This window comes from Drosophila takahashii, chromosome X, assembly GCF_030179915.1.
Source record: "Drosophila takahashii strain IR98-3 E-12201 chromosome X, DtakHiC1v2, whole genome shotgun sequence".
NCBI classification, from domain to species: domain Eukaryota; kingdom Metazoa; phylum Arthropoda; class Insecta; order Diptera; family Drosophilidae; genus Drosophila; species Drosophila takahashii.
The window spans coordinates 15,129,668-15,198,492 of NC_091683.1; the positions used below are offsets into that span (position 1 = coordinate 15,129,668).

A 68,825-nucleotide genomic window follows, 5' to 3' on the forward strand; every position below is an offset into this window, starting at 1 on the left:
CACTTTTCGGTTAATGTTACACCATTTTGGTTTAATTACTTTTTGGCTTTTGAACTGCAAGAACTGCACTCTTTTTTTGCTGCTCACTTCCGCGGCCATTTTCAAACAGCTTAATTAAATACGGGGTTCGTTTGGGGTTCCAATTTTCCCCTTTTCGCCCGATTTCCCGAAAGATTGCCGCATTCGCCGATAATTTAATAATTGCATCGGGCTGATAAGCCGATTCACTGGCATTATGCAGCTTTAACCGCATTTGAGCACATTATTTACCTAGCGAATTTGGCTTTTGATTTCATTTTGGTCGCCAGCATAATCCATGCGCATTATGGGTTAAAATTCTTAAATATTCACTGTTGGAATTAAAAAATTTAACTTTAAAAGTAATTCTTTTTGCTCTAATATTAACTCAAAAATTTAACACATTTAAATGTATATACATCGTTCACTTTATTAGTTATCAAATTGCAATACAAAACTTCAGACAGATCCTATAAGGATTCCGCTTAATATACATCAGATACACGTACCTATTTAAATCTAAATGTACAGTACATATTTATTAATATTAAAGCTCTAGGGGTATAATATTTTTGGGGCAAGGGAAAAGGATCTTAATGGCTAAACAGAACACCCGGAATTAAGTGAATATTATTGCCACGTGGGCAGAAACTTATCACATCTTATCACAAAAAACTGGTCTACCTATTACATTATTATACAAAAAAATTAGAAAAAAAGATACAAATTTACAGATTTTTGTTGGATATTTTTTCCAAGCTTTTATAAGAAATTCACTGTTATTTAATTATTTTTCAAAAACCATAAAGTGAAGCCCTATAAAATTTTTTTTTTGTCATTTTGTCAAATTTAAGTATGTGAATATTTTAAGTGATAATAATTGTCAATATTATTGTAAAAAATAATTATAATTCAAAATAATATTAATAAAGCAGATTTTTCAAATATTTTTAAAGCGCAAATTCTGCTATCATTTTTATACACAAATTTATTTTATAATTGACGTAATTTAAACTTTTGAAAAGTCACACATAAAAGCCATTATTACTTAACAAAAAAAAACTATTGGGGATTTGAATTTGGTTCTTTTTGGTCTTAAAATGAGAGTGCGGCCTTTAGGTTCTCGTCTCCTCGTAGCCACAGTGAATATAGCCGGTTTCCAGGGATCCACCCACAGCAGCCGACTTGCTGGGCAGATCCTTTCTAGCATCCTGCTGCGGCTGGTGATCCTTGTGGATGCCATTGGTGCCATTCGCCGACTCGCAGTTGTCGAGGATTCGCTCGAAAACCGTCTCGAAACGACAGCGACTCAGCGAAAAGCGAGCCACGTCCACGCAAATATCTCGCAGGATGGCAAAGAGCTCGGAGAGGAGTGGGGCATCGGAGTTTGGGCTTCCCGGCGATCGGATCCTCACGAGGAACCTCAAACTGTGCGCATAATGCTGCAGATCCCGCGCACCTGGCAGGCGGGAGCTCAGACTTCTCGAGAGGACGGCCTGTTGGGCGGGGCCACAGAAGCAGGTGACGGCATAGTAGCCACCGTGCTCCGCCTTCAGTCGCTCTGGGGTGTCACTGGCGATCACCTGGCCCGCCCTCAGCACCGCCACCCGTTGGCACAGGTGCTCGATCTCCGACACCGAGTGCGAGGTGAGCACCACAGCCCGACGGGCTAGGAGCAGCTGCTCAATGGTCGCGTAGACCAGATCCCGGGTCACCGGATCCATGTCGCTGGTCGGCTCGTCCATGAGAACGGTGGGCGCGCAGCCGCAACAGGTGACGGCCACCGTTAGCTTGCGCCTGTTGCCGCCACTCAGATTCCGCACCTGGATGTCCTTGTAGGGACGCAGCTCGTAGGTGTCCAGCACGCGATCGAGGAACTGCTCCAGGTCGCGAATGCCGCGCAGGCGGCCGTAGAACCGGATGCACTCGCTCGCGGTGAGCAGCGGGTCCAGAGGATTGCTCTGCGGGCAGTACGACACACCGGGCTGGGAGAAAAGACAAAATATAATTATTAAATAATTTTAATATTAAAAAAAAATTATATTTATAATTAAAATATTTATTTATATATATAAAATCGAGTTGGTAATTATTAATTTACATTGATATCATGGAAAGTAAGTACAGAACAAATATTTGGTCAAAATGTAAAAGCTATACTTTTAACTAGCTTAAACCCGGCAATGATTCTTAAAATGAAAACGAGATTTGAATACATTTAGATAAATTATTACTTTAAATAAATCAAAGACAACACTGCGTTGAAGTAACATATTACAGAGAATTAAATTCTGGTTGGAAAATAAGGTAAGGTTTCGAAATTTAAATTTTAACTTTAAGCAAAGCAATTTTAAAATTGTTTAATTAAATTGCTTTCTATTTATTTATTATTATATTATTTTTTATATATATTTTGTGAAAGGTAACTTTAAAAATGAGTAAATTCTTAAGAAAACACAAAGTTAAACCTTTTAAAAGTGTACAAAAAAATAAGATAATTTTAAAACAAAAACAATAATATTAAATAAATATTTTCAAGACACATACTTTATTTTTATGAATTAACAAACTTGCAACTACGGACTGAATCTAATGACTCTAATGCTGACATAATTTAAATAAATCAGATGAAATAATGACAAAATCAGATAACATTTTTGGTAAAAGAATAAAGTAAAATAAATAACAATTATAAATCTTTAAGACGCACCTGCTCGAAGTAGATGTGTCCCACGTTGGGCTGCAGTTGCCCGGTGAGCAGCTTGAAGATGGTGGACTTGCCGGCCCCGTTCTTGCCCAGCAGCCCGAAGCACTCGCCCCGCTGGACACCGAAGTGCACCTGGCGCACCGCATAGCGACCGCGGCGGTAGGCCAGCCAGAGGTTCTCCGCCCGCACCGCCTCCCCAGCAGCAACGCAGCTCTTGAAGATGCTCTGGATATTCACCAGCTTCAGCTGGCCCATCTTGTCCAGCTCGCGGCGATAGGTGCAGTCCAGCATTCGCTCCACGCGCTGCCACACCTTCCGCAGCAGATGCCATTCGATGAGGACGTTGAGTATGAGCCCGGCCACGCCCACCAGCAGAAGGGCGGTGAAGTGGCGCCCGAGCAGGTCACTGGCCAGTGGATGCTTGTACGAATCGATGTCGTAGCGCCGGAATACCAGGGCCACCATATAGTTCTTGCACAGCTCCAGGAAGCCATCGCCCAGAGCGTGAATCGGGAATACGAGGAAGGCCTGGTTGAGGGCGTGGCGCCAACTATCCCACGCCGGACCATCGCCCACCACGCCCAGGATGAGCACTATGCCCATGGTGACCAGTGGGATGATGAGGTTGGCGCAGAAGATCGTTACAATGGCAATGCTAGAGTCGCTGAAGATCTTCTCGGCCACATGGACAGCGGGAACACAGGCGAAGCTATGGAATAATTGAGATATTAAAATAGATGTATTATTTATTGGAAAAAATAGAACTATACGGCACTTTTGGGGTAAACTATTGGTATCAATAGCAACTTTGAATTATTAATAAATAGGTTGTTAGCTGCTAAAAACATTGCGCATTTTTGATTTGGGACCATTTTTATCCAAGTTACAGCAAAAGATCTGTTAAAAAACTAGTTTTTACTAAAAATCAAGATTTTGATTTTCCACCCCAAGAAAAACCGTATTTTGGCTAAAGTATTAATAATAATGATCCAAATATGCAATGTCATACCTCGTTGAGCTCGTAATAAAATCCCCTATCGATTGGCATTTCAACCTGGAAATTTTTAGTTTTGTCCATTTTTTGCAAAAATTATGATTATGACCCCTTATCAAAAATGCAAAAATTGGATCAAAATTAAATTTTCTGAAATCAGTCGGAAAGTGCACTGATATTAATTGTAAGGTTGTAAGCTGCTCAAAACAGTTTGCCTTTCTGTTTTGGGACCATTTTTGTCCAAGTTACAGCAAAAAATCTATTTTAAAAAAATCGAATTTTAACCAAAAATAAATATATCAAGATATAATAACCAATTGCAACAAATCGTGATATAACCCCGTATAAAAAATGTAATGTTACGAAAAGTTGTGAGCATAGTTAGTTCCGGTTATTAAGTTTCCCATTGCAAAACTCACCTAAAGGCCAGCGACAGTCCAATGATGCCCACCAACTGCTGGCGGTCCACGAAGACGGGCATTCCGAACATGAGGATGACGGCCAGGCAGACGATCAGTCCCAGGACCATGACCAGATAGTCCCAGACGAAGGCCACCAGCCAGTAGGTGACGGCACTCACGCCGCACAGCCGCTGCTGCAGCTTCTCCCCGTTGACCCGCTCGTTGACCAGGTAAACCGAACCGGCGGCCACCACCAAACCGAAGGCTATCAGCAGGATGAAGACCATGGATCCATCGCCAGCCTGGCGGAGGATCGAGCTGGTGCTCAGTTCGGCATAGCCGAGTTTCCAGGGTTCGTTCAAGGTCAGGATGCTCGACTCCGAGTCGTTGAGGGTCGTTCGCAGTAGCTCCGAGTTGAGATCGTTCAGCCAGGCCAACATCGAGTGGTAGCCCTTGTTATTATACCAAACGGTGGCACCCGAGGCGTTTAATCCATAGCCTCCATAGCGCCGCTCGCGATACTCATCCCAGGAACTGAGCACCCATTCGTAGGCCTCTTCGGAGTTGGTAAACTCCCTGCATTCCCCGCCCAGTTGATCACAGGAGGTCCTTAGCCCAGGATACAGCTTCTCCGAGAAACTGGTGGCCTGCTGCTGCGACAAGAACTGAGCTGACTTGGGGTACAGCTCACGACTCAGGGGCAGCACCGTGTCGAAGTCGTCCTCCAGTCGATAGCTAACGAACCACATGGCGCACAGCTCGAACAAAGCGGGCAGCAGGAGGACATAGAGCAGGAGTCGGTAATTCCTGGACAGATGCCTCAATCGCTTGCCCATCAGGAGTCCAAATTGCTGGCAGGGCGTCGGTGGATCCTCCGAGATCATCGCTGGTCCGGCCACCACTCCACCACCGCCGTTAGCTCGTCGCGGAGCAGTTGCAGTCTCCTCGGGATTCCTGTTCAACTGCTCGAACTCCTGCTCCAAACTGGAGCTACTCGTCAGCTCCACGTCGCTGATGCCGGAAGTAGACTCCTGCGACTGCAGGAGTTCCAAAAACTCCACGGCTCCCGGCGTCAAGTGCTCCGAATAACTGGCACTGATGGTCAAATTATGCGGATGATCCGAGGCTCCCGAGTGGATCACCTGACTCCGGGGCAGCAGCTGCTGGGCCTTCTGGACAATGTAGGTCACTTCCGTCGCGTCGGCACATCGCATTCGAATGCTATAGTTCGAGGTGCACAGACGCTGCAGGGAATCCCGGCTGTGCTGGGCAATAATGCGACCCTGAAAAGGTATTTGAAGAGTAGGTATAGAATACAGATATAGGAAATATTTTCTTTGCTCTTAAACAGAGTAGAACATTTTAAAATATACCTATAACCGATTTGTTAAATATTATTTAAATATTTTATCAGATCAATAGATTTAAAATTTATATTATAATCAAATTATTTAAAATATACGATATGTTAAATATAATTTTCATATTTTGTCATATTATAAGCAATGCGACAAATATATTATTTGCGAAATATTAGTTTGTCATTTTATAATTTTATAATTTTTACAGAAACAAATTTTCAAAAATGCAAATTAATATCTGCATAACTTTTAATATATATAAATATGTGTTTATTATTATTGAATTCAAATTATTGAAATCATTGTAGAAAATATTAGATATTTTATGTAATTAAACCAAAGCTTAAAGTATTTATATTAATAAAGATGTTAAAGTTTATAAAATCCGCAATGGATAAAAAGTAAATCGAAATTTAAATATGTTATAGGTACAACACTTTAAAATTAAACATGCAGACATTAAGTTAAATTTTTCCATTCCCTAAAATATATTTAAAATTAATTATTTTTCTTATCTTCCACTTACATTCCTCATTATCACCAGCGAATCGCTGAGGTACTTGGCCTCGTCCAGGAAGTGGGTGGCAAAGATGACGGCCCTTCCCTGACGCAGTCGCTCGATCAGCTGCCAGATGTCCTTCCTGGCCTTGGCATCCACCCCGTTGCAGGGCTCATCCAGGATGACGACGCTGGGCGAGGCGATGAAGGCGATGGCCACGCAGAGGCGTCGTCTGTAGCCCCCCGAGAGCTGCCACGAGGGATACGACTCGTGCTGGCCAAAGTTCAGGCTCTGCAGGGTGCGTTCCACCTCCGATTGGATCTCCTCCTCACCGCCGCTGCTCTCACCCGGCTGCATCTTGATCCTGGCATACAGATGCAGGTGCTCGCGGGCCGTCAGCGTGGGTATGAGTATGTTATCCTGCCAACAGACGCCCACCTGGTGCTCCCCGGCCAGGAGCACTTTGCCGCTGGTCTGGCGGATTTGGCCGGTCAGCAGCTTGATCAGCGTGCTCTTCCCGGCTCCATTCCGGCCCAGCAGACAGCTCACCTGGTTGCGGGCAAAGTCCAGGCTCAGGTTGGAAACGGCGCACTTGCTGCCGTACAATTTGGTCACATTCGCCAGCGAGGCACCCAGTTTGTCGTCCAACTGCGACCGGCTGACCTTGACAAAGCTATAGTTGTCTGGAAAAAATATAATAAATAGTTAATAAAATTTTAGGGATTCTAAAGAAATATATATGTTATTAAAAAAAAATATTAGGTATAATATTTACAAATATTTAATAAAATATTAGGATCATCATTAAATATATATATATATTTTATAAAACATTAGGAGTCATCCTATAATATATATATATATATTTTAACATATTATGGATCATCACTAAATTTATAAAAATTTAATAAAATCTTACAGATCATCATATAAAATTTACATATTTAAAAAAATATCAGGGACTTACTCCTCTTGAAACGCTGATAGGCCAGGCCGATTACCGCATATAGGAGAAAGTCGAGCAGGAACATGAGAAGCGCCATGGCGCACTCGCTCCTCGCCGGACCCACCTGGACGAGGTGGCCCAGGGTCAGGCCCTCCTGCTGCAGCTCCATCCGCATCAGCTCACCCCAGCCCTTGGCGAAGGCCGTGGTGAACGAGAGGTCCACCAGGAAGCTCTCGAAGACACTCAACTTGGCGTCAAACATCAGGACAATAATGAAGGGACACAGGCTGATGAAAAACAAAAGGGCCGAGGCCACGGCTCCGATATTCGCCGAATTGAAGAAGTTCGAGCACATGTAACTGAAAAATGGTTTAGATATTATATCTATTATATTTTATAATAAAACCTATGTATATACTACTCACCAGAACGAAATCAGACAAATGCCAAAGCTCAGGCAGTAGAACATCATGAAGAACCAGTTGGTGTAGCCCAAAATGCCGCCACTGTAGAGGACTCCACTGATTAGCACGAAGATGGCACAGAGCTCCAGGAAACTCATCAGAGCCCAGGCCACCAGTTCGGAATGTGCCTTCAGGCCCATCGATCGCATCAGCTGTGGATTATTAAGTGGTAACCGTATTACAAGGGTTTTTCTGCCTTAATAATTATCTACTCTATATATAAAACTGACACCTATTTTTTTACAGTAACTAAAGCTTGGGCAAAAACCAGAAAAGCTACAGTATACAAATTTTTGCCATTTATTGGGTTTATTAAATCCATTATATTGGTTAAATAAAACTTTTTAAGTTTATTTTTTTTTATATATATAAATATTAATATTGATCCCTTAAGCCTCTTACTTTTCTCTCCAAAATCTTCTGCTTACCATGCTATTTCGGCTCTCCCGCATCCAAATCCGTTCCCTCACACAAAGAGCTACGAAGACCACCAGACCTAGTAGATAGGCCACCTGGACACCTTGGGCCAAGTACAAGCCACGTTTAAAACTAAAAAAAAAAATAGAAAAATATATAAAATAAATAAATTAATTAATTAAAATTTTTCCACTTACACATCGTTTAGAAAGGCGGGATAGGGAAACTGTTTGGTGTAGAACTGCATATCGTCCACCTCGAATTTATTTTTTTTCTTATCTCCAGATCCTCCCAATCCTCCGAGTAAATCGAAGAGTCCCTGACGCTTGGATCGCTTCAGAACATCCTCATTGTTGAGCAGCAGAAGATCGGGTTCACCACTTACCGCCGGCTGTTCGGTGGTGACCCCAACCTCTTCTTCGGTGGTGACCTCAACAGGCTCCTGTTTGGTTGAAGATTCTTGATTCGACACCTTTTCGGTGGCCCCTTCTGCACCGCTTCCCTCTAGACTAAGATCTAAATCATCATCGTCGTCCTCATCGGAGACGTCGTCATCCGTATGCTTGATACTAAATAGACCACTCAGGGAGCGGCCAGCTTCCAGGGGATCCTCGGTGGCGGGGAAACCCGTCTCATTTCGTTTGCTCTTGATTATTCCCAGATCCACCATCTGCTTGAGCTGAACGAAGCCACGATGGTACTTGAGATCGATGACCATGCTGCCGGCGGGTCCGGGGAACCAGAATCGATTGCGGTTCTCGAAAGTGGGCTGCGTATTATCCGTGTCCATGTGCAGGCGATAGGAGGACTGCCGCAGACCCACGTCCTCCAGATTGAGGGCGGCCAGAAAAAGTTTGTTCTGATTCAGTTCGTAGGCCCTCTTCTGCAGCTCCTCCACACTTTCCACCGCCTCGAAACGATCCGCCGACACGCAGTCCATCAGATCGGCCACCGTGGTTAGGATGTCGTATATCAGCTGATTGGTGCGAATATACTGGAATACCCGCTCGATTTCCCCAATATCGAAGTCATCGCCGACCAGACTCTTGACCAGCGGCGATTTGGCCAGCTTGAGCAGATTGTCGAAGGCCTCCTGGAAGGTGGCATTCGTGTGCAATTTGTGGAGTATGGTGGCCGCCGCTCGGGAAAGTTGCTTCAGTCTGTCCAGCTCCTCAAAGGTGGCATTACTCTGGGGTAAAATAGATTAAATGTTATTACTTTCTTATAAAGGTTATCCAAGCAAGGATAGGGAGCAACCTACAAACTTCACCACGCTGTCGGTCATCACATTGGCGGGGGTATACAAAATCCGACCCTGGATGATCGGCTTGATGGTGTTCCAGGTGAGTTTGCCCTGGTTCGTGGAGGTCACGTCACGATAGAGGCGCTTGCAGTATTTGGCTAGGGGTTAGAACAGGTATTAGGCACGAGGGAAGTAATAAACTAAGAAATAAATATTTTAAACTACGCATAGTTATATTTAAAAAAATAAAAACACTCACCCTATACATCAATATTTATTATAATGTAATATTAACTTTTAATTTGTTTGATTTGATGATATAATATTTGTATATTTATTATTCCATTATAATAAATATTGATATATTTAAACACTTAAAACTATATAACACTGTATCGTAGGTTTATCATTAAAGCATTAAAGCAAACAGCTCTTAGAATAACTTTAACCCATTTATGCCAGGTATACCAAACAATTAGAAATGGCAAGAAAAGCTTTTATGATATAAAGATCTCTGATCATGCTCACTTGGCCTCCAGTCCGTGGGGAGTTTTTCGGATCGACGACGACGACGGTCTGGAGGCAAAGCAATTGGTTGGCAATATGCAGTTTCTGGGATTTAAAAGTAGGGGATGCCCTCTCTATAGAGGCTAAACTCACTCGGCATGGCATCGAGCTCGGCGTCATTCGTCTGGCTAAAGTCCTCCGACTCCAGGATCTCGTTGACCAGCGGTATGGTATCGGTGTTGGGGAAAGGATGGCCGCACAGCAGGACGCCCAGCTTCACGAAGGTCTCGCGATCTACCAGAGGCATCAATGGGAATTTGGATTACCGGGATCACATTTAAGTTAACACTTTGTAACATACTCGAAAATAAATGCTTGATGTCGAAGCTATAGTTCATCCGTCGTTCGATTTCGGGCACCAGAGAGATTATTTCACTTATGTTGCCTGTAAACGAAAAGTAATTAGTATTAATAGGATTATATAGGACCATATTTTTTATCTTTATTATCTGTCATTGGGAACTTAAGCTGATTTTTTAATAATATCTTTTAAAAAATTCAAAATTAATTGTAGTAAAAAGAAAAATATGAATAGGGGTTTGCTACATTGAAATCATGCTTGATTAGGTCAAGTTATCAGCTCAGAAATGGAAAAAGGATCAGGGTCGCTGGCGCTATGAGGTAAATACCACTAATTGCACTCTATGGTTAGCACTCGATGTTTAATTATAAGGCATGGGTTGTAACTACGGACTCACTTCGTATGATATCGAGACGATCGCTGGTGATCAGCGTGGTGATGGCCGACACAAAATTGGCCTTCTCGGCCAGCTCCACGACGGCCTTATGGAGTCGTTCGTCGGTCACGAAGGCATTCACCACATCGATCACGGAGTGCAGGCTGTAAGAATAATATTATTATCCAGATTTATTTGGAGGCCTCGAGAGTTAAGCTTACGGCGCCTCCTTCCAATGGGAGTACTCCTCGTAGGGATGCGCCGACTGGCAGCGGTTCTCAATGCTGCAAATGTAGGAGAAGGCGGCGGGCACCACCTGGTTTTTGGTGGGCAGCAAGCGGGTGGGATACTGGCAGGCGTCGACCTCCTCGGATCCGTACTTCAGGCGGATCAGGTAGAGCAGCATGAATATGGCCACCGGCCAGGCCAGCAGGATTAGGCTGAGGCCCTTCTGGCGCCATCGCACTAGGAGGTCCTTGCGCAACAGCTCCCGCACCTCGCGACCACTCAGGTGCATCCTCATCCTCGCTTCTCCGACCTCTGACCTCTCCTCCTGCTCCTGCTCCGCTTCCGCTTCCTTTCACTTTTCCCACTTTTCCCGATCGCTGTTCCAACTCGATCACTCGGGCATCTTTGTCTTTGTCTGCACGGAGAAAATGAAAAACACTGTCAATTTGTTGCATTGTTCTTCATCGCTGATCCAAAGGCAAATCAGCAGTTAAACGGGAAATCAAACTGAATAAATGTATTCAAGCTAAATGTCAAGGTGACAAATAGAGAGTGTTTCTAACAATTTTAAATAGCAACCAGTGTATTTTTTATTTATAGTTTAATGTCTTAAATTAATGAGAACACATTAAAATTAATTTAAAGAAATAAAGTAAAACATTATCACTAAACGTTGATTTATAAATCTGTTAAGACGTTTTTTTTTTGATTTACTGTGATATTTGGGTTCTTAGAATTATTTTCTATAATATCATAGTAGATTCCAAGTTCCATACATTTATGGTTCAACACAAAAAATTTGTAACCATTTAAAGATTGCGGAAAAATGCATGTTTAAGGAACGACTTAATTTATAATGATATTTTCACTCCATTTGGCGGCGGAAGAGAGTCGGGTGTTAATTGTTCGGGCAGATAGGATCGCATTTCTACGGATATCGCTTCCCCAGCATAATTAACCCCTGTTCGCCCCTGTTGTTAAGCGCCTTTGTGCCGCTTTGCCGCGTTGCTAATTCAGGCTATTTAGTGGTTCGCCTTGTCGGCAAAAATGCTTCCCGGTGGCAAAGTGAAGAGTTAAGCTCCTCTTAGCAGCCCCCTCCAATACCTTTATAAATGCCATTTGTTGACAATTATTTTAAAGCGTGCTTTTGTAATTTGAATTAAATTATTCAGCGAATAACTCTGTGAGTCACTAAACAACCAGGCACAACAGCCATATTGACAGTCAATCAGTAAACACAAGTGGAGAGAGACTAAGTACAAATAGGGAAATTCCTTTGTTTTAAACAAATGTGCCATGAAATTTATTCTAAGGTATTTTAATATATTTAATGTTTTTATATTCAATTTTAAAAACAAAGTGGGATCGATCCTTCCGCATCGCAGCTCTTCAAAAACTAGCTAGATCATTTCCCATAAATTTCCTATAAATTTCAAAAATGAAATAAAAAATCATAAAAAATAAATAATAGTGAATAAACCTTAAAACTTTTGAATAATGCCAATTGGTGATCGAATTTCCTTTTTTAAGTAACAGTACAAAGTTTTTCTCTAAATCTAAGTAAGAGATCTTTTAATTTTGTTTCCTTAGCATTTTTTTAGAGGCATAAATCTTTGTGTACTTTGTGGCCCCCACCAAGGCTTAGGCCCTCGTTAAACTGGGAGATCGGCCAAAGAGTTATGGCCCAAACAGGAGCTTGACGTGGCCGAGGTGAAGGTGCTCGAGATCGTAATGGCGTTATGGCGTTATGGCGCCCAACTGTCCATTTGAGTCGAGTGCGGATGAAAGATGAGCCGCATCCATTACCCGGCAGGCGATTTATGACCCGGACAATGTCGAACTTCGCCAAACCAGTTACAAATCAAATAGACGTACTGCCAGGCAATAAAAGAGCGTTTATTCTCTGTTTTTTTCTTATTTACCTTTTTCGTTTGTTTGGTATGCAAAGCTCGGCCTGTGACTTTTGATGAACGCCACCCGCTGATCTTGCCAAGATGCCAATCAACTCCAGCTCGATTGAATATGTATGTACACTCTCTCTCTATATATATATATATACATGTGGAGGTATGTGAACACTCTGACTTATGACTTTTGGCTGAGTACCTCAATCAAAGTGGGAAAATCTCGAGAGGCGAGACAAAAGAATTTTAAGATGTGTGGAAATATAAACAGAAACTAAAATTTGGCCCAGGGTACTTCGGCATTTAATAAGCTGGCTAACACATTGCTCAAACTAGCTGTTAAGATCTTAGGGAAACCCGTCTTAAAGATTGGAATAAAATATCTAAACAATAATAATATAAAGATTTTTCTTAAATAAATGATTTTCCAATCATTGTTTACCATAATAAATACATACATTAAGCTATCTCTGAATCAAATTTATTATCATTATCTCTCCCTAGTTAATCATCCACAACAAACAAATCTGTTCTATGTTACAAATATTTTTTGCTATACACTACATTAAATTGCACTTATATTATAAGAAATATTTTGCATTTCGGAAATTATAAACTTTTATAAAAGAAACCTTTAATAATTTCCTTTGGATAATGTGCTCCAAATGTGTGATATAATGCTAGATTTTATATATTAATAGGTAAGTAAACCACTTTAAAGTGTTTCAAAATAATCAAATTAAATTCGTTTCTAAAGATCCCAAATTAAAAGCCAAACCGAGCGACCGGCAACTTGTTTGGCAAACCGTATGGAACCAGATCTAGTGAAATACCAGATTTAGTTCCAGTTCCAAATCCACTTTCAGTTGCATTTGCTGATTAGTCAATGGCCTGTAGCATAATGTTGCAGTCAATAGAGCCAATGTCATCATCATCGGCGGGGATTATCTAATACTCGATTGATCTGATCCCCGGCTAATGTTGCGTGAACCGATCGCTCCAGTTTCCCGCCGCCGCCGGCAAACTGGGTTAACTATACTATATAGTATATACTATCTGCACAGAAAAAAATTTTCAAAAGACCCGATTGATATGCGCAGGTTAAATTGATATTTTTTTAAAGATCAAGTTGTTCATATCATTTTGATATGATCTAATCTTATTTTACAATATTTGTTCTAAGAATACTACATTTGGTATTTTAAAATAGTATTTGACATGTTTAAATCAAAAATTTGACATTAATCATATCGGTAAAAATTACCCCATTTCATAACGAATTTTTTTCTCTGTATATACTTTTTGCAACCGGCTTATCAGCTCAGTTCACTACGAATTTCTAGCTGATAATTACAAGGTAGTTTTTGAATAGCAAAACTGAATGATGGATTGCAGTGGCTTCAATTAGCAGGTAGAACACCAAAACCACCCACAACTTTGCCACTTCATTCCAGTTCCAGTTCCAGTTCAAGGAAGATATCGGCCTTATGCAAATGTGTTAATGCCCGCCTGCGATTCCAGTGGCAATTAGACACTCCCGGCACGTAATCCCCCCCAGTAACCAGTGGCCATAATAACCAGATGTTTTTCGCGTACTTTTCAGGTACCTGCAAACCTGCAAAACCGAAACTAATACTTGCTTTTGGGCTAATTAAAATAAAAACAAAGCTAAAAACAAATAAGCTGCGAATCTGATGCAGTTGCGAAACGGGATTTTGTGATTTTGCGACTTCAAGATTCCCTTTACATACGTATATATCAATAAAAAACTCGTTTCGGATCACGTTTAGTTACTCAAGATGCAAATGAATTCCTGGAATTACCCCAGACAGGCAAGCACTTAAGTGCGGCTTAATCGAAAGTTCGTTCTAAGTCTTCGTGGAGGTATACTTATTATATGTTAAAGACCTTCACTCCGATTAGATTATAAAATATTGTATGACAAGAATCTGCATTTCAACAGGTTTCTTTTATCACTCTACGTGAACTTGAATTGTTAAAATAAAAATATAAAGCAAAGAAATGTAAATCTTTCTTATCCTATTTCTTTTCACTTTTCTTCTTTATTTAGCTGTTATTTCCCTTAGCTTTATTTCCATATACACTGTTAGTTTTGAATAAATAAATTCCGCAGATTTTTTGATGTGTGAAGTTCTATATTCCATTTGCATATCCAATATACAACCGTACATCACAGCTGGCCTCAACTGACAGACGCACTAATTCAGGTGAGAACTTGACCCACCTGCTTCTCCTCCCTGAAAACTACTAATAACCAATCAAATGAGCACTGAAAAAAACAAAGAATATTTCTTGTACGTTGGGTAAATATAATAATTAAGTTTCAGGATTTTTCAAACTAAAAAAATACAAAAATGTATAAAAATAAATAAAACAAAAATATAAAAACTTAATTTTTCAATTTTTTAAAATTAATTTTGTATTTTTGTTTTAGTATAAAACAAACTACTCATTTTTCTTTCTCTGCATCCACAGCAATCAGCATAAGCATAAAACTCCGCCAGACGACTGCCGACTTGAGTGGATTCTAGCCGCAATTTATCATCGATCTATTGGCTAACTCGGATTTCAGCGCGACCTTGACCATGAGTCTTCACTAATCGCTAAAACTAGCAGCTTGCTAACGCTAACGAAACGAAAATAGTGGTATATCAAAGTAAATAGTAAATATAAATAAGGCAAAACTAGTTTGTTGACAGTTCGCCACCGTGATCCCCGTCACCCTTTAAATCGTTTTGTGTAATGCATTTTGTTTGGATGATTATCCCACTTAAGTTTTACATGGAAATCTTTTAGTTTTTATCCCCCTCCCTTTTTTTCCGGTGAAGCTGATTAAATCGCGTGTGGCCAAGCGTTTAAAATCGCACGCGTTTTGCTGGGCTTGTAGTGCAATTTATGCACCAATTTATTTTCTAGGTATTTTAAATGCATTCCATCTCATAAATGCATTTATCGTATTTTTTTGCATTTAATTTAGGTATTTCCTGGCATGTCTCTTTTATTTATAGCACCCATTTATATACCCCAATTGCTTTAATTTTATTTAAAAAAAATTGTTTTCTGCATTCCAGCTGATTCCTAAATTTATTTATAATTAATTGATATTTTTAATACAAGTCTTTCTTAATTTTTGACTTTTTTATAATAATTAAATACACATTTAGCTGATTTGACTTTATACTTCGACTTGGAGGATATGAAAGATTTACTGTTACCTAAAACATTACTTTTAAAATAATAATATTGCCTTATAGATGCAACGGTAGTTCCTCTCCGACTGACACAAACGCGATTGCCGGCAGTGAAGCGTTTAAAAACGCACGCGTTTTCCTGCTCAGACTTCTGATTTTTTTAAGTTTGATTTTGTGATTCAACTTCAACTTCGAATCGATCAGCATGAGTCGACAAGAACCGGCGCAGACTTGGCTATAATTATATTTCCAGTCGCATGTAGATTCTGGCGCATATTTTATTTATAACTTATAAAACCCATTCAGCTGGCCATAGGAAATGCTGCTCACTTTTATTTATTATTTATTTATATGCGGTGGCAACTTGTTGCTTTTTAAGCCCGATCAGCAGCCAGCAAGGTCGCCGCTGGCTTACATGTGCAAAAACTTGCAATGCAATTAAGTCTGGATAAAAAACCAGTCTGAAGTCTGATAATGGCACTCAGGGCCTCTCGAAGCGGTATGCTAAAGATTTTATGGTAATGCCAGCGATAATCGCCAGACGCTCAGGAAACGGAAGACGAAACAAGAATTCTAAACTAAAAATTTCTAGCCAATTTATTTTATTATTTATTTGTTCTAGCGTCGCAAGCGAGTCACAAGATAAAAGCAATAGACTACTTAAATGCGGCATTTTTCATTGTATTTATCTATTTTGTTTGCTTAAACGTGCCACAAAATGTTTTATCAGGATAAAAAGCTTATAAATGTAATTGTTTACCCTTTTTACAATTTATACCCATTTTTAAAAATTGTTAGGCACATTTTATATATAATCTCAAAAATGAATAATTTATTTTTCCAAGCCATTCTGTATAATTTTCATCATATTCTTCACATTTACATAAATCAAATAATTACCTAAGCGCATCAAAGATGCTAAGTTAATTCTTCTCCCCTTTTTTTTGTTTCACATGGCTAATTGTCAGATATCTCACACTTCGAGCTTTTGTAACATTTAAACTTTAGATTCGATAGCCGGCAAATAATCCATGACGGATACCCTCCAGGGAAAATTGTCCATATAACTAACACCCACACGTGATAATTACTTGGCTATGCACATTACAGATAACATGCGTTAGTCAAGAGCCTGAATTTCAAATTCTCTAAAAATTAAGTTCTTAAAAAAAAATATTTTTTTCAAAAATTCCACAAATAAAAATAAATACGTTAAAAGGATCTACAATCCATTAGTTTTAAGGTTACAAAGTTAAATAAAATCTTAATTATTAAAGTTCAATATTTAAAAATATTTTTTATTCAAATAAAAGTACTGACCCTATTACCGTGTACTTTCCAAACAATTTATTATTATTTAGAGTAGTTGCACTTCCTTTTGTTTGTTTTTTCTTTTCGTTTTCACTTTCATTTACCACCTCTTTTGTTTGTGTTGCCCATTTGGCGTTTAACTACATAAATTTACCACTTTTGTTGTTGCTGTTAAATACGGTATTTCGTATGGACAAATTGTCCAACTCTTTTGTTTTGCTCCGCACTTTTTGTTTTGGCCAGCCCTTTTTGAAGAGCATTAATAACAACAGCAACGTCAGAAAACGTGCCGAGAAACCTCAAAAACCAGAAACGTCGGATACCAAACAAAAACCCAAAAACTGCACCGAAAGAAATTATGATCGATTGGATATGCACAAACTTAAAAATGTTTTAGTTAACAACTTTTCATATAGCTTTAATAAAAAACGGTTGCAATTGTATATCACTTTAAGTTTTGAAAAACGAAACTAAAAGTAGTCACCAAGATCTTTTCAAAGTTATTTTTATATTTTCATGAATAAAATACCATTTACTAAATGGTTTAATAATTTATCATTAAAGTAATATTTTATCAGATTCAAAGTGTATAAAGATTAACATTACAAAAATATCTCATATTTGAAATCTTTTTAATACTATCAGAAACACAAATAAATAACTTTAACTTTGTAAATTTTACTAAAATGTAATCCTTTAAAACTATTTATGTACTTTATTTGTATTTGTTTACCGTGTACCAAAATTGAAAGCGACAGCGATTAAAAACAGCTGTTGCAGCTTCGATTTTGCAAGTTGCAGCACAGTGGCCAATAAATATTTAGGAAGTTGGTAAGAAAAACAGCTAAAACAACAAAAGAAAAAACAAGAAAATATCGTTGACTTACTAACCCCGCTAAACGTGTTGTTGTTGCTGCTTCTGGTTCTTCTTCTTCGCTGGTATTTCTTTTATCTCTTATTTTTTTCTGCTAAAGGTTTTTCGGTCACTGCAATTGTTTACTTCACACACCGTTTTATTAAGAGTTTTTACTCTTTTCGTGTCGCTTTTCTCGGGGTTTTCCTCTCGTTCGCACAGTTAGCACAGTTAAAAAAAATGCAAGAAGATTTCGGCTTAGTTTTAGTTTTTAGTTTTGTTTTCTTTAATTTTTTGGTATAAAAGTGCCGCCTGAGACGTCCGCCAACAAAGCTGGCCGCAATTGAACTGAGCTTGACTAAACGCGCTTACGGAAAATTATTTAATTCCGCTCCCAGTTTGCCGCCGCTGCCGACGTCAAAAGAAAAAAAAAAAAAATCAACCAACGATCGTCGACGTCGATCGCCAACTTCCAACTTCGTTGTTGTTGCGTGTGGGCGGCAACATGTTGCTCCCGTCCGTCACAGCAGCAACATGTTGCCCAGAGCGGTCATGGGCGTGCGAGAGGGGTTCGAACCAGCCCCCTCACAAAAGTTCAGGCATAAGTTAAACAAGAAATCACATGGTAAATACCTTTAAAGTTCTACGTATTATTAAATCACTTGGGTTTTATATCACAAGATCACCGCGAATTCTTTAATACTGAATACCAAAAATTAAAGTTTTTAATATAAATATAAGTATTTTTTAAAATTACTTAACAGTTCACAACATATCTTCATAAATATTAACTAAATTTAATGGCATTTCTTACTCTGCATCTTAAGAATTCGCGCACCAATTTATATTTTGAATAATGACTTACCGTGGTTGTTAGTCAGCTATGATTGATAATAATTAAAGTTGAACAACTCCTAGTTTAACCAATAGTTTTAAAGGATTTTAAATACCCCCTTCAAAAGAATTCACCTGCTGCGCCCCTGCTTTTAACTGTTCTTTTGTTTCCCAGTTGCGTCTGCGTGACACGCAGCTAAAAAGCTAAGCTCGATTTAATTAGCCCGTCTTTTCGGGAAGTACTAATTACAGCCCTGGGTCATCATCGGACAACTGTACTTATATCCAATTAAATGCCAAAAACTATACAGAAACCCTTCCCGAAACACTGAATCCACGAATTAGTGCCAATTTCGAGAGCCAGTCGGCCGTGTAAAGAGGGCTATAACGCTCGCACTTTGTACCTGAACCTGTACTAGGCTAATGGATCGGAACCCAAGAATGATATAAACACGCCAATGAGTTGACAAAATCAAGTTCCTGGATTAAGTTATAGATTTAGAATCAAGGGAGTCAATAATTAAGGTCGATTGATCTAAAAATAAAGAATTACTTCCAAGTAAATTTGATAGATGTATGGAAACTTATTTATATGCTTTTAAATATTTTTTGATTAATAACAAATAATTATGTTTTTAAAATACAACTTTTTTAATGCAATGTATGAATTATATTTAATTTTATATTCAGAAGCATTTACTTTGTTTGCGAAAAATGGCAATTTTAAATTATATAAAGTTAATTAAAACTAGACAACATTCGGTATTAATTCAAAAGTAGTGAGTTTATGTCTATGATATAAAATCAATCAATTTAATTAAAAAAAGGCGCTCAATGAGGTTAGGTATAATATGAATATATAATGAATTATGAATGGTTCTTATCAAAGAATTCTCTCACAGGGAATTGGATACCCGGTGACATATGGAAATTCCTGTTCAAGAGTGCAAACAATTGTCAAGTGCTTTTGTATCTAAAATCAAGACGCCCAGTGATCTGCGTCACCGCCCACTCGTTTGGACCACGTCCAGGTGCTTCTCCCCCCCCGGAATTATGCCAACCAGAACCGTTCTCATTCTCAGTCGGTTCTCGATGTCCATGTCCACGGACCCAAAAGCCCAGGCCACGCTAAAATGTCCAAAAGATTCGCTTGGCTGCGTATCAGTTGCGCATAATGCCCAAAGTCATTATGGCAGAAATCGTAAAAACACAAAAAAAAAATACGAAAAAAAAACTAAACGCTTAAAATGCTGAAATTAAATTTATATATCTGAATTATGAAATTGTGTATCGGTATAAAGCGAGGCGCAGAACAAAAACGGCCAACTAGCGATGACAATCTGGAAACCAAAGTGGCAAAAAGTTAAGCCAGAGTAATTAAATTTAATAAACGAGCCCGAGACAAAGGAACAAAGAACTATGATCCATAACGAAATCTTTTGGACAAAATAAATAATTATATAGGCATAAAAAAAGTTTAAACTTTGTAATACTAAAAAATAGAAAGATCACAGTCAGAGTTCTATCACTCACTTATCTAAGGTCTATGAATAATCTAGAAACAATATTAAAATCATGTAAGTGGAATATTAGATTATATCTAGAATTTGAACTGAAATCTCCTTGATATTATTCCGGGTTCATTCGTTGGGTTCATTCACAGCCGATTTCCATTAAGCTGCTCCGAAATATAGATATAGAAATATAGATAGGAAGTCGGTTGACTCAGCTTCTGGATTCCACGTGTTGCCGTAACACCCGACGTCACCTCCCACTTACGGCACGCATGCGACCCCCTTGAAATACAGAAGGGTTAATGGGGGAAATGGAAATGGGAGGTTCAAGTATCGCACGCTTACTAAGCTGCTTTCCAATCAAGATTTGTTTAAGGCGTTATAGTGGAGTTTATTTCCTTTAAATAATCAATCGATGTTTATATCAAATGAAATCTGCCTTTATTAATTATCGTTGATATTTATATCACATGCCTTAAGATTATTCTTAGAAAAATATAAAATATTTGAGCGATTGACACATTTTTTGTAAAGTTTTTTTGTTTGAAACCGATTGGAAAAGAAAGACAGCACCATATATATAATGCCATCACCTTAAATTTTAGTCACATATATTCCACACAGTTTTTTCATTAGCACTCTCGAAAGCTAAACCACCTAACAAATAAAATCGTCAGTCTTTTCATTTTTCCCTTGTTATGAAAAGGGTTTAATTCGTATAAAAAATAGACAAAACAACAAATAAAGTTCCATTTTAAATTTCCAAGTATTAAAAATCCCTACAAACTTCCCCATTCCTTGGTATACGAGTTGTTTTAAAAATGCCTCGTTAAGCTGATTAATTTCCAAAGAAGATCGGGTAAATTCCATTCAATTCGGCTTGGGGGGATGAGCTTAGTGGGCGGCGCCCTTTGGCCCCCACAAGGTCACGACTGGAGCCAATCAAGCGCTGCCGTTCGAGCCGGGGTCGAGAGTCAAGCGACAAAAAATAGAGATACGGATAAAAAAAGGTAATTGCCAGAGGCGCTAACAAGTTTCAGGTGGCTCAGAAAGGTGGATTCGTAATCACATTTCGCAGTTGTCAATAGCGAAGGGGCTTTATACTTTATATGTTACTATTTGCCCAGCTGGAGAAACGACTGAATGCCACTTAAGTGCCATTATAAGACTACGATTTGCAATATAGACAAGTCATGATTACAGTTACGGCCCGCAACCGGTTTCTATTTCGATATAACAGCTAAGTTAAGGCGGCGATGGCATTCTACTGCTGCAGCAGGCCCAGATACTCCTGCAGGACCTTCTCCTCCTGCACCAGCGGCAAGTCCAGGTAGTCCATGTCATTCTGGCTGATGTCCGCGTTGAAGCGCTCGTAGGCCTGGTAGGTCTCGATCTCGGAGCGAGCATGCTTCAGCACCGCCTCGATGATGGGCGATGGCGGAGCAGTCGAGGCACTCGAGGTGGATGGGCCATCGAAGGCCAGGCGGCCAACACGCTCTATGGTCTCCCTCAGCTCCTCCTCGCTCTGAAAGGCGCGCAGCAGGCACTCGATGGCCCGCTCCATGTTGTTCGAGGCGTTCTCGAGGGCCACGCGCGAGTTGGCCTCGTTGAAGCCCAGCTGGAGCAGCTGGGCCAGCTTGTCCTGGTCGCTGGCGACACTGTTGCGGGGCAGGGCGGCACGCAGCACCTCGGCCTCGGTCTGCAGCAGTTCCACCTGGGAAATATACATCGTGCTATAGTATAAAATATAAGAAAGTTTCTATTGACTTACCGCCTTGGCCAGATCATTTTTGGAGCGCTTCAAGGCTGCCGTTGCCAGTCCCGCCTCGAAACCCATTTCAGTGAGCGTGCAGACACTGCGCGGATTCACCCAGTCGCAATCGTTGCCATCGGTGCGCATCAGGCGGCGCTGCAGGGCCCGCTCCGCCTTCGACTGCTTGCGGGCATCCTTGAGCTGCTGACGCCGCTCCTGGATGAACTGCACGGCCGCCTCGATGTTGCTGTCGCCCGAACAGGAGCGCAGCGCCAGCCGCGACTCCTGGGCCTCGAAGCCCATCTCCACGAGGAGAGCCAACTGGTCGCCGTTGATCTTGAGCTCCCTCAGCAGAATATTGGCCGCTTCGAAGCGCTCGAAGGCCTCGTCGCGGCGATTCTGGTGGAACATCACCACGCCCTGGAGCAGCTGCAGCCGCATAATGAGCGCCCTTTCGGGGCAGGCCTTGCCCTTCAGGGCGTACAGTCGCTCGAAGTTCTCGCCATAGCTGCGCCGGAAGTTGCGCCCGCAGATGGCCAGCCGACGCTCGGCATCCGGCAGCTGGGTCACGTTCTTCAGGCAGAGATAGCACCAGACGATGTCCAGATTGAGCAGGGCATAGTTGTCCACGGACTCGAGAAACTGCGAGTCGCAGGTGGCGAAGGACTCGTCGGCCTCCAGAAGGAGGAGCAGGCCCTCCTCGAAATCCTCGCGCAGCATGGCCGCACGGGCCTTCTCGCAGAAACCCAGGCCCAGGAGCAGGGCGCGATTCTCGGCGGGTGGCAGGAAGACGGGGCTGCCGTTCTGGTCCTCCATCTATAGGAAATATATACAATTAAAGCCTGATTTGCTGGTTAACAAATGGAGTGGATCACCTCGATGAGACGATTCTGCGAGGAGACCACTGCCTGCACGTCGGCCTTCACTCGATTGATCCGCTCGTAGAGGGCTTCGCCGGCATTGCCACCATCGCCCACGACCACCATCAACTGCTGGTTGTTCCGCAGCAGCTGGTCAGCCAGCGTGGCATTGGCGGCCACCATTCTGCCGGCTGCAATGCACTTGACGTGCTCGGCCCTCGGAAGCTGCAGCCTGTCGGCTATGACCGCCTGAAGATCGGAGCCCAGGGAGTTCAAGTCGCACTTGATGTCCAGCATGGTGGTGCCGCTGTGCTTGTCGATGCGACGCACCTTGAAAGTGGCCACTCCTGTGGAGCTGAACTCCCGCCGGGCGGCCAGCTTGCGGAGCGCATTCTCCTGCAGCTCCGTCAGGATGAACTTGCAGCGGCACACATCGAAGCCCATGACGCGGGAGTAGTCCTTGGCCAGGTTCTGTGAGAGAAATAAAATTAATAATGGAATTCTATTAAAAATTAAGTAAATAATGGAATTGCATTAAAAATTAAATTAATACTGGAGTTTTATTAAAAATTAAATAATGAAATACATATAGTTTTGTAAGTATTACCTATAATAGTAAGTTATTTTAGTAAAACTTATTTTAAACGGTAATCAATAAAAATATATACAGATAAAAATAACTGGACATTTATGAAAATTATAGAAAAATGTAAAATTCTGAAATATATAACTTAGCTATACCAAAACTAAAAACTAAAATAATGGTCAAATATTCTATGTAATTACAATAATAAATCCAATCTGATCAGACAATTATATTATACGTATGTAGCTCTGAAATTCTATTGTATGATACAATTTGTATCAGTAACTCGAACTTCTCTACTTTTAAAAAAGATCATAAAATGTATATCATGTATATACCATTTAAAATAGGCCCTCTTTTTGTACTTTCCAATAGATAAGATAGGGTAGCAATACGTACCTCCAGAGCGCCCTCTATGCTGCCAAGATCCTCGGAATAGTAGGGTTCCTCCCAGAGCTTAACGCCCTCGGATTGGAGGCGTGCCCGGACCTGGATGAATATGTTGTCCAGATTCGACATTTCCGACGATGATGATGCACAAAATGTAGCCAAAAAACTGTTTCGCGTTGGGATATATAGAATTCCGATATGTAGAGCTGTAAAACCACGTCACAAAGAAAGTCATAATATTTACCAAATGATATGATGTTATTGTTCTTCTTCTTCTTACACCGCGCACATGTGTTTCTGCGCCACAACAAAAACAAGAACAAAACAAAGAGAAAGAAGATGCGCAATCAGCGATTTCCGCGTGATTTTCCTGGTTTTCACTCAAAGCAAATAGCAAATACCAAATTTAAACTGAAAAGAAAATCATACGACACAAATAAACACGAATCAAATCAAATGCGCCGATTAGTCGGCGTTGTGAAATGAAAATTAATATTTACTTTATGGCTATGATATTGACAACTATATCAGAGGTGGGAAAACCTTGATGTAATCGATAGTTTGGAAACATCGGCTATATCGATGTTTTTGTAATGTTTTTATTCCCTTTTAAATATTATTATTTAGCAGGGACCGCAATTAAAAGTCATTGTTATTGATTTTATTAATTTTAAATTTTTTATTAACTTTGTGGCGCTGAAAACAAACTTACCTTTAACATCAATTTACACACACATATTTCTCGTTTTTTATTCCTTTACTTTATTAAAACCAGAGTAGAATTAATATAATCATATACACTTCAACAAAATAATATATTTTTTTAAATTTCTCTCTAGTGCGCGCCTATGTTTTATAGCAACTAGCTTTTGTGGAAGGCCTTATAAAGCTATCGATACTTATCGATGATTGAACCCAACATCGGTTTAAATTGTAATTCAAATTCAAATTGAGAAAAATAGATTTTTCATATGAATATATTAGTTTTAGATTCAGTTAATATTTTTTCAATAAAGTTTTATTTTAAGTAAATACAGCAAATAATTTAAATGGTTTTTTATGGTATTTTTTGTATATTTTATTGTTACTGAATACTTTTCAATATTTTTTATGTTTTATTAATAATATCGAGAAAGGACAATACAGCTGACATTGCGGAGGACCAACCCCCGTCCCCGTTTCCTCCCTTACTTTTTTTTTTTTTTTTGTTTTTACCCCATTTTCCAGGTGGACGGGGCATGCCTCGTCGCACCTGTCACATTTCGCCGGTGGTGGTGAGTGTGTCTCGCGCTTGCCTCACCTGGAAATTTCAGTCACTCGCAGTAACGGCGAAAGAAACGCGCGCCGGTCGGAAGATCACACCGCTATATATATATATTCCTGATTCCTGAGCCCTGATCCCATACATCCCTCGAATCCTCCGATGAAAACCCGCCAGCTGCCTGCGACCACGACGACGGTCTCGTTTCGAGCCAAACAGCGGGATGTTGTGGGCGGCATGAGCAGGCTGGGGATGCCCTGCGAGCGGGAGCGGAAGCACGAGGCCGCCAAGCGGGAGAGGGAGGAGCGGGAGGAGCAGCTGAAGCGGGACAAGGCGACGGCGGCGGCAGCAGCGGCGGCACAACGGGTGCGTCTGCACAATCGCAGGACAGGAGTTGGAGGAGTCGATGGAGATCTCGGCAAGCCAAGGAGGAATCCATATCTCAAGGGAATCGTTCAAAGGGCAGCTGGACTAGGAGGAGCACCAAATGTCACAGGAGGTGGGTTTGTCGTTATTTCGAAAGTATAGTTTTCGAAATCAAGATTTTACTTTTTTGTTTTTTACTCTTAAATGAATTTAAAGTATTTTCGAAGAGGGAAAAATTCAAAAATTAAATTTATAATATCTTGTTTACACTATTCTTATTGTGAAAATTAATCATCTTTAAAATTTACCATTTCAAAAACCCATTAAAAAGCTTTTACTCTTGCAAAGTGTTTTCGAAGATAAAAACAAATTTAAAAAAGCAGTTTTCAATATTTTGTACATTTTATTTCTATATACAATGAATCTTATTTAAAATGTTTTATTTTAATACCACTAAAAGAGTTAATTAAATTCGTTTTAAATGTATTTTATTATTTTGATTTTTTTCAATATCACAGTTCGGACGGGAAAATTTGCCAATAGAGCAGTAAATGCAAGCGAGGATCGAAAGGACGAGCAGGACGAGTACGATGTGAAGGCCGATCGCCTGAGGCAGCAGCTCGAGGAGCTGGCCGCCATGTCGGAGCAGGAGTTCGAGGTGAAGTTCCGCCAGTGGCTGGACCAGGAGGGAATCGCCCGGGAAATGCACTCACACCTGCGGGTGGAACTCATCCATTGCTTCAATAATACGGCACTCGGTAAATTTTAATAATGAATTCCCAAAGCACTTGATACTAAAATATTAAAAAAAATAGATATAGATATTTTAATGTGATTTTAATATTAAACATAAATATTTTTATCTTTTAAAAACATTTTGTTTTTTGCAAAAAATATTATAACAAATTAATATTTGCAGATCCTTTAATATACATAAGTTATATTTGGTTTATTTGCTTATAATATTTAAACTTTTCTACATGACAACCAATTAATATTGAAGTTCTTAAAATTGCATACATAATAATACCTTAATGATAAAAAAACAACCATCTATAATATATATTATTTTATATATAGAATCTATATTCTTAAAGATTATGATGACTTACCTTCCCTTCCAGGTCAGCTCCTCAGCAAGGCGGCTGGTGTGCAGATGGCCCACTCGCACGCCCTCCTCCTCTCTCCGCTGGCCATGATCCTGCACACTTTGGTGGCGGAGTTCCTGCACTCCCAGAACTGCCACTTCACCCTGTCGGTCTTCTGCAGCGAGACGCCGCATCGCCACAAGCTGCCCGACTTCAGCCGTCGTCCGGAGTTCCGTTTCCGCCAGGAGGAACTGCAGCAGGTCCTGACCGCCGTACTGGGCGGTGAGGATTCGCCGGAGGATCCCGAATTTAACCAGCTAGTGGTTTCCCACTACGAGGAGGACCTGGCGGGTCAGACGCAGTGTTTGCTGATGGCCCTCCTGCGATCTCTGGTGGAGATTAGGACTAGAAACTCGGAGAAGGAGAAGGAGGAGGTAATCCCAGTTATTTCGACTATTCCCGCTTCCCTGCAAGATTCCGCCTGCCAAACGGAACCCATGCACTCGCCCTTTTTGGCAGCCCATTCCGAGGTGGACACCAGCAATCTCTACCAGGCGGAGGAGCACGAGCTAATCCTGGGCGCCGATGGGCGAAGTGTCTTTGTGGGCGGCCGCGTCTCCCAATCCCTGCACTCCGTGGAGCAGCAGCTCAGCCAGCTGATGCGCAATCTCCGCCAGCTGGCCAAGTCCTGTGCTCCGCCAATCGAGGTGATATCCGCCGCCAGGTTCGAGAATCTCCTCCAGAAGGAGCTGGCGGAAAGGGAGCGCCTCCTGAAGGCGGGCCAGGCATTTGATCCCAGCGAAACGGTCACCAAGTTGGCCAAGCCCGTCGAAGAGAAGGAGGAGGAGCAGCCGGCGGGGCCCAGGGACGAGGTGGTCCAGTCCGATGTGGGTCCCATTCAATTGCCCGTCCTGGACGTGGCCATTCCCCGGCTGCCCTACCTGCAGAGCGAGCAATTGGCCAGCCTGGCCGTCATCCGGCAATCCCTCGAGAAGGTGCAGCGAAAGGCGCGACAGCCGCAGGGCAGGATGTACGTGTCCATGGAGCGAATGGAGAACCTTATGGGCGACATCGCCACCTGTGTCCAGCTGCTCGGCAATGTCCTCAATCTCTCCATGGAGCAGGAGCACGCGGTGGGGCTGCACAAGGGCTTCAAGACGGGCTACCGCGAGGGATTCGCCCACGGGCATTTTATGGGCCTGCAGGAGGGTCAGAAGCAGGAGCAGTTCGACCAGCGGAAGAGGGAGCGGGAAAGGCAGAGGCGGGAGATCGGCACCCAGGTGGAGGTCAGGAGACCCACTGTCCACTGTCGGGGTAGCCAAACCTCGAGGCGGTCAACTCACCTGGCCAATAGCCACACGCAAACCAAGGAGAAGAACCTAAAAGATGCCGCCAATCAGGCTAATCTCCTGCTGGAACCCTCGCAAAAGTCCTACGAACAGTGGATCCACGAGATGTTGCACAGCTCCAGTGGCCAAGTGTTCCTCGAACGGGTCGAGCTCTCGCTGAAGAAGGCCTTGGAGCTGCAGAAGGAGCGGCTGGACGAGCTCTTCCAGGTGAAGTTGCGGCACCAGGCCGAGATGCTGCGGCTCAGCAGGCGACAGAACTCCTGGCGGGTGAGTTTCTCACGGGGATTAGTCCTTACACTTTAGCATTTCTCCTTAAACAGACAGGCAAAAACTAAAATTTCAATGTTGCAAAATAATATTTATTTAATTCCTTAAAAAAAAATATATTTTAAATTTTCCTTAAAAAAATTTAATTTTTTTTATCTTATTTTATTTATTTAATTATTTACGAATTTCGGTTTTTGATTTTAGATTTATTTGTTCAACCGTTGTTAATATACGTTCAACTTGCCGTTTAAAAAAGTCATTTTTTTATAGTAGTAGATAATGAAAATTAATATATGCACTTCCCATTCAGACGCTGTGCAAACGTGTGGAGCGGGACTCGCAATCCTCGACGGAGGCCCGGGATCTGGTGCAGAAGATCTTCCGGCTGCTGGAGCACTACGAGTCGCATCACCAGCAGCTGGCGGAGAAAATCCAGCAGACGGAGATCGCGGCGGAGCAGGCGGCCCGCATCCTGCCCCTTTGGGCGGAGGAGCAGGGCCAGGGTGTCGATGGTAACGCCGCTCCTGGCAACTGGAACTCAGCGATGTCGACTACGCCCACTTCGAGTGGAATGCGCACACCGGCACCTCCAGATCCTCCAGCTCCTCCGGCTACCGCTCCTGCTCCTCCCTTGGAACGCCTGGGATATCCCTACCAATTGCTGGCACTTGGCCCGCCAGGTGGAATCCCAGTTGCCGGCGCCTTTGTGTCCGTGAATCCACGACTTTCTGTCCACTTTGCAAGGGATCTGGAGCAACCGCCACGCAGCAGGCCAACTGTACCTCCTGAGAAACCCAGTGATACTAAACCTTCTACTCCGCGAAATGATAATATACCCAGGTAAGCTAACCAACTTGCTCTGTAAGTTCTCTATTCAACCATCATGAGTTTCCAGGGAACCTGCTGCTCCGAAAGTTCCTCCAGTTCCTGCTCCTCGGGATCCTAAGCCATCACCCGAGGTCAGTGCTCTGCCCTCCAATGCATCCATCTCAGATGTACCTCCTGCACCTTCTGATCCTCCCAAGCCTTCAATGCACTCCGTGGCCACCAATACGATGGCTCCACCTGCAGTGCCACCTAAAATGACACCACTTAAGCAATCTTCTAGACAATCCCCGACAGGTCCGAGCTTCGAAGAGGCTTTACTGAGTGCCAAGTAAGTGTTAACAATCCAGTTTTGCAGTATTTTAAATAAATTATAATTATTTCGTTTAAAATCCGTATCATTCTTAATTTCTGTTTTACTAATATGTTCAAAAATTTAAATATTGTTTTTTTGAAATATTTTTGAAGAGAAATAAATCGAATTATGACAACATCTCCAATATCTATAATTATAGAATACAAATATTTGTAGTTTAACTAAATCTCATTCTTCCGTAAAACCGTTAAACTTAATTTTTTAATCTTCAATAAATATATAAAAATATTTAAAACATTAAATCTGCAAAAATGTTGGTTTTTAAATATTAAAAAACATTTAATTCCATCTATAATTTAGAAATCGCATGCTGCAGCTGGAACAGGAGAGCGACCTGCTCGAGCAGAGTTTCCTCAGCTATCTGGAGAAGGCCAAGTCGAAGTCAGGCGCCCCGAAAGGTGGCGCCACCGAGGAGGCATCCTCCGCCTCGATCCGCTCGCGGAGGATCCGCTCCAGTTGCCTGCGCGAACGTGACCAGATGAATCGCACTTTGGACGGCTTTCGGGATTGGCATCGACGCGTCCGCAAGGAGGATGCCGCCAGTCTGGCCCAATTGGAGGAGCTGCAACAGCAGCGGATTATCCCAGAGCCCAAGGTCTCCTCCTCGCCGCTGTGGCTATCGGAACTGGAGGAGGGTCACGAGCCGGATAGCTATCCCTTTACGAACGCCATCTCCGAGGCGAGGAGCAAGCTGCTGGGCAAGATTATGCCGGAGGAGCAGGCCAAGGATAAGAAGAAGCAGGTGGATTGGCTGCCCACTGAGGTTCCAGTTCCAGAGGTCCTTGATCCCGTTAAACCACCCGAACTGAATCGCCTGCTGGCCGAGATTACCCCCGATCTTACGCGGAGCAGCAGCAATGGAGAGATGAGCCTGCTCCTTCAGCGAGCCAAGGACGCTTTGGGAATGAACAACAACAACAACAAGGCAACGCATCGGCTCCTGGACGACAGCAGCAGCAGCAGTAGTAGCTCCAGCTCCAGCTTGGAGCTGCCCTCCAGATCGCCGAGCACGAAGCTCCAGCAATCCATGGCCAAGATGCAGCTGCTCTTTGGCGGCGCCGTCGATCCGGCTAAACCAATCCCGGCCAGACGAACGGGCAGACCTGTGAGTGCACCCACATCGGGATTGGAATCCGGCTTGAGGGACCACTTAACACTGCCACAACGACCCCATACGGCGCCCACTCTTCAAGCGATCAGCGAACAGAATGAATCACCCATCCTCCAACTGGATGTCTCCACGTCCAGCTCTTCGCAGAGAACGGCAGGCGAAGCTTTCGAGGATCTGGTCACGAGTGCCGTTAAGCCCATGCATCACGAATCCAGCCCAGAGGTCTCCTACAGCCAGGCGTTCTGGAAACGCATGAATCTGTGAAATATTCAATGGGAAAAACTCAATTAATATGTTAAATTTTGTGACCTAAAACTGCAATCGAAAACATCTAAAAGTTCGTGGTTAAATATTCAATAAACTGCCTTGAAATGTATTATTTCAATCATTGGTGACCCCAAACACAACTACTGAAGCTCACAAATTTTAGAATTGGCAACCGATTTCTAAATTTTGAGGCTTAACATGCTTATCATTTAATTATCGAATTACCTTCATTACAATTTATATACTTATTTATGGCAAATCAAAGATTTCGATGATTTCCAGACTTATAATTCCAGCAATTAAAAACCTATTTTTTTTTTTTGTTTTTCCAAGCCGGCTTTCAATAAAACTCCTTGAACATTTTTCGGGCCAAAAGTGTGCGCATTTATTAATTTTTTAAGTCCTATATCCAATTAAACTACGCTTTACACTTGTGTATATTTTTGATAAATTTTTGAATGGCCAAAATTGTGCGCTTATGTTTATCAATTTTTTTAGACCTGTTGAGACCACCTATTTTTTTCTTTATTTTTTTTTTGTTGTTGTATATATTTTTTAAATCGATTTTTTTGTTTATTTTTTTTTTTGTTTGCAATAGACATATATTTTATATTTTTTGTTGTCACCTTACTTCCGAAAAAAAATGTTAGCTCTTGATTTTCTGGTTTGTCTTACTTTCAAAAAAAAAACCATGTAGCTCTGGGTTTTTCTCTTTGGTTTTGATAGTTACGAGTATGTGGGTTTAGTTTTTAGCTTAGACGGCGGTGCCATTGATGAGATCATAGGGATCCCTATTCTGACCACCCAGGCCAAAGAGACTGGCATGGGATCGTCGTCGATCCCGTTCGATCTCGTCCAGATCGAAGGCATCGCTCACGAAGCTGGACCTTCGCTGCTGATCGTCGAAGGCGTAGCCGCGCTGGAATTTCGAGGGTCCGGAAACGGGTACAGATCCTCCAGTTCCGCCAGCCCCTGGAGTCGGGTAAATGGGCTGCGGATGCTGTTGATAGCCATTCGCGTAGTTCGACGGCGACGACGGTATCGCCGTGGGCCACTGCACCTGACCCTTGGAACCTGGCGGATGGCCCACCTGGGGCAGGGTCAGAGTGGAGGACACAAAGAGATTCTGGCGCGCCAACTGCTGATGCGGATTCTGCTGCTGATGATTCAGCATCAGCTGGGAGAACCTCTGCGAACTGGCCCCCAACGAATAGCCCTGGGAGGCCAGCGAGTCGGACGACTGCCGCAGGAAGCAGCGCGGCAAGGTGCGACTCTGGCCAAGATCGCCACTTGGCGGCGGCAGAGGCATGCGCATCCCCATCCCCGGATAGCCACCACCCACTGCCGAGTAACTCGAGTCCGCCGTGTGCAGGGAGAGATTCGAGTTGAGTCGGCGCAACGGCTGTCCCAGCGAATCCACGCACATGGACGTGCGACGCGGCATCACCAACGCGGCGTGATCTGTAAAAAAAATAAATGTAGAAATTTTAGAAGAAATTTGATTTTTTTTATTATAGGTATTTTGCTGTTACTTGGCCAAAAATGGTCCCAAATCAAAAAAGCGCACCGTTTTGAGCAGCTTACAACCTTATAATTAATATCAGTGCACTTTTCGACTGTTTTGAGAAAATTGAGAAATTTTTTACAAAAAATGGCAAAAAAAAATAAATGTAGAAATTTTGGTAGAAATTTTTTGTATTATTATAGATTTTTTGCTGTAACTTGGACAAAAATGGCCCCAAATCAAAAAGGCACACTGTTTAGAGCAGCTTTCAACATTATAATTAATATAAGCGCACTTTACGACTGATTTGAGAAAATTAAATTTTGACTTAATTTTCGCATTTTTAATAAGGGGTTGTTACATCATAATTTTTTGCAAAAAAAATGGCAAAAATTAAAAATTTCCAGGTTAAAATGCCAAACGATTGGGAATTTTATTACGAGTTCAACGAGGTATGACATTCCATATTTGGACTATTAATTTCTTTGTTTCGGCAAAAGTACTATTTGATTTTTGGGAAAAATCAGGAATGGGTTTTTGGCAAAAGCAGGATATTTTTATGCGATTTTTTTACTGCAATTCCGAAAATTGTCCCAAATTAAAACCAACTACTGTTTTGAATAGCTATCAATCTAACCTAACGATCCACATCACTTTTTGCAAAATTAAATTTTTGACCAATTTTTGCATTTTTTATAATTTTACGAATACCTTTTGTTTAATTTATTCACTTACCTCCCACCACATAGAGATGATCCTCCTCCATGCGGTTGAACTGCCTGAAACCGTGATCATCCCCATCCGCGTCGTCGTCGTCATCGCGGCGATTGGAAGCCTGAGGAGCCTCCTCCCGCTTGACCTTTTGCTCCTGCTGCCCCTCCCCCTCCTCCTCCTCCTCCGCCTCCTCGCCGCCGCCACTGATGTAGTAGATATTCTTTGGCTTGCTGCGCATCCCAGCCCGGCGGCAGAACTCCTGGAAGAGCTCGTCCTTGGTCTTCCGCAGGCCACGCTTCAGGCCGCACAGACGCGACTGATCCTCCAGCTGGGCGGCGGGATTATTGGATACCTTGGTGTTCGTATTGGTGGCCATGTTTCGCTGCTGTTTGCGCTTCATCTGGGCGGAGGGCGGTGCCGCAGATCCCGTATATATTTCGGTGGCAGTGGACACGGATCGGGTAAGTGGAAATTCCTGGGGCAAGTCGGCGAAGAGCGGTGGAGCGGGCAGGCGATCGGGATCGCCAGAAGATGGGGGAGGAGGTGCGGGCAGGGGAGCAGGAATGGGAACGGGAATGGGAAGGGGTACATGGGTGGAGGTCACCGAGGCCTCCGTGCAGAGCTCATTCAGCGACTTGGCAAAACTACGCGAGTGCAGATTGCACTTGGACACCGCCGGTTTCTCGAAGTAGAAACTAAAATAAAGATTCAGAAGAGACTTCAAAAATGTACAAGATTTATTTTTAAAAATTTTTGTGTTTGCTTAAAATATTCATTTTGGTTAATATTAATGTAAACTTAAATAAATATTATACTTAAAGTAATTAAAAGAAAACGTACTTTTACAAAATGAATATAAAATTTAATTTTCTTGGATCGGCCCCTTGCAAAAACACTGAAAATTGGCGAAAATTTTATTTTTTCAAGATCCCCCGGAAAGTGTCATGGATTTATTTATTATTTTGTTATCTGTCCAACACAGTATGTATTTTTGGTGTCAGACCATTTTTAGCCAAGTTACAGCCAAAAAACAAAAAGAAAAATTCAAATTTTTGCCAAAAACCCAGATCCGCATTTTTCACAAAAAAAATTGGTTTTTTGACCGAATTAATGGAAATACTAAAACAGGTGAAAAAAAGGTATTTTGCTATTAAAAAAAAATTGTTTTCATATCGCCCCCGACAACAAAATCCTAGATCCGTCACTGTATGCATAGTATCATTTTTGGCAATGTCAAAATCCCTTCAAAAAAATATTAAATTAAGTTTTTGCTTAAAAAATAAATAAATAAAATATTCTAAAGCACCATTAATGGCTTACCGTCTCTCTAGGTCGTTGTGTAGATAAAGATTTAAATTCGATCCAGCATTGGGATGTCTGCGACATGCCCCCGGAAGGGTTTGCGTCTGGCCAGGATGACCCATCATCATGTGGCCGGGATTTCCGGGGTGGTTTCCTCGGATCCCCGCATCGTGGACCTGGTGGAGCCGGGAATTGGCGCTGCTCCGCAGGATTCCGTGCGTTGGCTGCACCGCCGATGGCTGCAAGTGCTGGTGACCCTGCTGCCCCTGCTGGTGACCCTGTTGACTGAGTCCCTCCTGGCTGGCGGTGGTGGTGTTGCCGGGCTGCTTGTAGCGCTTGTACGAGTCGCTCAGAGGATGCGGCCCCTCCTTAAACTTGGCATGGATATTTGCCACACTAAAGCAGGGCAGGCGCTAAAGAGAAATGCGTATATGTTTATATATATATTGAAAATAAACTAGATAAAGTGTACAAAGAGCGCTGGATGAGATGCAGCCAATCCCGGAGGACTCATCCGGTGACGCTTGCATTTAAGCTGAAAGGTTTCTGCAGTCAAGCGGGAGAATTACGAATCAAGAGGTGGCTAAAGGCGCCCGGGGATTATTGATGGATGAAACTAAAGCTCTATCCAATTAAATTTGAAATTAAAACTTTGATAAATAAAATTATAATATTAATATATAATAATTTATGTACCTACTACATTTGGCATTTTAAAAAAGTATTTTTATAACTTTTATGAAATAATATAATATCAAAGTTGTTACGTTTGAATAACAAATTTGACATGAATCATATCGGCTTTTTATTGATATGAAATAACGTAGAAATGAACATAATTCATATCGATTTTTTTTCTTTGTATATTTTAGGTTAAATAATATTATATTTAATATAATATTTAATTTTTGTAGATTGTTCCAATACACTCACATTATAGTAGCTGACCTCTTGCAAGTTGATGAAGAGAAAAATGTTGAGGACACCAACGAATTCCGTGACAATAAAACCGAAGACAAAGAGGAAGAAGCTTTGGCCGTAGGAGACCTTGATGAGGGCGGGCTGGAGGGTGGAGCGGGGTCTGAGTTTCGAACCGATTTCCGCCTTTAGTATTGAGATATAGGCAATCAGGCCGATTAGCATCACAAGACCTGAAATATTGAAGATTAAATTAGGGATTCAAGGGACTATATCCCTATTAAAACTCACCGCTAACAATAAAGAGAATCCCGGCGCTGAAATAATACAAATTATTTCGATGCGAGCATGTGGGTATTAGGAAGACTATAAAGCTGATCACCAAAAATACACCGGCAGCCAGGAAAATCGGACAGGACTTGGTGACGGTATCTATAAAATAAAGGATGGTTAATTTGAAAATATAGCTGGCTAATATTTTTGATCCTTCGCCTTTATCAGCATTTATTCGCATATAATAAAATATTCTCCCGCTGCTTTTGGTTCCCCTTCATAAAACGTACCCCCTTTTTTTAGCCTTGCCGTATTTCTGACTTTTAAACTTTGTTTTCTTGCTTCTATTTTTTGGTCTCTTTTCGACCTGTCAGCAGGTGACAAAATATCCCGCGGCTAAGCAAAAACACGTGGAGATAGAGAAAGGACCTCTCCACAAAAAAGGAGGGGAAAAAAAGAAAATATCCCAACCAAAGCCACTCACTTTTTGGCCGACTTTTTAATAGTTTTATTTTCGGAATTGTCACCCGCGGCCAGTTTGAAATTAGTTTCTGAGCGCCGTAACAAAACAAAATTAATAGAAATATTTCATATCCACGGACAATTGTGTGAGAATTAATGAAATTTCCACTGGCCGTGGATATTGGATATAGGAATTTATTGGGAAAGTTGATTTGGGCGAAAATCTTATAATAGATATATATTGAAAATGTTCAACTATTGTCATCAATTGACCCCATTCGCACAAGACCACAAATCATAGGGACAAAACTTTGCCGACGAAGGCCAAAGGCCTTTAATTAAAATTCATCCAACTAAAGTTGTATTATGTGCAATGCCTGTGCGTTTGTAGGCCAACTAACAACAATAAATCAATTTCAATTTGGCCCAGTCATCTGGGGGGAAGCCCAAGTGAGTGAGGACAGGCATCCATTCACCTGTTTAAATGCCAGGCGACAGTTAAGCCCATTAAGGCTTAGTTGAATCTTAAAACGCGGCAGTTAAGATTAATTCATCGGGCCAGAAGACCGACCATCAATTGCAATGGCACACGGAGAAAAACCTTTGATTTTGAGCTGGTGTTCAACATTTAATGGGGATATTATATTGTCAAAAAACTCGGAGGCCTTAAATCTTATGAACAAATAATTAATAATATTCTCCCTAAATAAATATTATTATTAAAATATTTTAAATTTTTTTTATATTTTGTCAGGTTTTTCTATGGGTAGGTACTTACAGGGTATTGCTGCTGTTGAGTCGTGTGGATCCGGTTGATAGCCCTCATCAGGAAAGTAGTCGATCTTAACGCAATTGTACGACGAGTCGGCATCTTGGCCTGTAAATAAAGAATAAGGAAGATTATTTATTTATAATTTTAAATATTCCAAAAAATTATTATACAGTTTCCTTGTATTTTCAGTCCAAACGTAAAATCACAAAGCACTCACAAACAATATATACAATTATTAACCCGAAACCAGATGTAGACAACAGACCCAGGAAAAAACAACCTAAAGTCAGGATGATGTTGGCCCACAAGTCGCTCAAAGTGAAGAACCCATCAAAGGTGCGGGAGGAGCTGCCGCTGGTGAAGAAATCGTCGAAGCTGAAGACCAAGCCAAAGACCAAGGTCAAGGGAAAGGGTAAGGCGAAGGGAAAGGGCAGGGATAAGGACAAGATCGGGGAGTCGGGATCAACCAGTAACTCCTTGACGTTGCCCTTCGAGCGGGGCAGCGGCGATGGACCGCATCAGGTGGAGGCCCAGCCCAGCCTGGTGGCGCTCCACTTCATGGACATCTCGCTGCGCCACTCGGACGTCCAGTTGCTCCAGTCCTCGCACGAGGGCGTCAACGAGCGCCTGGTGGCCTTCTACTACGCCTACTTGCAGCACCGTCGCTACCGCTCCGAGCCGGACCTGCACTTCCTCAATCCGGCCCTGGCCGCCCGACTGCGTCACATGGACATGCGCCAGCTGTGGGCGATGGTCCGCGAGCGCCGTCTCTACGAGAAACAGTTCATCCTGGTGCCCCTGGCCAGCCATCCAAGGTTCGTGACGATCCCTATCCTATTTTTAGATATTTTTCTGGCTTAAGAATTTGGAAAAATTCCTTAGAAGTTCCTAAGTACACAGAGAAAATTTGGAACTTATTCAATATTATATATAAGACCCCATATGATTAATGGCCAACTTATACAATATACTAATTTAATATTTTATTAATTTGATTAATATTATTTTTATTTATTTAATATTTTGAACAAATAAAACAATCAGAAAAAATTAAAATTTTTACCAAAAACCCAGATCCCAATTTCTTACAAAAAAAAAATTCCTTTAATATTGCAAATTATGGATTGTAATACCCTGAACTCGTTATTAAATTTCTAATCGATTGGCATTAAAACCTGGGCATTTTATTTTTTTTGCCATTTTTCGTAAAAAATTATGATGTACCCCCTTACAAAAAATTTAAAAATAGGGAAAATTTTATTTTTTTAAGATCACCCAGAAAGTGCTATGGCTTTATTTATTATTTTGTTATCTGTTCAAAACAGTATGTATTTTTGGTGTAAGACCATTTTTGGCCAAGTTACAGCAAAAAAAAAACAATATAAAAAACATATAGCTGATAATTCGATCCCAACTCCCTAGACCCCATGGACACTGGTCCCTTTTGCTGATTTCGCGACCGGATAGCAAGTTCTATCACTTCGATTCGCTGGACAACTGCCATTCGCTGTTGGCCGCCTCGGTGTCGGAAACTTTGCGAGCGCCCCTCGAGGCCTGGAAGTTCGTCCTGGTGACGGGTCGCTGCCTGCAGCAGCAGCGTCTGCCTCCGAGTAAGGAGGGCTGCAATCGCGATCCCGCCTCCGGCATCCATTTGATGTGCATGACCGATCACGTGGCGGACTATGTGTCCCGCTGCGGTTACGCTTCCAGTTCTCTACTCATCGCCTGGGATCAAATCGCTGCGATGCGCACCCATCTCCAGGAGCTCATCCTGTCGCTCGGAGGCATCCTGCCCCCGAAAAGGAGCCGCTGAAGCGCATCAAGCATTTCAATGTTCAATTGACTTTTATTTCTTGTCGCATTAGTAAAGCAAAAAAAATAAAATTCAAAAAATCCACATAATCAAATAAAAATTATAAATTAATCTTGGATTTCTTTGTTTTTTAAAAAGTTATTTTAAGGAAACAAAAGATAGTTATATAAAAAAATATAAGAAACCATTAATTTAATAGAAAATATAAAAATGAATAAATCCTTGTTAATAAATGACATTTTATTTATAATTTGTTTACAAATTTAAAAGTACTTTTTTTTAAGTACTTAAATAAATACTTATAATATTCCAAAAATTTATTTTTTAATGGTTAAATTATGGTCAGTGCAACATTTATATTAATATTATGAATTCAATCAACTTTTTAATATTATAAAGTATATTTACATATTTTTGAATTTATATATAGTTTCAAATTCACTCCCTTACAGCTTAAAATGAAGCTCCGATCAGTCTTACCTTATCGAAAAAAAATACAATTAAAAGGACAACTGCCAGTGTGTGGGCGTTAATTAAGTGACGGACTGATTGATTGATTGACCAACCAACTGACTGCATTTTAATTTGGTCAAATCCAGAGCCCTCGGGCTCCCGTCGCTTCCGTAGTTATTAAAACCGCAAAAATAACCAGGCGAAGCGCACACACATCATTGTTCGACGTTCTGGCTAACAAAAGGGGGCACCACATGGCACCAAAAAAAAAATCCAACAAAAATGGATAAAGGATAAAGCCACCAACCGAAGCCGAAAAATCCAACCTCTTCAAATCCCCTTAAAACCCCCTGAAAACCCCCGTCATGTCACACAGTTGTCTTTGGCTTTGTCGGTGGTGCAAAGGCTGGCCAGGAATGTGGTGCAGCTAACACAGCTCACAACTCACCTGGCAGAGTGGTGCACAATATCCAGAGACTGGACTTGGTGCACTTGGTGATGTAGGCGCCATCGTCCAGGGCTTTGAAGTTGGCCGTCCCATTGTAGTTGGCATTGGGCAGCTTCTCCTCCGTGAAGAGCCACTGGGGTCCGGCCAGGGCGGCGATGACAATGGCCACCGATATGCTGCAGAAAACGAGAGTGGAGTGAAAATCAGACACTTGCCAAAAATCTAAAACTAAACTACACTTTTCTGTATAAATATTTTCAAATAAATATGCAAATTTGTTGGTATAAAAACCAAAAAAACAATTAATTAAGTCAAAGTAAAACCATTATTTTATATTTAAGAATTAAATAAAAATTTTTATAAATATTTTTTCTTTTGCTAAAGTTTACTAGAACTTTCATTCACATTTTTGTAGGTATACAAATTATAAAAATAATTAATTAACTCAAATCAAAACAATTTTTGTATATTTTTGATTTAAATAAAAATGTTTTTTATTTAACAAAAGTTTGCTCATATTTTCATTTCCGTTTTTGAAATGATTACATAATTTGTTCTACAAATTTATTAGAAAACAAAAAAATATGGACAGTTTTCGAAAAAAAATATATTTTTATTTATTAGCAAAACAATGGTTTCCATTTTGAAAAAAGAAAGTTGTAAAATTTGTTTATGGTAAAAGACATTTTTTAAAATAATATTTATGTTGACATACGACAAATTAAATTTTTTTTTTCTAGTGCTTTTAGAGAGCAGAGAAAGTTGCATTCTCTAAATCAAAATCGATGTGGGCGGTGAGTCCGGGGGGGTCGGAGTGTAATCAAGGGAAATGCCTATCCCAGGTTCTCCGGGCTTTCCAAAAATTGTGTGAGGCTGCTGATTAAAAAATACTTCAACCTGTTTTGTGGTTGGGGGAGGGAGGAAATGGGGGGATGGAGTGAGGGATTGCCAAAAACGAGGCCAAAAATCCACAAAAACAAAAAAAGTTAATGTGTGCGAGGACCTCCATACACCGACACACTCACACCCACATTCACAGTGATATGCAAATAAATGTCGCCACCCAAAAACGAGGAGCACAAATAAAATTGTTGGCGCTGAAAAATGTGCGAAAAAGAAGCATTGGAAATGCGAAAAAAAAGGTCAAAGGGTGGTGGGGATTTTTTATTTTAGGGGGATCTCGTCCCCTCTTCGTCGTCGCCCAGGCACACGAGTATTCGTGAATACATTCATGAGTGCACTCGAACGCCAATATTTGCCCAATTCGGCAACGAGTGTACTCGCAAGTGCCGAGATGGATTTTATGTGTTGTTATAGTACTCAATATTGTTTTAAAAAATTGCCAATTGATTTATGCAACAAACAATGGGTCTTCAGCCCAGGCGGACACTATTATTTAATCGAATAAAGGTTCCGTATTAATTGAACGTTTTCAATAAAGCTGATACTAAAGAGTTGACTTTATTAAAAGCCAAATTTATACAACCTTTCTTTAAATATTTTTCGTTGTCTATTTTAATGTAATGTAGTTATATGGGAAATACTTTACTTTTATACAACCTTTCCTAACTATTTTTCTTTATCTATTTTAATTCTTTATATTCATTTGAGAATTACTTTAGTGGCATATATGGTATATGCTAGTATATACCATACTTTTTTAATTGAAACCAAAGTTGGCCTTGTTGGTTTTATGGCATTTGATGTTTTAAAATGTCCTCACTTTCGTTGTGTCTAGTTTCTCGTTTGCCTGCCTGTGACTTAATATTGAAAGCCAAAAATAATAGTAATAATAATATTTAAGTAATTGACAAGATGCGCAGCTTGTTTTCGAATCGTTACGGCAATAAACGTCGGGATTTTTACGAGCGTTATGAAGGTGAGTTTTTTGCTGAAAGTATGTAAACTCTTTATGGATGTTTTCCCGTGCCCTTTGTAGCAGCTAGGAAACTTCATCCTAGTTTGCCCCTGTACGAGCGTCCACGGGAACCGGCCGAGCTGCAGGTTTTTAACCAGCAGACCACCAACCGTCGTCGCTACTTATCCTATCGCCAGATGGCCAACCAGTCGAGGGAGCAACTGGATAACGACACCTGGCTATCGAGCCATCTACTGCCCATTGTGGTGCGTCGCAATATCGAGGGCAGGAACCGCAGGCTCCGGATGCCGCGCTTCAATCCGGCAGCGGCCACCCATGAGTTCAGCCACAATGGCAAACCGCGAAGGGGTCGTCCTCCAACGGCGGCCACCGTGGCCAAATTCGCTTCGGATTTTGCCGTTCAAGTAGGGGGCTTTCGCATTTCCGAGGATGACAGTGAGTCCCCGTCTTCATCTTCGTCGTCGTCTTCTTCGTCGGAGGAGGAAGAGGAGGCGATGGAAATGGAAATGGTTAAGGAGTTGGAGCAGTTCTCAAAGGACTCGGAAGACAAAGAAAACATGGGTTCTATGATCGATTCAAAAAACTCGAATCGTAATTTAAACGGGAACGAGAACGTTAACCAGCAGGCTAACAACCTTAACCACAACATGAACCAGCAAGTTAACCGGAACTTTAACCAGAACTTTAACCGGAACCGTATCCGGAACTTTTATCATAACTTTATACCGGATTTAAACCAAAACTTTAACCAGAACTCAAACGATTCTCCTAATTCGAGCCAGCTCCTGCCCCGAAATTCGAATCAGAATTTATTTTTTGTCCAACATCCGAACCAATTACAGGCTCAGTATCAAGCGCCGTTTACCGACGATGACGAGGAGAACACTCCATCCATGTTGGCTGTAAGCCCGACTTCCCGATCTTTTATTTGCCCTATTGAAAGCTGCAAGCAAATCTTTGGGCTACGGTAAGTTCAGGAATCTTAAAATATATAATAAATAATATTAATAAAAATAATATCATTTCATTAACTCTACTTCAATAATGAAACATTAATTTACTTTTGTATGCATCTCCTTTTTTCAGGCGTGCTTTGTACAAGCATCAGCGCGAGGAAGGGCATCACAACTGGTCACACAAGTGCGGCCAGTGTGGCCAGATCTTCCGCACAGCGGGCTTCAAACGCATGCACTCCAGCAAAGCCTGCGAGCGCAATCTGCTGAAGTTCAGAATCTCAAAACCGAATGAAATTAAGCAACTTTTGCGAAGAACAATGCCAGAATAAATCTGTCCTACCTCCTCACTTCTTCTCACCGCTCTATTACACAGCAAACAAAAATATTGTAATAAATACAACCATAAAATATAATTCAAATGTAATTATTTTAAAAGAATTATTCCTTATAAACACTGAAATACTGCATTTTAAATAAAACTATATTTTAATAGAAGAGAAAATGTAACATTCAATTATAAAATATTTTTAATTCAAATATTTCACTTTTATCTCTCACTTCGTCTTTCCGCTGTGCACTTTCGTGCGAAATAGTTTGCGAACAAATTAAGCCCACTTTGCAGTGATTTGTGTCGCTAACACAATTATTTGTCAAGCAACAAGGATGAAGGAGGCGCAAGGATGTCTGGATGTCCTGACGTCCTGGTTGCTCCTGTGACAAGGACGAGCTGCCATTTGCCAGTTGCGGAGCACGTGAAACCTGCTTTCCTATCCTTCAGTTCAGCTTCTTTAAAAATAAGTAAATGGAACGGGCGGAAATTGTGTGTGTGCGTTTTGTGCAGGAATTCAAGCTGCTTGAATGCCAGCAGCTCCTTCGCCATCGGTTTAAAGGATTCGACTATTTAGTTCTTTCCCTACAGGAATTTCGAGCATTTTCCTTTGCGAAAAATCTGTGACATTGGACCCTTAAAGCTGTCCTGCGAAAAATCAACTCCGGAAAGTAGTTCAAAAAGTCAGGCTAAAGCTAAAGCTGTGCTGCATAAAAATGAAACAGCACTTGAAAGTTGGCTAGAAATAAAATACAATAACTCGAGTATAAAATAACTTCAAAACATTTTGTAAATGTATAAAGGGTTATTCAATGAGAAGAATATATTTCTTAAATAATAATATAAATATTAAAAAGGAAAGGAAGTTTATTGAAATATACCAAAATACAACAAATATTTATTAATCTTTGATATATAAATGAAATGATTATTTATAAAATGTATCTAATAAATATCAAACACAATAGCACACAATTTAAATTGTAAGTTAATTAAAATATAAGGAAGAACACAACAAAATATTTGATAAAAATATTCAATGAACATTATGCATAAATTATTTATAATTAAATAAAAACTACAACAAATAATCACTATTCCTTTTAAAATATTTATTTTTTAATTTGTAAGACTATATAGAATCCTGATTCCAAACTAACCTGGCTGCAACAGGTGTGAGGAGCCACAGGTAACCCCCGTTGACGTTGGTTATGTTGCTGATGCCCCTTGTCGGAGGATCGGTAGCACCTCCACTAGCAACACCACCGACCATTCTATGTTGCTGCTGTCGCTGGACATGTTGCTGCTGTTTCTGTTGCTGTTGCACCTCTTTCACTGGCTGGTGGCGACTCAAGGAGGCCACCTGTCGCTGCTGCTGCTGTTGCTGCTGGCGATGTTGCTGCTGCTGCTGCTGTCGCTGGTTGCTGTTGCTGGTGTTGCTCCTGTTTTGGTTGCCAATGTTGTTCAACTGCAGATCACTGAAGCTGTTGGCCAGAGAACTAAAGCCCGTGGCTGGTATACTGCCGGAGATGGTGTTGATCAGGCCAGTTTGCTGATGTTGCTGCGGTGCGAATCGCTGGCCCCGCGGCAATGTTGCATAGGGCGAGTGATGCTGTGGCTGTTGCTGTTGCTGTTGCTGCTGGTGGTGCACCAGCAACTGTTGCTGCTGCGATGGATGACTATGCTCGATGGATGCACTGGTGGTCAGCTGGTGGATGGCCAAAGGCTGCTGTTGCTGCCTTTCGATCGTGTTGCAGTTGACATTCGCTGGCCGGATGTTGTTGTACGGGTTCTCCATGCTGTTGATGCTGTGCGTGGAGGCCACGCGGAACACATTGGGCACCGAAGGATAATCCCTCATTTTTTCGGAATTTTTTAACTTCAATCAATAAAACCGTAAGGCGAAACACAAAAAAAAACACAACCAAAAAAACAACCAAAACGAAACTAAACTAAAATTAATTCAACACTTTCAAAAGCGCGCCAAAAAATCGGGGGTCTGATTCTAAATTCCTGGCTGGCACGTCCGTTGCGCTGAAGAACTTTCACTCGACTAAGGGAAACTTTGGTCCTGGCTCCCAAAGCAGCCAACTCGGCCATGTAAAACGAACCGAAACGAAGGACTTCGTGCTGATGATGTTGCTGCTGTCGCTGCTGCTCCTGTTCACTTGCGATTATAAAACACAGCAGCCATATTTTATCTACTCTTTTGATGGTCTCCATCCTAGTGATGGCCATCGCCAATCCTTGATTCGTCGCCGCCTCCTTGGCAGAGTCCTAAATATAGCGGCTATGACCAATGGAAAATTAACTTTTACATTTTACACGGCCAGAAAATCACTGGGATCTCGAGTTTCAGCCCCGTTCCTATCAATTATTCTGAATATGAAAATTACAAACATCATATGCCCAAAAAGAATGCACTGAAATTAATTTGAATAAATTTAAAAAGAATACAGAAAATAATATATTAATTTATTATTGTTCCTAAAAAATTTAAAAATTAATTAATGCTTTCCAAACAGAAAATAAATTTTAATACTATTTAAGAAATACAGAAAATAACTTTATAATATATACATTTATTATAATTCCTAAAAAATATAATTGTCATTTAAATAATATGATTATTATTAAGAAAAATAATAACATTTTGAATTACTTATAATTTCTCGCTGTGTGGCCCAACGGCAACCAGGAGTAGTAATAACAACAACCAGCAGACGTTTGCAACTTCCGTTGTTAGCTAAAAGTGACTTCCGGTCGCTTGGGGATCCCCACTGTCTGTCTGTGTGTGTCCGTCCGTCTGTGTGTGTGCGTACTAGAGTATGTGGCTAAATCTATATACATATGTGTGCGGATATGGGATATAGCCATCCAAGTTGTTGCTGCACTTGCCTGCAAATCTAAGCATTTATTGCAGCCCCAGCTCGTTTCGCTGCAGCTCTCGTTTATTTAATTGAATTCCCACATGTGATTGAGGTAAGTTCGTGCCATGATTGTGCCACATTAAAAGGGTATGGCCAACAATGCCTCACCCCCCTCCGCCTCCCGGAGCCACGCCCACCAAAAATACTCAGCCCACTTCTACTTACACTCCATTTTTGCCTTAGAGCACCTTGTTAAGTGCACCTTGTGAAAGTGTGGAATTGCTGAGTGCACGCACAAGAGCAGTCCAGAACAAAAGCTGAAGATTAAGCGGCAAAATCCACACTGAAAAAAAATATGCGTTGATATAGGAAAATCTGGTAAAAGATTTATATTGTTTGGAAGTTTCCTTAATTCATATTTACTTTTTTGGGTGTCTAAAAGTATGCAACAATTTATTAAACATTTTCCTTGCCTACTTTTAGACACCTTTAAAAGAGTTTTCCAAATCCTAGCGATTTATTCATTTAAATTTATTTGGTAGGTGCCTTAAAATGTGCAACAATTTACCTAAAATTTTCATTGCCTACTTTTAAACACCTTTGAAAGAGTTGTTTATTTAATCATTTAAAATTCTAGAAATTACTTGCTGTGCACTTCTCCTTTTGCGCCGCTCCGACCAAGTATATCACATATAGAGTCGTACCGAGAAGGAGTATTTCATCAGAATTGGATTGGATAATAGTGAAAAGTATGCATACGAGAGCCACGTGTAATCTAGTAAATGGAAAACAAAAGCTGCCGATTATTGCTATGGCAAAATGCGTGCTATTTTTGCTCATAAAGCCCAAAAGCCAAGGACAAAGGCAATTAAGCCAACTGCCAGGGACTCGAAAAAGTATGTATGATATAGATTTGATTGGCAGAAGAACGAGAAATTTCACAGGTAATCAGGCGAGAGGAATATTGCAGTGAAATCTATGAACAAAGATTTTTTACTATTTTTGGGCTTCAACTGAGGGAAAAGTGCAATTTTCAACCATTTTGGTCTTCAATTTGGCGCTTCAATAAAACCAAATTAACATGAAAAGTAAGCTATAATTTTATTTTAATGCTCAAAAAAATGGTTGTTTTCAAAACTACCATTTTATCTTTTTTTTAATACCGATTAGTGTAATTAGTTCATTTGGTGCAAAAACTATGCTGGAACAAAGTTTCAGCAGAGAACCTTTAATTAAATAAAATACTATTTGGCTAACGCAAATAGCCTCAAGTATTTGCTCACCATTTTGTTTGACAGGCAAACAAATTAATTAAAATCTTAATTAAATCTCGTTCTGGCAGCAAACAAAGATGTGCTAATTTAATGCCAACAAGTTGTTGGAAGCGCGCCTTTAATTTGCCATAGAATCAAGTACCCGCCTCGTTGCCCCCTCTATTTTTAGCATTTAAATACGCAGGGAGCAGAGTTTACAACTTTCGCAAAAGTTTTCATCTAAATGCGCTGCAAATGTTGGCAACACTTTTCGTTTTCTCCTTTTCTTTTATTTTCCCCTATTTTTTGTTGCAAAAGAGGACTAACAAAATGTTCGCTTTTTTTGTTTGTGTTCTGCCTTTTGGCAGTTTACTTTGGCCTTTTTTTCAGTTTATTTTATTATTTTTTTTTGTTATTTTTCGAGTAGCATTTTGTTGCTGTTGCAACTGTCAAATGTTTGCCAATGCACACGGACACAGACGCGTCCAAGTTGCTAGTGCTAGTGTTGTTGTTGCTGGCGGTATGTAAATGTGTGTGGATTTTAAAGCGAGAGTCTTTGTATGTGTGGGTTGCTAATTTTATTCACTTGTATGCGTACATATATCGCTGTTGTCTCTCTTAATTTTTGTCCTGCATTTTTCCTACCATTTTCCTTGTTACTTACTGGCCAAAAAAATTAAATATTGCATTTACTTTTTTTTTTGACATTTATGGGATGTAAATGTATTTAAATAATATATTTAGTTTTTTAAAATTTGATTTTATTACATTATTCATTCTTCACCTGATTTTTTTTTATACAACTCGAAAATATATTAATATAAATGTATTTAATATTTTATAAATTATATTTTATTTTAAAGTTACTTTTTCTTTACATGCTTTTTCTATAAACAAAATTACTTATTTAATTACAAATAAATATTCGCTTTAAGCCATTTAAATGTATTTAGCCAAAAACGATAATAAAGCATTAATTATTTAATTTCAAGACTTTTTGGTGTTTTTAAGCTACTTATACGGCCGCCAACTGGCGCAACTAATTGCCAATGTTGTTTTATTTTCAAATTTATTATTTAAGCTTAATGTGTTGCCTAATTCAGAAAATATCAAGCAAATATGGTTGTGCATAAGTGTAAAGCGTAAATTATTAAATAGGAAAAACAAATGGTGTTGATAAGCTACTTATAACTACGGCCAAATGCAAACAATAAATGCTGCCTGCAACTGTTCATTTGTTAATTTAATTTAATATAATTTATATAAAATTAAATTCTTATAAAAATGACTTGAATTTGAATGTTGGTGTTGCTAGTTGCAAGAGTTGCCACCCTTTTCTGCGGTCGCCCTTTTGTCATTCGACCAAAAGGACATTGTTTGCGAAAGTAGACCTCGAAATCCTATTTTGGCAACATCAACATCTCGACAAGGCCAAGGCAAAACTTTGTGCACTCCAAGTATTTACTTTCACAACAAATGGGCTTTTATTTTCATTTGGTCCGAGTTTCTTTTATTTTTATATTGATGCTTTAAAGTTGGACACTCTTGCGACACTTTGTCAGCTTCAATTTGTCGCCGAGATTATTGCCATTTACGAAATATTGATTAAATGCAGCCAGCAAAGACGCCCAAAGAGTCCGGATATCTAGCATAGTGACACACATCGACCGCAGGGACAGATTTGTTGCTGTTGTGCTGACTGATTAGCGCCTTTGCTGTAGCGATGTTGCTGTTGTCACTGGTGTTGCTGCTGCTGCTGCTGCTGCTGTCGCTGATGTTGCTACTGTTGCTCTGAAAATTGATGAGCAATTAAGGTTATTGACCAATCGCTTGGCGAAGGGTTGCTGGCTTCCAGGGGTCGGGGAGTAACGCTTCGCTGCCTTCCCGACTGACCCAATCACATATATACGAGTACATATAGTATGTGGTACAGCACTGGGAATAATTTACAGTAATTTACAAACTTTAAAATATATAAAAAAATATTTAGATATTTTAGATTTTTTTTTTTTCAAATTTGTGTGAAAAAGAAATGAAAAAGACTTTAATTTAAATATCTTTCCTATTTAGATTGAGAACCATATTTTTTTGAAAAACGAAAGAGCCACATTTATGTTTTTTATTTAATAGTTTACCTTACAATATGTTAACAAAAGTTGAGAAGGACTAAAATCTGAATATTTTTCCTATTTGGATTTTATAAAAAATTAAAACATCGAGAACAATATTTCCCTTAAAACATAAAGAGCAACATTTAATGTTTGTTTATATTTTTTAAATTGACAACAAAAGTTAAACTTATAATTTTTACCTATTTCTATATAACTGCTGTAATATTTACTTAATCAGAAATATTTATAAACTTGATTTACAAATTAAAAATAAAATATTAAATAGTTTATTTCGCCGAGTGCAAATATAGTCGCAGATCCATCGAAGCGACAACAATGCCGACAGCCAGCCGAGGAGCAGCCATAACCAGACCACTTGCTCATCCTGCGCCGGATGGGAAGCGTCAAACGGAAACGGAAGCAATTGACTGAGTGACAAGTCCTCCGCCCACCGCCCCCTGCCTCCGAAAAACCCCGCCCCCCCTGGAAAACACCACCAGCGACACCCTGATTAACATTAACTGATTTAAGGTGAACGACTAACCTAAATCCAACCAGCAGCAACTCCGGTGGCAACAGAGCCGCAACTTCGGGCGCAAGTGGAGCGGAAGGAGAATGTGGCCAACAAACGAAATGAGCAAAGGACCTGCAATTAATTTTGCACATGCATTTGCCACGCCCCCTTCGTCCCATTCCCCTCCCCTCTCACCCTGGATCCTGTATCCTGAATCCTGAATCCGTCCATAAATTAAGTCAACAAAATTGAGCATTTAATTGTCGGTGCACAAACCAATAAAAAGGTACCTGTGGTCCTCCGAAAAGGGAAGCGATTTATTTGATTTGCCTTTCGTTAAAAATATGAAAATATCCAATTTCGTTGCAAATAATACGGGGTGGGAAAAAAATGAGCCAATATTTGCCCGACTTTGGGACTCAATCAATCTGCCGTATTTTCCATTAAATAAGACCGCAAGACATATATGTACAGTGGTAACTAGCCAATAATATTGATATACTACATAAATAAATATTCCAATACTCCTTTGATTTTTTTAATTTTGTGGCAAAATTTTTTGATATTGTACTAAAAAATTATTTAAAAGTTCTCCATATACTATTTTATTATATTTTATATTATAAAAAAAGAATTTTCCGTTGTACGGAAGTCGCACTTTGATGTTTGCACACCCCAGGACACGTGACCCGGCGACGAGTTAAAAATAAAGCAAGGACCTGTTAATCTGGGATTAAGTCCACCTGTTTGTGTTCCGAAGACACACTCACACACACACAAACAGGACTTTACAGGACGTTTCGCTTTGAAGTCCCGCTTAGTTAATTAACCCTCGACTGCCCCCCTAAATATGCAACAGTTTAGCACGCAGCCTGCAATTGACTGCTTGTCGCACTGCTTGACAACTGCTTGTCTGACTGATACATATACTACGAATAAGTATTTAAAGTTTCTAGCGAAAATTCCATGGACTAATAACTTTTAAGGGGTGGAAATCTGGACAAAGTTAGAACTGAAGAAGGGGAGGGGGTCAAAAGGTGGACCACACAATTTGAATACATGTATAAATAACGTGATGAGCCCTGAAAAGCACTGAGAAAAAAGTATTAGTTAGGATTTAAAATTATAAAAAATGTAAATTTAAAAAAAATTAAAGCTATTTTTAGCAAAGTACTTGAAAGATATTTTAAATTAAATAATTATTTTTTTAATCCTACTCAAACGTATACTTAATATTTGATTATTATTTTCCCCGAGTGCGCTAGTAAAACAACCCGTTGGCATCGCAGACAGAAGAGAAAACCGCATCAAATATTAAAAATGTCGTTTGGCCAACTTTGCGAGTGAGTTTTGGCCTGGCCCCGCGGCTAGCGAACTGGCCAACTATCCAACTGGACATTGTCCTTGCTGTTGGCCAAAAGTTTGGGTCCGGATCTGTGGCCACTTGCATGCATTAATTGCAGTCCCTCTTCTCCGACTGTTATGCGCCCAAGGCTGAAACTTAATATTCCTGAATGCTGCCCAGCACAGGCCCTGTCTACTTTCTGTTGGGGGAAACCTTGGCGGTCTTGATGGTCCTGATGGGTCTTGACGGTCGGTCGGCAGTCCCTATACAATGCAGCGTTTTAATTGGCTCAATTTGTGCCATATCGGAGGGCAAACAGCGGGATTTTCACGTTTCCCATATGTACAATAGGTACCCACTACAAAGCAAACGGATTAAGTTTCGTTTCATTCTTAGTTCCAAGGAGTAACAAGAAGGAAAGCTTTCGAGTCGAGTGTCTCAACTTTCAGATTCCCCTTAAGCGAAATAAACTAATTAAATAAACATTTTTGTAGGTTTGAAAAAAATTTTAAATAATAAAAAATACCAAAAACAAAAATGTAGTTTAAATCGAAATTAAAAAAAAAATATATATTTTTGTAGGTTTGAAATGTTTTTTTTTAATACCAAAAATAACACATAAATATAGGTAGCCCCTAAACTTACCTAATATGTTTTTTACCTAATTTCAGAGCCCGAAATGAATAATACTAGACCACGATGTACTTTTTTTTCATGTCCATTTTACTTTATTTTTAATTATGCTCAAAGGTACGAAATACATTGAACTATTTGTTTTTGTTCGGTTTGGTTTGGTATGTAGTTTTGTGTATGCTCTATGTGGATTTTGGGGATCTGCTATTTTCTAACCATTAACTTACATGAGACAAACGTTGGGATCGATACAATACAATGCGTTGCAATTTAGGGGGAAGTTCTGCGGGCGTGAAACCAAATTCCTGCTCTATGCATAATGGCAATGGTTTTAATGAGTCGGCTTTTGGGGTTGGGGTCGGGAATATCAGCTCGAAACCTCCTCCATGGGCGGGGGGGTTGGTTTTAGTTGTTAGCCATTTCCAGGGTTTAATATTTTGCATTTAATTAGATTTCTTTTTGCCAACGCACATTTATATGTATTCCTCATGTTTGGGGTTTGTTGTGTTATTTTATACCTAGCTAGTGTGTTCATGGTTCAACAAAATTAATTTTCGACCTTTCATATTATTCAACTTGTGATTGATGCACATGCATAAATTCAGGCACATGAATATGAATATATATATGTGGGAAAACCAACTGAACTCTGCATTCGACACTCATTTCACAGGATTGGATTGAGGTGACAATTTAGGCGGGAACTGTATGTAGAAATTGTAGTGATTGCTATAGGTTTTCTTTTTTGAATAGGTTTAATCAACGATGGAATGTTCTCTTGCATCTAGCTGGGGAGTAGCCACAAATATATTTAGTTTTCCCTTAACTACTCCTATATATTCATGTACATATCGTGTATTTATATCTGTATATTGCACACTTAACGATTTGGTTTTTCTTGTTGTTTTTCCCGATTTCTTTGCTTTTCTTTTCGTTTATAATCTCTTAACTTTAGGGTAATAAAAAAATACATTTTTCTCCATTTAATTAATAAACATTTTCATTTCAGTTGTTCTCCTTCTAATTCTCGTCTTGGTTTGTCATTCGTCTAATCCGTAGTTATAGGCGTAATACAATTTGCAACTAGACTAGTTTTAATTAATATATAATTTGTGTATACATATATATTTTCATTCTCTTTTTCTTTTTCAAGGGGTATTCTTCTCGTAGTGCCTTAAAAAAATATATAATACCGTTGAGATTTATTCATTTTGGCTTCGTATTAAAAAAAAATACAATTAAACTTGCAAAAGCCGACTGAAATACTTAACAACAATTTTGGCTATTAATGTGTTTTTTTTTTTAATGTCACTAATCAAATTTATGTTAATCTTAGGTAATTTCCACGACTACAAGAGAAGAATACCCGTTACCAAATTGTTACCAGCTCCATATAGCATATATAAATAATTCTGTATAACGACTCTTGGTATTTGGGTTCCTCGGATCCGCTCTGTTGGATTTTCGCAACTTTCGTTCCTCAGTATTGCCTAAAATATACATCTAATAATACTCAAAAACACAAGTCTAAACATTTCGTCTCGATCCCTCTCAAACGGCCGTTTCATGGTCCGTCTCATCGATCCTTCCAAGGCGCCAAGAGTTAGGATCCCCAGCTGAAAGAGACAGTTGAAGAAAAAAGGGGAAGAAAAAGAAGGAATACACGTTTATTTAAATTTTGTATTCAAAGAACCCACAAGCTCATGGGTGAAGAGGCAAAGGCTAAAATTCCCAAATTTACCAAACACTTTACAAAAACATTTTGCTCAAAAACAACTTTTTTTAAATCCAAAACAATGGAAATTACAATTAACAAAGTTTTGCATGCACAAATCTAAAAGCAGGCACACGAACGGTCACACTACAGAAAATTGAACACCGACTGAGAGAGAGAGAGAGATAGCTGTATAGACAGAGAAAGAGACAGGGACACACACAGGCTAGCATACATACGCGGTGGGCTGCTGTTGTTGTTTCTAGACCCTTGCAGAGGGAATGGGATTTTTTAGATGGAAATTGTGCAATCGGACCACTTAAAAATCAATGTATCTCTCAGTTAAAAAAGTTTATTTTCGAAATTCTGAAAAAAAGCACAATGCAAACTTTACTGCATACTTTTAGGCACCATAATAAAGTGATTTGAAATCTTTACTGATTTCTGTGGATTTTTTGTATTTTCTAAAACGGAAGCTCCCAAAAATAGTATCGTACATTAATCGAACCAACAAATTCAAATAGTTTCTATATAGCAATCGGTCTGCAAGGGCATTTGATGTTTCGGTTCCCGAAACTTAAGATCCATTTCCTTACACGACTTTAAACTTACCGCAGTCATAATACTTCGATATCCTGGGCAGGGCTGTTTTCGTGGTAGTTGTTGTTGGTTTTTTTGATTGGTCGTGTTGTTGTTGTAGTTTTGTTGTTGTTGATTAACGTTTATGATGGAGTTTTTTGGTTTGGAACGTTTACGTTAGACATACAACAAAATTATAGTCACCGAAAAAATAGAAAATCAAATACATAAATTTCATCACAAATCAAACATAGATAGATAAACTTGTTGTTGTTGTCGTTGATGGTGAAAAATCAGTAGAAGAACGTGGTTAGCATAAAAGGGGGGCGGTTGGGGGTGTGAATAATCAGCACATATATATTTTAGATGAAACATGTGTAATATACAGAAAACAGATCGATTTTGTGATAACTGTATCACGTGATCAAATATTTTACTAGTAAATACAATGCTATTCCGTTAATAGAAAAGGTAACGCTTGAAATCGAATGCTATTTTCAGAACCTCTAATCAAATAGCGAGTATATTTTTAGGTTCCAAGTTTACTTTCGCGTGCCGATCGCTGGTGATAATAAAATAAAGCGATATACCTATATTAAAATGTAAAATCATTTGACTATCACTTGAAATAATAAATTTCCTTTTTTTAAACTGGGAAATCGTTAAAAATAAAGATGTACCTTTAAAAAACCATTTCTATTAGCAGCAGTTCGATTCACTTTTCCGTACAACACCATAAATGGGCGGAAATGGTGGGGTAGGGGGCGTGGCCGGGTGGAGGGCGTGGCAATATGCGTACTGCTGTCGGCACTGCACTTTGTGTGTAAGTTTATGGGCATGCTGCTATTTTCCACTTTTTATGATTACTTGCAAAGCCGATCGATCGATGAATGCAGGCCCTGCACAAAGCTGTAGCCTATAGAGACTATAGAGACGATCGCCATCAACACGCGGCGATCGCGACAACAGCCAAATTGTTTAATTAAATAACAAATATTGTTTTGTTTTCCTCGTGGCGGCAGGCCAAATAATGCGAATTAGAATAAAAAACATATCAATGCCATTTAATGATGTCAAATGGCTGAGCGCGTGCCCAAACTATGGATTAATCTCGAATACTTCATCTTGATATTATATATTATATATTTTTTTTGTTTTATTAGCTTTCGTTTTTGGCTTGTTTACATTCACATTGATTCCTTTTCGTTTATTACACTTTCTTGGGGGAGCCTTGGTTTATGGGGGTTCTCGGATTTATCGGGGCAATCTGGGGGTTATGTACAGCAAATATATGTATATATGTATATAGCGTATGTACAACAACTTAGGCTATGTATTGCTTAACATTATCTCAAATATTATTCGATATTAATTCTAATTAGTTTTCACGCTTTCTTCAAGCTCAATTTGTATGCAAATTAATCGACAAATCAACGAAAAAAAAACAGAAACGTATGCATATAGGAGGTACAAAAAGAGAATAATGTGTTAATGGAAGATATAGAGAGTTGATGGATGTGCCAGCACGGTAAATTTCCATGAAATGCCAAGCGGTATCAAATTCATTTTTTTTTATTAAATTAAATAAAGCGATGAAAACTCTTGGGCCAGCGGAAAAGTTCATTTATCACCTGTCACCTGAAGATCTTGAATCGGTAATTGAAACTGAAGTGCTGTTGATCAAACCAGTTAGCACATTGCAATCATGTCAAAGAACTAGTTAGTACTCATTACAAATCCTTTGATAACTTTCTAATATGTATATTGTGTAATTATATTAATTGTAATAATTAAATAGTTGACGAGAAATAAAATAAAAATATTGCTGTTATTTTTGTGATCAAAAGATCCCTAAATTGTCCTTACAATAAAAAAAAGTATATTTTAAATCTAGTTCAGATTCATATAATAATAATTTGTACAATTTATCAAATATATCAAATAATATTTTTTTCATTCCGAATTAACAACCACAATCAATTAATTTAAAATCGAAACCTTGGTTGTCGCTTGATCGTGTTCAACTCAAAAGCCCACTCAAACTGAAACTAATTCATGAGCAAACGCAATCAAGTGTCTTGTCCGACGACTGCAACTCAACATACAACCATGATCAGTCAAAATAAATTACAATTTTTACAACTGGTTTGACTACAGCTAACGATAGTTTTTTGCTAAGGATATTTAGGGAGCAAAATGAACATATTTCTGAGCAGTGTTGCCATGTTTCCTAGTTATTTTTAATTGGCAGAAAAATTAAGGTTTATAATTAACAATTAAGATAGTTAAAATTACAAAGAGAATGAAAATTTTTGGGTTGTAATAATACTATACTATATTAGATTTATTTAATATAAATCTTTTTTACTTTTCAGTATGTTTTTTTCTAGAAATGGCAACACTGATTTTATTTTTTAGAACATTTCCGCTGGGCTGCAAACTTGATGTTTCCCAAGACGTATAGTTTACACAAAGATCTCAAGTGCCTGTCTATTTGCTTGGCTTGGCGGGGTGGTTGTGATACAAAGTTGGCTATTAGAACGATTAGATGTGTGTTAGATGTTTGTTTAGCTAGTGCTAGTTGCTTTGCTAAATGCTAGGTATGAGATGATTATATATATATTTATATGTATGCATTGGATTCAAGATGCGGATTAAGATGGATAGTTTCCAGATTTCTTCGGCATTTCTTTTCAGATGATCGTAGTTGTTGCTTGTTTGCTGCTTCATGTGATTGATTGATGGCTGACTGATGACTGATGATTGTTTGCTTGTGTGGGTGATGGTGTGGTTCTTGTAGTTGTTGTTGTTCTTGTTGTTGTGCAGGTCAAAGGTGAAGGGACGGAGGAGGAGTGCTCGGATTTCTGATTTCGTGGCAAGTTGAGCAAGTGTTGAGCAGCGGAGCAGCGTGGCGATTGCATAATTTCAGATTGCACTTTGCTCGATGTTGTTGGCGCTTGTTGTTGCTGCTTCTTGTACGGGTTGTTGTTGTTGTTCTAGTTGCAGTTGTTGCAGTAGTAGTTGTTGTTGTTGTTTGTACGTGCGACCAAGTAAAGGAACATGCTCTTCTAAAATTAGAGTTTTGGCGTAGAAAAAAGGTAAAAAGAAAACAAAAACCGAAAATCAAAAATCAAAAATGCACAGAAAATAAACAAAATAAATATATATATTAAAAAGAAAATTAAATTAAACTATATTACGGGTTTAATTCAAGTAAGGTTAGGTTTTTAGGCCATGCAGAAAGCGTGCAAACAGAGAGAGAGATATATAGAGAGAGACACGGGGGGAGGGAGACACACAAAGGTCGAAGGTGAAGAAATCAAGAACCCCAAACACCAAGAAAGTTAATGAAAGCGTGGGAAAAAGCTAGCAACAGCAGCGGTGACATGAATAGCACTGGGAATATATATTTACGAAAATACTCAAAACTCCATTTATAAAGTCAGTTAAATATTTTTGAAATATATATATTTTTTAAAATTTTAGTATTAATTTTACAGCAGAATAATGACAATTATTTATTATCATCTCCTCTCAGAAGTTATAACTTCTTCTTTTGAATAAATACAAATTTATTAAAAACCTTTCCGTTTATCTTTGCAGTGATACTATTTTGTCAACCGCTGCTGTACAATATTGGGTAGATAGTGAACAGATATTCGAGGAAGGGAGGGAGAGAGTAGACCGGGGGTCAAGGGTCAAGGGGGCCGCACTCACCCTGTAGCTGCCGGTTGATCAGGGCCGTCAGTCCGTGGCCCACATCCACACTCTTCTTGAGTATCAACATGGGCTTATCCTCTGCATCCTCCGCATATCCTCCCGATGGCAGGAAGCCATTGCTGGCTATCGATTCGCTCACCTGGAAACAAAATAAGGAGGTTTTGAAATGGTTTGATCTGGAGAGCGACTTACAAACGCACCTGGGTGACCTGCATCAGCTTCTTGACCACATCCCGGCCGAGAATGTGATCGAAAACGGTCTGCAAGAAGGGCTCGGCCATAATTGACAGTTTGAGCTTGTCGCGATGCCAGATCAGCACCCGCGATTCCTCCATGGCCATGATGGAGACCTATTAATAAACGATATTTTATTATCATATTAACAAAAATATAATATTAATACATACAGAAAAAAATTGACAAAAGATCCGATTGATATGAGCAGATTAATTTAATATTTCTTTAAGATCAAATTATTCATATCATTTTGATATGAATCAAGATTATGTACTACATTTGGTATTTTAAAACAGTATTTTTATAAACCTTATGAAATGATAAAATATCAAGTTGATATGTTTGATATCGGCTTTTTATTGATATGAAATAAAGAAGAAATTACCTTATTTCATATTAAATTTTTTTTTCTGTGTTATCACACCCACCTGAAAGTAGTCATCGGTCGAGACGCCAAACCATTCCGGCGAGTCTAGGAACTGATGGGGAAACACAATGTGCAGGGCTCGCTGATGCTGCGACACCACCAATCTGTTGTGGTTAGGATACTCGATAGTTATTAACCATTCCGAAATGCGGAAATGTAGCTCACTCACTTGCCACTCAGCACCAGCGACAGGCTGTCGACCTTGGTGACCTTCTCCTGGGCATAGACCTCCTGGTATTTCAGGGCGCGTATCACCTTCATGCAGTTGAGCACCTTCTTGAACTGATGGCGAGTCACGTGCAGCGGCTGGAAAAGTGCCAGGTACACCTGCAAATACGATCAATAAGGTAAATGATTATTGTGACAGCTATGGATCAATTAAATATACTTATTTGGATTTTATAAAACACTTAATAAAGTGAAATTTATTGTGTTTACTTAAATTTAAAGTAAGAGAACATTACTTCCGTTTTTGGTTTATTTATTAAAAATTTCTTATAATCACTAATTCCAAAAACATAGTTTACACAATTAAATAAATATTTACTAACAAATTATTACTAATTCTTAACCGGAAGAAGGCTTTATTCTTTTTAATCCAATATTACTGCACTTCAAAAGTTCCCTTTCGTTTTTTCCCCACTCTGAAAACTTTCCATATATTTTCAGTAGAACATTATTGGGTTCTAACTGATGGCAACATTAAAATTCAAGCCAAGCCTTAATTTACAAGTCTGTGTGCCCAATAAAATAAGTTGAATGGGTAAACAACCGATACTTCAGAGTAACGGAAACTCCCAAGATCATTGGCCAAAAGACTTCCATGGAGAGATCTATCGCCTAACAATCTCTGTTGTCAAGTAGCTGATGTTACACTAAATGATGGACAAACAAACGTATAAACAACTGAAATGGGTAAATATTATCGCTGATCGAGAGTGTTAACTGATTTGCATTGCGTCAAGTATATCAAGAGCACGCCCCCTTTTCCCACCTGTTTGCGTGTTCCTATTTCATTGAGGCTACACTGAAAGAAAGAAAACGACTCAAAAAAATATATAGAAAATTATAGAACAATTTTGAAAAGTACATATTCATAAAGTAATATAGATTTCAAAGAACTGTTTGCAAAAGAAATATTTTCATTTGTCCCATTTATCTTTTATAAAAAGTTTAAAAAGATTTTGTAATTTTTTTATTTTTACATATTTGTAAAATATTTTTGTAGATAGATAGATTTCTTTCCATGTGGCGCGGGTGTGGATGAGCTTTAGCTTGATAATGCTGTGACTAGTTTTTAATTTTTTTGGCGGACGGGGGGACCACCGCACCCCCGTCGCGAGCCAAAAAGCCAATACAGCGATCACATGGCCAAAATGTAAGACTCGTGGTAGCAACAGCCAAACGGCAAGGCAAGTGGTTGCCATGCAAAAATATTAAGTGTGTGTCTCTGCTGACGCAGCCGTTAGACAGGCCAACCGATCGGGGCCCCCCTCTCTACGCCCCTGCTCCCCAGGGGGGCGTCTGTGGATCGGGGCAGTAGCAGCACTTACAACAGCAACACCAACAGCAGCAACATCGGAGGTGATCGCATTGCACCCAGCAACATGAAACGCTAGCAGTTTTCAATTTTCCGCTACCCTAACTTAAAGGTATATGGGCTTTTATTAACTTTGATAACTTACGAACACAAATACTTATTGGCAATTAAAAATTAATATTTAAATCTCAGCAATTTATTTAAAACTCATTGAATTTAAGAATGATAAAGCTTGTTTTTCATTATTTAATTCATTTTAGTTCAAAGAATTTTCTCAAATTTAGGCCATAATATTTTAGACAGAGTCTTGAGTTATCGACTTAATATAAAAGGACTTTCATATATCATTCCGAATGAGGTTTCGTTTCAATGGATTTTCTTTGAATATATATATTTTTTTTGCCACCGAGGCGACGCGCGGCAATAACATTAAACATTAACGAGCATGGCTAAATAAATAAATAACATAATCAAGAGGTTTGCCCGGGCGGCGGACAAATTGTGATCCGGGGCAGGTTTTTGGTGGCGGATCCAGCGGATCCAGCGAATCGTTTCGTTTCGATTTGCAACAGTCGCCGGTCGCCAGTCGGTCGTCGGACATTGCCGCGGATTCCCGAGTCACGTAGGCCACTCTCCACAGAGCCACCGGGCCACTGAAACCACTGAAACCACTAAAAGCCGCCAAACCAAGCGCTGCTCAGAGAGTCGCAAAAAAAAAAAGCATTCAAAATTAAAACAAAATCCACAGAGGCACTGAGAAGAAAGAGTCGCAGATGAGGATACACGGAGAAAAACAATACTCATAACTTAAATAATGATCAAATCAGTTGGATCTACAACATGAAAATTATCGATATTTTCGATATTTTCACAATATTGAAAAAACACTTATATCGATATTTTTTAAGCTCTCGTTGTTTAACGAACTTTATAAATACTATTACTCCTAGGTTTTTAATAGGAAAAATATATAATCAACAATAACTATCTAAACTTACTAATTTTAAATTATTTGACATAGGTGCAAAAAAAAAATACATTAAACAAGCTATTCGAAATTCCCTCTATATAGGGAATTATAATTAAAAATATATTGTGTGAACACCAAAAACAGAACCCATCATAATATTAATCTCTAACAAATTAATCTCTGTGTACGGCTACAGATACGCCAGATTAGCGGGCTCTAGATGATGATGAACTGCCGGCTGGACAGCTACATATACATGATGGACTGCCATCGAATGGGAACTCGGAACGGGGATAGGGTCGTTATTCCTTTGGCTGTGGGAAACAAAGCACAAATTCCGTTGTGCCGCTCGCAATTTGCAAATTGAAATCAATGAAAGCAAAAGAATTCCACAAAAAAAAGAGATATGTATTAAAACCGAAACTGAGCAATTTGCGAACGATCGTCGGCCTGAGATAATGCTTTACTCTACTTGGGACAATCTCTGAATCTGATCGTATAAGATAAATCTTGAGTGAGATTCATAAGTGTGATGGCCAAAATAAAAAAAGAAGATGTACTGGGCTTAAAGTCATGAGTAAATATAATCGGCTCAAGGAAATCGTTCCTTGAAGATGAATTGCTGTTTTAAATGGCCCATTTACCTTAATAATTTAATTTATCAAGTGTTGTCCAAAAGGATTAAGGAAAACGGCAATTCAAATTAAATGATATGGTGATGGGAAAATAAATATTTTAAAATAATCTTTGTATTGTGCTATCTTGAGCCTTTTTTTTGTATCATACTTATAAGTGATTTTGTTATTACTTTAAGATTATAAAATAATTTCAGACTACATATTTATACACATATTCTTGTAGAGAAGCCACACGCCTGGAAGAATTCTTCTGGAATTTTTTCGAAATGCCTGTCTTAATCTGCCCACCCTGGGTCTTTAAGATCACTTAATTGCGAAGAAGAATTCTCCTGGTGCATTTATCGATCCATAATGGGAGATACTTATGCGGTTTAATTATCACTAATCGATCTCGGGTCTAATTATTTCCTTACTCGATCGACGCTTTTTTTTTTATTACCTCTATTTTATGTCTTTTTCCGCTTCTTATTAGCTCCTAACTGACCTACCCAAATACGCATATACATATGTAGATCATAGGAGAGCGGAGAAGATCGTAAAAGATCGGTGCGAAAAGGCATTCAAGAGCCATTGAACCTGTTTGTGATAAGCCAAAGCCGAAGAGAGATTCTCTTTTCGTTTTTAAGAGCGGGAGAGAGTGGGCGGGAGACCCAGAAAACAACGGCCAGTCGGCAACAGTGGGCCATAAAAAAAAGAAATTAAAAAATAAATGCAAATAAAAAAAAAACACGACAATGGAGCTTGTAAACAAAATCGATTGCCGTCAACAACCAACAACTTGTGCTGATAACAGAAGTCCCAACTGCAGCGGAGTTCTGTCTGCCTCTCTTTCTATTTCTCTCTGGAATTTTTCCTCTCCTTTCCCAGCCGCTTATCATTCGCAAAAACAGCTAGACTAACTCATGGTGAAATACCTAAAATGGGCATTTTCATCCATAACTGAAATTGTTTTGATTTTTAATTACATTCTGCTATGATCCCAAGAGTGAAATCTTCCAAAAACACTATCATATAAGAAATCATGGAACTTTAAAGGGATATGCTAATCTCTCAGACAATTTCCGTTTGATAAACAGAAAACTACATTTTTTAATGATATATCAAAGATATCTTGAGGAAATTAAGAAATATGACAAATATTTTTTGTTTTCTCTTGCTCTCCAAAATTAATTTCATATTTTTTTCACCACTTTCGGGCGCTAATTGAGTTGTCAACAATCTACGCTTTTGTTTTCCCGGTGATTTAGGTGACTCATGTGACTCCAGAAAAGTGGGCGGTGGGCGTATCTGCATAACCTATATGTCTGGATCTACTACTAGACCTCTCACGTGGGCCGGTGTTTGTGTTTTTTGCCCCCATGAAGGGATTACGCCTCAGTTCGGACAATGATTGAGTGAAGGCGCGTGGGTGGGTGTGGAAAAAGGGGTGGTTCTCAGGGGGCGGTTCGGTATTTCGTGGGAAATATTGCCCTCTTCAGTTGGATCAATGCCACAATGGACAGCTGATGCTGACGCCTGACGTCTTTCATCAGCTCTCTTTAAGAAAAAAAAAAAACACATTTGGTGTGCGTCAGGTGCTAAAAGAAAGAACATCGCTGAGTGTCCCCCGTAATCTATAAGGTCCCCCCCTTTCCAATTTCTACCCATCCATCCATTTGCTGGCCCATATGACGCGAAAGCCGGCCGGCACGTCCGCATTTGAGGCAAAATGAAGTGGAATTTGCCACAGCGCCAACTAAGAAATAACAAACCAGACTTGGCCCACGTACCATCCCAACCGTAGCAAAAAGAAACCAGCCAAAACTATAAAAACTAATCGAACGACAAGATTATAACCGCAAAGTCCAAATATTCAACGAAGAATAAGATAAAGCAACTAGGAATAAATGATATCTGATGTCTTTGCGATCTTCAACAAATGCAAATACAACCATAGTATCATATCATTTAAATACCATATAAAGTAATTGAGATAAATATATTTAGTCTTTATAAAAAAAAAATATAAATATCATAATTATAATCATTTAACCAAATCTGTGCAATTTAATTACTCTTCATTTTAAAGGTCACTTGTATATTAATGTATTGTCGAAATTAAATTAATCCTATTTTGTTTTACTTATTTATTTTGTATTATTTATGGCATTCACACGCCCCAAAGTGTGGGCAAATAATTTATATTGTAGTTAATGCCAACATTCTATGAATACTTTTACTTAATCGTTATATCATTCACTAGCCCATATATCACAGACAATTAACCAATTTAATGATTGATTTACTAGTACAAAGTGCAAAAAAATGTATTGTCCAAGTGATGTATCTATTTGGGGTTTGGAATTTAAATTACAGACTTTTTAAAGGACTTAATATTCACACTAATTTATTGATCTATTAATTCTTAAGCTTGCCTAGCAACCTTTGCTCTCTTCAAAACTTTTCCCCTTGTTTTTATCGATCGTTGCATTTGTTCGACTGTCTGATTGATCGATTGAGCAGCCATTTGCAGATTTCAATTTTCAATTTCGAAATTCATTCATTAATAATATTTCTTATGAATAAGTTTTGGGGCCGACAACTCGCGGAACGTGCGCCACATGACAAGGGGATTCTCCTCCTCGAATCGATAAGATGATGTATGCAGATGGTCGTCATCGCACCGATCGTCGACAAACTGCTCATTATCTAATTGCGGCTCCACAATCCCAATCCCAATCCCGATCGTTCTGTTCCGACGTGTCTGTTTGGCCGGACGTAGATCTCTCCGCCGATCGAGACGATCGACCACCTCCTTACATACAAATAATGCCATTAATTCCGCTTTTGGTCAACCAATTGACTTGTGATTTCTTGCCCACTCATCGTGGCTCTCAAGAATCCAACAGGGTCCGCGAATCCATATATCGGGGATAATGCCCAAGGTCCGCCGATTGGCCATGATTAGCCTTTGAGCGGTCGGTCGGTTAATCAACACAAATGACCTTGAATCAACACTAATCAGTGCATTCTATTTTTTGCCATCACGTTCGCCGCTTTTTTTTGCGCATTATTATGTGGGTGAATTGCCCAATATGGGATCACAAGAAATGGTCAGTTTCTGTCGGGGACTTTGAGACGATCTGGTTGATCCTCAACTGAATCACAGGCTGACTCACCCAGAGACTATCCTTATCATTAGCATTTCCTATCGGGCTTATTTCACTTCGATTTAGCGATATTTCTGTGTGGGGTTCCTTTTTTGGTTAGTCTATAAACCAATAGCTATTTCCATTGAATGGAAAATTAAATGGTTTCTGATTGTTACTATGATAAGCTGAGAATTTGTAAGTAAACATTTTAATATAATATAATAATACTATAATATTGATATAATAAGAAGTTCCTAAGAACAAACTTATTAAAGAATTTAAAATTGTATTTTATTTCTAACAAAATCGGGGGATCTCTAACAAGTTTTTCCCCTCAAAATGTCTAACAAATATTTCCCAGAGTTCCCAGAGGAGTTCCTCTGAATCGCGAAAAAGATCGAGATCCACTCGACGTCAGTGATCGAAATCCATTCGCCGAATTCAAGCGGACGACTCATGCTCGGTAAACCAGAATTGTTGGATCCAAAGAATATATAAATGAATATTAAAAGCGGGGATTGCTTTTGATCGCTGATCGCTGACGTCTGCGAAATTTACACCATTTGCAGGTGATTTTCAGTGAATTCCAAACTTTTTCTCGCCGCAACATTGTAGGAAAGTTTTTAGAAAGAAAGAAGAAAAGAGGAAGAAGAGGGTGGAAAGAGGGAGGAGGAAGAAGGGCCGACTGAAGGTTAGGCCGAAAACTATTCACATGTGGCGTCCATTTGTCAGGTGCTTATAAGGCGGCATAATGCCAAACGATCGCAGCGTGACAGCCGCCGTTAATTGAGACTTTGTGGTGGTGATAAGGCGGTGCTCTTAAATATTGGGATGTTCCTAAGAGACCGACCCCCTATGAAAGCCCAGCCTCCCATTCTCTCGCTCTCTTTTGGGGATAATCCAGTTTAAATGCATCGCACAGTGGGATGTATTGTTGAAGTTTTAGTTTGTAGGTTTACAAGGTTTAAAAAAAAATTCAAGTTTTAAAGAAACGTGAAACCTTAAATTAAATCTATTGTTTTGATTGATAAGTAAATCTTTTTTTTCCTTTATACTTTATATTTTATATATATAAAATTCGAAGTGTTATAAATTATATAAGTACACTAAAAAAACGTAGCTTAAATCATTATACTCGTTGCATTAAAAATATAATAATATACATATGTCCAGAATAAAAGTGTGGTGTTGAATTACGACTGAATAATATAATATTCGGTGTATATGATGAAAGGCCTACCTATCTAATCACTTGTTATTCATTTCGTTTCGTTCAAAAGAAATGGGTTCTACGTCCCCGAAAACTTCGTATGCAGTTTGTGGATAAGAAAGCACGCGATCATGGTGAACTAGATTACTGGACAATCCGTAACGCCATTGGACCCACGGTTGCATCAGCCGAGTACAAAAAATGGAGCCCAAAGAGATCCAAAAGAGAGCCAATACGAATCCGAAATTCGAAGAGAGCGGAAGCAGAGCGCGGCAGCGACGTCGGCGCAAGAACTGGGCGTTCGGTCGGCGGTATATATAAAACCTAATGCCAGCGCCGACTTCCCATTCAAAATCGCACACCTCAGCGCGCCGCGTGTCGCACACACTTCCACTTGGTCCCCCCGGAATCCTCGAAAAGAAACCAAATAACCAACCATCCCCAGATATTAACAAAAAAAAAAAAAACCAACCCAAAAATTAAACGCGGTGTTCTAAAACAATAAAAGTACCCAAAATTTAAAATACAAAAAAATATATATTTTAAAAGCGCAAAGTTAAGTAACCCCAAGAAACAACAATTTTTTTGCTGTGCGAAGCGAGACAAAGAAGAGTGCCCCAAAAGAAAGAGATCAAGAGAAGAACAAAAGAGGATAACCCCCATTTACAAGACAACCGGAGCCCATAGAAACCAATGCAAAGATGTGCCACAATTCAGGGATCGTGGAGAAAAACAACGAGCAGCAGATCGAACGCTACATGGCCTGTGGAATGCCATCGAAGGCGGTGAAGAGTGTCAAGTACACGCTGAAGAAGCGCGAGAAGAAGGAGCTGCAGAAGAAGGAGCAGCAATTCCTGGAGGATCTCGAGCTGAGCAGTAGCAGTGATTCCTCCTCGATCACAAACAGCGATAGCGAGGATAGCGGTGTCACCGAAACCCTTGTGAAATCTCCACCTCCGACCACGACCCCCACTCGCAAAGTCAGCATTACCCCTGCACCGCAAAAAAAGAGCGAACTCCTGCGTTTCTGTCCGCGATTCCGCAAACTGGAACAGGAGCAGCAGCAGCAGATGCTCAAGGAGATGGAACTGCAGGAGGCGGAAACTATGGACCAGTTGGACACCAATGCCGCCGCCTTGAAGGCCCAACAGCAGCGCAAGCTGAGCTCCATGGAGCCATCCATGGACGACGCCCTGGCCATTGGCACCCAGATGACGCGACAGGTGTCCGAGCGAATCACCTGTCTGGTGGCCCAGCTGCAGGCCAGTCGCCTTTACACGTGAGTCTCCCCCTCAAAAAAAAAAAACATCATTATCATCGTAAACAGAACACTCAACTTGTAAACACCTCGAGAAATAATTTCAAGAAACTTAAATATTAATCTATTAGTATTCTAACCTTAACTTAACTTAACCCCACACTTTACTTGTAAACACCTTCTAATATAAATATTTGAAAGGTTCCGTTTCATTGGGTCTTTTTAAATAGATTATTTCATATTAAATGAAAAATATTTATATATTAAAATATTAGTACTCTAACCTTCACTTAAATTAACCCTCAACTTGTCTTGTAAACACCTAGAAAAACGTTCCTCATATAAGTATTTTAAAAATGTACTCTAACCCTAGCTAGATCATAAAAGAAAATCAGTATAATTTTTATAAAAGAATTCAATGTAGCAAGAATTCATTCTAATTATAGTTCTCACAAAATTTGTTTCACAAAATCATATACAAATTAGTAATTGTTAGTCTTTCCATCATTAAGGCCACTAATAAGTAGTCAATTTGTGACATTTACTGCAGTTTCTACACATGCCACGACAAAAATGACAGGAAACGCTTGACTATTTTATTATTTTTTTTTCTTACCGACAAAGTCGCAAAACCAATTTATTTTGGGCTGTCCCACCCCATATAGACAGCAAATATTTTGTATCGCAAACTAGTAATATGCCCAAAATAAGCCAGTTGAGTAATAGTTATAGTTTACTTATCCACGATATTTTGTATATTAAATACATATATCTTTTAGACATTGTTCGACATAATGCACGCGCCCCCTCTGTTAAATAGCCATCAATTCATCAGGTGACATAAGGGAAACCCTCATTTGCTGGTGGCATTATCAGTTCTTATCAGTTCATTGTCACGGCTGTGGATCATGTTGATCACGCCTCTGTATTGATATTTATAGATGCAAATATATTCGTATAATTTTTCCACCGTCTGCTGTTGTCTAGGGCGCAAAAGCGTTATGCAAAAAGAGCGTAACCAGGAAATTTAAGGCATTGCCTCTATTAAAAGACTAGACGCTGAGCTCGGGTTCCCAACTTATGTTTTCCATTTTTCTTTGAATTTAATGATGGACAATTAATTAGTTCAATTATAGAATTTATACCAGTGACAGGTTCTTAATTGATTTGCAATATATATATTCTATATTTCTTGATTTGGTTTTTGCAATTTCTTGGCCAGATAGCGAAATTCAACCAAAACCCATTAAGTAGATTGTTAGCACCCCATTGATAATGCCTGGCAGCAGACGCCAAACTCGTGACCTGCACGATATCGTTGGGGGTACAGTGGAGCCCCAAGGAATTGAAACCGACAATAACCTATAAGAGAATCGCCATAAAACCTTAGATGATTCACGAGGATTTCTTGCCATTAGGGGGTAGTATTACTAGCGATAAGTGTGCTAGTCTAAAAATACGATCTAGTGATATTCGCCTTGACCGTAATGCTGACTCAATGTCAAGCGATAAGTTAACCCTCGATGGGGGCAAGGGGGTGTGTCTGGTTACGGTTGCTATCTTGCGATCAGTGGGCCGCTATGACGACAATTGGCGAGTCAATAGAGTTCCCTAAGACCCCTTGAATCACCCACCCTCTCTCGCCTTCTCACCCTTTCGCTCTCTCGGCTCGGATCCACAACCACCTGCTGGAGTGCAAAGTGCGATCGGGTCCTACGTCATCTGGCAGAGCTTTCGTAGGCGTACAGTCGAGGTCATAATAATAGCAGAGGAATAACAAATATTTTTAAAATATATTAAAAAGCCATTTATGATTTGTTTTTTAACCTTTTAATTAATTTATTAAAAATAATATTTTAAAAAAATATTTGGAAAGTATATATTATAATTATTAAAATTTTAAACTTTATTTTATTTGTTTGTTTACTTGTTTAAAATTAAATGTTTGCAAATGATTTCCTAAAAGAATTGTGAAATTAGGACAAACTGTTTTACCAAACATAAATATTTTTATATTAATTATATTTAAATGAATTTATACAATTATTTATTTAAAATTAAAAATGAAGTATTTTTTTTTTAAACGCAACTGTACCTCCTTGTTAACTCTCTCTCTCTCTCTCTCTCTTCTGTCTATAAATCAGCTGGGTTCGCCGCGTTTTATCGTTTTATCAGCTGGTCGGCAGCTGATTCGCTGAATTCGC

At 39.6% G+C, this 68,825-nt stretch overlaps 8 protein-coding genes across 16 annotated transcripts in view; 4 read left to right on the plus strand and 4 right to left on the minus strand.

Moving 5' to 3' along the window:
- Nucleotides 1–422: 422 nt before the first annotated feature.
- On the minus strand, nucleotides 423–18,164 carry ldd (lipid droplet defective). Of its 2 annotated transcripts, XM_017148892.3 has the most exons (15): nucleotides 17,841–18,164; nucleotides 10,516–10,937; nucleotides 10,316–10,458; nucleotides 9,919–10,002; nucleotides 9,711–9,851; nucleotides 9,579–9,626; nucleotides 9,069–9,208; nucleotides 8,005–8,996; nucleotides 7,819–7,939; nucleotides 7,352–7,542; nucleotides 6,948–7,285; nucleotides 6,008–6,663; nucleotides 4,139–5,403; nucleotides 2,729–3,434; nucleotides 423–2,003 (listed from the first exon to the last, which is right to left on the minus strand). In XM_017148892.3, the coding sequence occupies exons 2-15, from the start codon at nucleotides 10,815–10,817 to the stop codon at nucleotides 1,134–1,136; spliced, it is 5,997 nt and encodes a 1,998-aa protein (XP_017004381.2). In that variant the 5' UTR covers nucleotides 10,818–10,937; nucleotides 17,841–18,164; the 3' UTR covers nucleotides 423–1,133. The 2 variants fall into 2 exon arrangements, with proteins under 2 accessions (XP_017004381.2, XP_017004382.2); XM_017148893.3 differs by lacking the exon at nucleotides 9,579–9,626 and having other exon boundaries at nucleotides 17,841–18,163.
- Nucleotides 18,165–20,611: 2,447 nt separating this feature from the next.
- On the minus strand, nucleotides 20,612–24,272 carry LOC108062301 (NEDD8 ultimate buster 1). 2 transcript variants are annotated; one of them, XM_070218794.1, is made up of 6 exons: nucleotides 24,240–24,272; nucleotides 23,984–24,150; nucleotides 23,749–23,905; nucleotides 22,779–23,234; nucleotides 21,922–22,719; nucleotides 20,612–21,864 (listed from the first exon to the last, which is right to left on the minus strand). In XM_070218794.1, exons 3-6 carry the CDS (start codon nucleotides 23,866–23,868, stop codon nucleotides 21,415–21,417), a joined length of 1,824 nt encoding a protein of 607 aa, XP_070074895.1. In that variant the 5' UTR covers nucleotides 23,869–23,905; nucleotides 23,984–24,150; nucleotides 24,240–24,272; the 3' UTR covers nucleotides 20,612–21,414. The 2 variants fall into 2 exon arrangements, with proteins under 2 accessions (XP_070074895.1, XP_044248911.1); XM_044392976.2 differs by lacking the exon at nucleotides 24,240–24,272 and having other exon boundaries at nucleotides 23,984–24,230.
- A 706-nt stretch (nucleotides 24,273–24,978) lies between these two features.
- unc (uncoordinated) lies at nucleotides 24,979–30,768 on the plus strand. Its single transcript, XM_070218809.1, has 6 exons — nucleotides 24,979–25,499; nucleotides 25,885–26,124; nucleotides 26,491–28,070; nucleotides 28,381–28,910; nucleotides 28,966–29,226; nucleotides 29,572–30,768. Exons 1-6 carry the CDS (start codon nucleotides 25,163–25,165, stop codon nucleotides 30,644–30,646), a joined length of 4,023 nt encoding a protein of 1,340 aa, XP_070074910.1. The 5' UTR covers nucleotides 24,979–25,162; the 3' UTR covers nucleotides 30,647–30,768.
- A 298-nt stretch (nucleotides 30,769–31,066) lies between these two features.
- Nucleotides 31,067–44,332, minus strand: stg1 (stargazin-like protein). Its single transcript, XM_070218860.1, has 8 exons — nucleotides 43,632–44,332; nucleotides 39,309–39,484; nucleotides 36,601–36,699; nucleotides 35,379–35,519; nucleotides 35,103–35,320; nucleotides 34,188–34,582; nucleotides 32,889–33,562; nucleotides 31,067–32,110 (listed from the first exon to the last, which is right to left on the minus strand). Exons 1-8 carry the CDS (start codon nucleotides 44,330–44,332, stop codon nucleotides 31,404–31,406), a joined length of 3,111 nt encoding a protein of 1,036 aa, XP_070074961.1. The 3' UTR covers nucleotides 31,067–31,403.
- LOC108062278 (sentrin-specific protease 8) lies at nucleotides 36,784–38,493 on the plus strand. The gene is made up of 2 exons (XM_017148873.3): nucleotides 36,784–37,409; nucleotides 38,017–38,493. The coding sequence occupies exons 1-2, from the start codon at nucleotides 36,886–36,888 to the stop codon at nucleotides 38,405–38,407; spliced, it is 915 nt and encodes a 304-aa protein (XP_017004362.2). The 5' UTR covers nucleotides 36,784–36,885; the 3' UTR covers nucleotides 38,408–38,493.
- LOC108062279 (probable serine/threonine-protein kinase tsuA) lies at nucleotides 41,025–42,560 on the plus strand. 2 transcript variants are annotated; one of them, XM_070218799.1, is made up of 3 exons: nucleotides 41,025–41,187; nucleotides 41,251–42,154; nucleotides 42,274–42,560. In XM_070218799.1, exons 1-3 carry the CDS (start codon nucleotides 41,124–41,126, stop codon nucleotides 42,470–42,472), a joined length of 1,167 nt encoding a protein of 388 aa, XP_070074900.1. In that variant the 5' UTR covers nucleotides 41,025–41,123; the 3' UTR covers nucleotides 42,473–42,560. The 2 variants fall into 2 exon arrangements, with proteins under 2 accessions (XP_070074900.1, XP_017004363.2); XM_017148874.3 differs by having other exon boundaries at nucleotides 41,028–41,187; nucleotides 41,248–42,154; nucleotides 42,274–42,559.
- Nucleotides 44,333–51,337: 7,005 nt separating the features above from the next.
- bves (popeye domain cAMP effector bves) overlaps nucleotides 51,338–68,825 on the minus strand; it is a 29,053-nt gene continuing 11,565 nt past the window's right edge. For 4 of the 6 annotated variants that reach the window (XM_070218926.1, XM_070218925.1, XM_070218924.1 and 1 more), the window contains exons 3-7: nucleotides 58,044–58,201; nucleotides 57,876–57,978; nucleotides 57,411–57,560; nucleotides 57,208–57,349; nucleotides 54,629–56,558 (exon numbers count right to left, since the gene is read on the minus strand). In XM_070218926.1, coding sequence (XP_070075027.1) covers nucleotides 56,416–56,558; nucleotides 57,208–57,349; nucleotides 57,411–57,560; nucleotides 57,876–57,978; nucleotides 58,044–58,201 — 696 coding nt within the window. In that variant the 3' untranslated portion in view covers nucleotides 54,629–56,415. Of the gene's footprint in view, nucleotides 52,814–53,523; nucleotides 53,557–54,626; nucleotides 56,559–57,207; nucleotides 57,350–57,410; nucleotides 57,561–57,875; nucleotides 57,979–58,043; nucleotides 58,202–68,825 lie in introns of those variants that run through there. The other 2 variants (XM_017148887.3, XM_017148886.3) reach the window with 2 other exon arrangements.
- The window catches only part of LOC108062287 (transmembrane protein 205), a 5,769-nt gene continuing 2,646 nt past the window's right edge, over nucleotides 65,703–68,825 (plus strand). Inside the window, exon 1 of the mRNA XM_017148882.3 lies at nucleotides 65,703–66,642. Within this exon, the coding sequence (XP_017004371.2) occupies nucleotides 66,065–66,642 (578 nt within the window). The 5' untranslated portion in view covers nucleotides 65,703–66,064. The remainder of the gene's footprint in view (nucleotides 66,643–68,825) is intronic.

What these genes read in the sequence shown, in the direction of transcription:
- ldd (XM_017148892.3), bottom strand. Translation starts at nt 10,817, where the DNA reads ATGAGGATGCACCTGAGTGGTCGCGAGGTGCGGGAGCTGTTGCGCAAG. An exon ending in CATCAAGCATTTATTTTCGA is followed by an intron (nt 9,852 to 9,918) that starts GTATGTTACAAA and finishes TGCCTCTGGTAG; the next exon opens with ATCGCGAGACCTTCGTGAAG. An exon ending in CTATCAGCGTTTCAAGAGGA is followed by an intron (nt 6,664 to 6,947) that starts GTAAGTCCCTGA and finishes TATTTTTTCCAG; the next exon opens with ACAACTATAGCTTTGTCAAG.
- LOC108062301 (XM_070218794.1), bottom strand. Translation starts at nt 23,868, where the DNA reads ATGTCGAATCTGGACAACATATTCATCCAGGTCCGGGCACGCCTCCAA. An exon ending in CGCAGAATCGTCTCATCGAG is followed by an intron (nt 22,720 to 22,778) that starts GTGATCCACTCC and finishes TATTTCCTATAG; the next exon opens with ATGGAGGACCAGAACGGCAG. An exon ending in AAAATGATCTGGCCAAGGCG is followed by an intron (nt 21,865 to 21,921) that starts GTAAGTCAATAG and finishes TATATTTCCCAG; the next exon opens with GTGGAACTGCTGCAGACCGA.
- unc (XM_070218809.1), top strand. Translation starts at nt 25,163, where the DNA reads ATGAAAACCCGCCAGCTGCCTGCGACCACGACGACGGTCTCGTTTCGA. An exon ending in CTTCAATAATACGGCACTCG is followed by an intron (nt 26,125 to 26,490) that starts GTAAATTTTAAT and finishes CTTCCCTTCCAG; the next exon opens with GTCAGCTCCTCAGCAAGGCG. An exon ending in GAGGCTTTACTGAGTGCCAA is followed by an intron (nt 29,227 to 29,571) that starts GTAAGTGTTAAC and finishes TCTATAATTTAG; the next exon opens with AAATCGCATGCTGCAGCTGG.
- LOC108062278 (XM_017148873.3), top strand. Translation starts at nt 36,886, where the DNA reads ATGATGTTGGCCCACAAGTCGCTCAAAGTGAAGAACCCATCAAAGGTG. An exon ending in CCCCTGGCCAGCCATCCAAG is followed by an intron (nt 37,410 to 38,016) that starts GTTCGTGACGAT and finishes CCAACTCCCTAG; the next exon opens with ACCCCATGGACACTGGTCCC.
- LOC108062279 (XM_017148874.3), top strand. Translation starts at nt 41,124, where the DNA reads ATGCGCAGCTTGTTTTCGAATCGTTACGGCAATAAACGTCGGGATTTT. An exon ending in TTTTTACGAGCGTTATGAAG is followed by an intron (nt 41,188 to 41,247) that starts GTGAGTTTTTTG and finishes TGCCCTTTGTAG; the next exon opens with CAGCTAGGAAACTTCATCCT. An exon ending in AAGCAAATCTTTGGGCTACG is followed by an intron (nt 42,155 to 42,273) that starts GTAAGTTCAGGA and finishes TCCTTTTTTCAG; the next exon opens with GCGTGCTTTGTACAAGCATC.
- stg1 (XM_070218860.1), bottom strand. Translation starts at nt 44,332, where the DNA reads ATGAGGGATTATCCTTCGGTGCCCAATGTGTTCCGCGTGGCCTCCACG. An exon ending in ATTGTGCACCACTCTGCCAG is followed by an intron (nt 36,700 to 39,308) that starts GTGAGTTGTGAG and finishes CTTTATTTACAG; the next exon opens with GCCAAGATGCCGACTCGTCG. An exon ending in CTCAACAGCAGCAATACCCT is followed by an intron (nt 35,520 to 36,600) that starts GTAAGTACCTAC and finishes TTTATTTTATAG; the next exon opens with ATACCGTCACCAAGTCCTGT.